The sequence below is a fragment of the Lygodium microphyllum genome, chromosome 13, assembly GCF_053477565.2.
Source record: "Lygodium microphyllum isolate KBCC chromosome 13, Lygodium_microphyllum_v1.1.10, whole genome shotgun sequence".
Taxonomy (NCBI): Eukaryota; Viridiplantae; Streptophyta; class Polypodiopsida; order Schizaeales; family Lygodiaceae; genus Lygodium; species Lygodium microphyllum.
In genome coordinates this window covers 76736267-76808355 of record NC_141147.1, presented here as the reverse complement: position 1 = coordinate 76808355, position 72089 = coordinate 76736267, and the positions used below count along the sequence as shown (strand labels likewise).

Genomic DNA, 72089 nt, shown 5'->3' with positions numbered 1-72089 from the left:
TCATGCTTTTACATTGTTTTTTGTGCAAAAAGGTAGAGTTCATTGTTCTTGGGGACCTTCCGGGATTCACTACGTGAGCATACTGCGACCGATCTGCGCACCAATTGTATCATGCTAATGATTATGACAATCATGCCTTGCATACCATGTGACTACCATGACATGTATATGCACATTCATTTACTTGAAAGCATTTTAAAATATGTTTGAATTAAATGTGTTTGTCATTATGCATAATTTTCATGTTCATTGCTTTGAAGGATGCATGGAAGGATGCTCCTTTTAGAACATTGTAGCTCTAATGGCCAATTAAATACGTTCAGGGTTTTGAATTTATCATTGGATAGTGAAGCTCTCAATATGGCAGTCTACTAAACAAGGTACCATCTACAATCATTTATTTATTTGCTTGTTTGGCATTACTCATGTTCTTTGGCCAATACGTAGCTCTCTAGTACAAATCATGCCAATGCATTACATTTCATAGGCACATTATATACCACATAAGAATACTTGAAATTCTCCATCATAGTTAGCTTGTATTAGATTCCTTTCATGTAAGCAAATGTTTTAGCAATTATCAAAGTGCACAATGAAATTATAGCTTTTAATAGTGTTGTTGAACTATGATATTGCTACTAGATTTCGATGTTTTGCTTCAAATAATGATAGCTCTTTGATAAGCACTATGTTCATAAAACTTGACGACTGCTTCACAAATAGTGACCCAATTTATAAGATTATGAGACGATTGAAATGTACTTTAATGGAATGTTGATCATTGATTAAAATGCCCTAGCCATTGATTGCTTATGTAGCAAGTTGTTTTCTTAAACAAAATCCAAAGCCCCTTGTCTACCCAATCGAGTGGTTCTTGCTTCTAGAAATTTATTCGGAAGCCATCATGTGTCGACAAGTCCGGCCAACACCTTATTGCAATATGAACATCTTGCACTACACTTGCACTGCTTTGCAAGCTAACCAAAGCCATTTTATTCATTTAGTGTCTTCACAAGACAAAACACATTCCCTATGATTCCATTCACATTTTATGGTCCTCCTCCTTTTAGGGGCAATGTGTTTGCCCCCCCCCCCCCCCCCCACTCCTCTTCCTTACACACAAAGGTGGATCTTAACACATATTCACAAGAGGACAAGAAGGTCTATGAGAGCTAAGCTCATTCTTTGTATTCTACAATAGGACTTCCACTGTACCTTTTTGGTTTAACATGCCCTTAGTCTCCACCATGGGATATGAGCATGAGTGCCCTTCGATATGCATGTATCACAACTATTGGCACACTTGTGCCTCTTGGGGAAGTTAACCAATCCTTGACCCATGATCCATTCCATCCAATCATGGCTCCACTCATCTCACATCATTCCCTTTTGGCAATGTGGATGCAGAAACACTATCACAACATGAGCCGCCCACTTGACGTCAAGGTCAAAGGATGCAAAAGAAAGAAGGCAACATCAACAAAAGTTAGGAGGAAGAAAGGAGGTGGGAGACCCTTTCATTGGGACATGCATAACACAATGACTTTGTTACATTACAAGAAATGATGATGAGAAACAAATATTTGGGGGTTTATGTCAAAGGATTAAGACAACCAATGAGCAATGGGTTGAAGTTGTAGCTATATGTCTTGAAAATGGTATTGTGGTTGATGGAAAGCAAGCATACGAGAATTTCAAATGCTTATTCTTATACTATAGAGAGAGAGAAAGTTCGGAGTAAAATATACCTTCTAGAAAGGACAACTATTGGACTATGACTGTGCTAGAGCTATGATGGAAAATAAGTTATGCCATAATACTTTTGGCAATGACATATTTGACTTGATGGAGGAGATGTTTGAACATCACACGATTGTGAACACTATAGCATTAGTTCTCAATACAAGCAATGGTGCACAAAACCAATCATACCTCACTTTGTATTTTATTATACCTCACAATGTGAAGTGGTAGCTTGAATAACTCCCACCATGGCTCGTTGTCCTCATGAGCATAGAAAACAAATCTAGGCCACTATGCCCCAAAGCAAATTGAAAATTGGGTGAATGAAATGGTCCCCATGAGAATCCCGTCAATTTACACATCTAGCAATAGTTGATTGAAAATGTGCAAGACATGTCATAAGAAGGACATTGCACGTTCCCTTCATTGCACTACTACTAAGATTTGTGGTTGAATAGGACAATGTAGCAAAATGTGGCTCATGTTCTTCGAGGACTAGCAATAGTTTAGTTATGGATATGCGTTCTAAAAAACTTTCAATAAACATGGAAACAATGTCATATGACATGTTCTTAAATATATATTTGAATAACAAATTTTGACAAATTGTGTTGATCATCATGTTTGTTTCAGGCATACATCACAAGAAAACAAAGAATACAACATCACACCATCACCTTAAAAATAGAGAACACGAATACGAATATACTATCTGCGCAGACTTCAATCATTTTATTGATTCCATAATGCAAATCAGAGATCCAAACACGTAAAGATCATGATGCAATTGTTAAGAACAGCCTACAATAGCCATAAAGACATAGCACTGCTTTCCTGTCTGTATTTTAGAATCGCACGACCGACTTCAAGAAAAATCACCCCCTGAATACCAAAATCAATGCCCTGACATACATGTAATTAGTCATGTGACATTGTAAGACACATTTACATAGGTTGATCCATATATGAAAGTAAAAGACTAAGGTTACTAATGGAATTCATGGCCTAGGGATTTGTGCCCCTAACACTTGGCATAGCCCGATGGATGACTGGCACAGGCATGACCCGAATCCACAAGCAAAAAAGTAAGAAATTGTATGACTTAAAGAACATACTTATACCTTGCCAGAGGCCTTGCACCCCTTTACAAGCCACATTGAGCAGCAATGAGTAGAGCCCCTCTAGGATACTCAAAGCCCTCAGTTGCAATTGCATAAGCAATTCTAAAGCTAGTTGAACAAAATGGCTAAACTACAAAGATAAAAAAAGATATAACAACATGATACTAGAACAACTAGACATTAATAGGAACATAGACAATAATGTCTCTGTAGGATGACACCTTCATTCCAGGAAATTTACCCTCATGACCAACAAATACATCAGCTCTCATCTCCTGGAATTCGTCTTGCACCTCATGCATAACCTCTTCCACAACATTACTCGCATCACCGGCATGAAAATGCTTTTCTCGCAACAAAGTAGCCACATAATCCTTACTATTTCTTTTTGCCTCCAAAGCCTCTTGCAATTTGATCTCCAATTTGTGGCATTTACTCTCAAGCAAAGATACATTCATATGCAACTGTTCACTTCCATGCATATCAACCTTCTATTGTACCACAAACACATCCTTGAACATACCAAATGGTCAGGACACTAAAGCATCCAAAGCTTGAGCAACATTTTGCCAAGACTATTTTACTTCCAAAAGCAAAGCATTATGAAGTTCATCAAACTCTGATTTAAGCACTACAGATCCATCCACATCTACATCCAGATTTTGCAAAATTTGTTGCTCAACCACTTTCAAAGGCTCAAACCTATTCATCAACAGTTTATGCTCAACCTGTACATATCCATAAATTTATGCATACTACCGAAACATTGAGATTTCACCTCTTTAGTCCATCTTTCAAAAACACTTTGGCTGAAATTTTATTATGCTCTATCTGTTGTTTCAGTGCTACAACCTGCTCATTGTGTTGCACCAACAAAGCATCATACTTTGCTGCTTTCTGATCAACCTGCTAAGCCAGATGCTTAGCCCTCCTCCTCTCAGTAATCAACTGATCCTGCAAACTCAGAACATGTGCTTCCATACTAGAATGACCTTTTTCATGCTGTCCCAAATAAGCTATAATTTTATGCATCATACCCATGACATTAGTCATACTAGTAACCCTGGAAACATCAACACCTAGCTCACCTGAAACCAAAGGAGTACTAGACACATGAGTAGACTCAAAGTCTCTATACAAAGCCTTCTTGATAGTAGCAAGTGCACTAACCAAAACCTGTTGTGGCTGATCATCCACCCTAGATGTACCCTGAACCAAAATTTACCAATCTTTTGCTTCTTTTTCCCCATAGTACATGTAGACTTTAATGCATCCCCAATAACCTCCGAATCCAAATGCTCCATCTTCTCATCAGGCATTAACTTCCCTTGATCTTTGACAAAATCCATAGCAACTTGTTTAGCATGAGACTTCTGATAACTTGCCTGCAACAAATCGTTATAGATAGGCAATCTATCTTCATTACCATCGAAAATATTCAAAGCATCATCACTATCTTTGCCATTATCAGTATTCTCTGTCAAATCCTCAACATGTCCTGCATCTTGAGACATTAACTCAAGTGTCCAAGTCAATAAAGAGTCCATAGTCAAACCACGATATTGCTTAAAGGCATACTCATATAAGGCTCTAAGAAAACAACCCATATGAGATTTGTGGAAAACTTTCTTAGTTTTTAGCACTTTTATCTTTGTCATTAACCTATCATACAACACTCCAGCCCAATTTGGCATCCCAACATTCTCTACATAATAAATCAGCCCATAAGTCACCCGAGCTATTGAATCAGTCTTAATGAATAGCATGAATTTCTCCATAAACCACCTGAGATGCATCCTGCGATTAGCCTCAATTCTCTTCATAACATAAACCTTGTGCAGACATGTGGCATCACCAAATGCATCGTGCATTTGCTCATTAGAGCATCTCCACAATGTAGGATTCACATTCATTGGAATTACGAACACATGGCTTATCACACCAATTGTAAGCTCCAACCAACTTGCAATCTTACCCTGTGATTGTCTCAGGACATCCAGCTGTACTAAGGCATGTAAGTTGGTGGCCCATGTGTGCCATGGAAGGCATGCAAATTCATACAGCCCGATTCTTTCCAACCATGCCTTAATAGGTTCATGGTCAACATCCAATGTCAAAATAGAGTCTACAAATGGTGTAGACACATCACTTGCAGCATTTACCTTAGGAGAAGTCTTCGTTATTGGTGTTGCCTCTTGCTACTCCGAGCATCCGATTGATTCATACATCCCGATTCTTTCCAACCATGTCTTAGTAGGTTCATGGACAACATCCAATGCCAAAATAGAGTCTACAAATGGTGTAGACACAACACTTGCAGCATTTATCTTAGGAGAAGTCTTCGTTATTGGTGTTGCCTCTTGTTGCTCTGAGCGTCCGGCTCAGCGGATCATACTCGGTATCTTCATCATCCTCAACACGAACTCTCCTCTTCTTGGACAACGCTTTGGTAGATATATGCAGAGTGTGTGTCATGGCAGCCAACGCAGGTCAACACATAGTCGAAGAAGAAGAGAAAGAAGAGGCAACAAATGAAGAACTCGTCTTCTCCATCTCTATGCTAAAGGCCCAATACACTAGTAATTTACATCTTTTGGTGCCATTTGTCACTTCAATACAATGTACCTTAGGCCATTCCACACAATCACTGCATGTCACACTTGAATTGACTAACCATGGTAAAAATAAATTAACTTGTGCACAATAAGGTTGAACCAGTCTTTTGAGCGTGAATCCATTAATTGCAAGCCGCAACACCTTACCCTGCAGATCCTTAAGCAAATATGTACCTTGTGCCCAACATCTTTAAATACCACAAATGGGCCTGCATAACCGAGTTTCAATTTACCTGGAAACTTACCAAGTCAGGAATTATACACTATAACCCAATCACCTTCCTGGAAATTTTTATTATTGATATGTCTGTTAACCCAAGCTTGCCTCCTCTGATAAGTAATCCCTAAAATATAGGTAGTAAGAACCCTATCCTCCTCTAACTTCAGAAGTTGTCATAACCTATGGTTCACTGATTCCTGGGGATCCATTTTATGTGTGATTGCTATCCTTAGGCTTGGGACCACAAACTCCATAGGCACCACAGCCTCCAACCCATACACAAATCTAAAAGGTGTCAGCCCAGTTGTGACCTTGTATCCAGTCCTAAATGCCCATAATGCTGAATCAAGTTTAATATCCCAATCTTCCCTGTTATCCTCAACAATTTTCTTCAAAATGAAAAGTAAAATATTGTTGGAACTTTCAGCTTGACCATTAGCTTGAGGGTGATACGGAGTAGATTTCTTGTGCAAAATCATATGCCTAATAGTGAGTTATCTGATCACTTGATTCAAGAAATGCTTTCCCCGATCACTAATCAACTCAATAGGACAACAAAATCTGGTCATAATGTTAGAGTATAAAACTTGGCCACACTTGCTGCTTTATTATCTTTTAATGCCTGAGCTTCTACCCACTTTGTAGCATAATCGGTGCAATCCAAAATGTATATGTTACCTCCCCTTTTAGCTGCTGATTTGATGGGCCCAACAAAGTCAATTCCCCATTTTTGAAAAGGCTCAAGTGGCAATACAGGATGATCTTGCATCCTATCCCTTTTAAGTGGTTGACCTTCCTTTAGACATTGCAAACACTCTTTAGCATATTGATGAGCATCTTTCAACATAGTAGGCCACCAAAGGCCTCTGGCTGCAATATTTTCTTACCTATAATCTCACCTGAAAAATGGCCTCCTGATAGTCCGGAATGAGCTTTATGCAACACTGCTGGTTGCTCAAATTCAAGAACACATCTTCTCAATACATTATCAACTCCCCTTCTATATAGTGTGTTCAAAATAACCTAAAATAATATACTCTTTAATGCCAACCTTCTTCATTGATCTGCTGAAAGGTGTGCAAGCATAATTCCTGACTTCAAGAAATGGAGCATCTAGTCATAATATGATTCAAGGTCAAGCACATGAACCTCAAAAAGTTTAGCATCAGGTAACTGATAATGAATTCCTGCTTCAAACTCATCAGTTTGCAATCTGCTGAGATAATCAGCAATGGCATGCTCTTTCCTAGGGGTATGAATAACCTTAAAATCAAACTCTTGCATCAACAGCATCCATTTAGCCAATCAGCATCCATTCATTCAGGGTCAAGCACATGAACCTCAAAAAGTTCAGCATCATGTAACTGATCATGAATTCCTGCTTCAAACTCATCAGTTTGCAATCTGTTGAGATAATAAGCAATGGCATGCTCTTTCCCAGGGGTATGAATAACCTTAAAATCAAACTCTTGCATCAGCAGCATCCATCTAGCCAATCTACCTGTTAATTGGGGCTTATTAATAAAAAACAACAATGCTTGATGATCCACTTGGAAAACAACCAGATTTTCCAATAAATAATGTCTGAATTTTTGCTTCGAGAAGACCATTCCAAGTGCTTCTCTTTCTGTTACTGAATAGTTTTTCTCCGCAGCACAATCTCGTACTTGCATAGTAAATTGGTATGTACCAACCTGGCACTTTATCCTGCATGAGAACAGCTCCCACTACCAAATTAGATGCATCGACAAAAATATGGAAAGGTAAATCCCATGCCAGAGGTTGCAAAATTGCAGCCACCACCACCATCTTTTTCAAAACACTAGAAGGCTCTCTCTTGATCTTCCCTCCAGACAAACTGCATCCCCTTCTTTGTGAGAGTTGTAAGAGGAGAACAGATGTGTGACATGTATCTTACGTATTTGCTATGCCACTTAATTTGCCCCACAAACCTCATGATCTCTTGCACATTACTCGGAGCGGCCTTCTACACAACTGCAATCTTCCTAGGGTCTATACTCATACCCTCTTCAAACAGGATGTGACCCAATAACACACCTCTTTTGGCTGCAAACACTGACTTGAAAGGATTTAATGACATACCAAACATTCTGCATCTCTGAAAGCATAGTCTGAGGTAGTTTAAGTGTTCCCTTTTGCTGCCAAAAACACAAAATTCATCAATGAATACTCTCATAAAAGTTGTTAAATATGGTTCAAATGTTTTGTGAGCAGCTCCCTGGTACTCAAGCGGTCCATTCTTCAATCCAATGTTCATAATTATGCTAACATAAGCTCCCCACTCTGTAATGAAAGCTGTCTTATCCATATCTTTTGGATGCATCCTGGTCTAATTATATCCTGAAAAACCATCTAGGAAATTGTACATCTCATGACCTCCTACATCATCCAAAAGAGAATCAGTAAAAGGAATGGGAAAGGGATCAATGATAGTAACTGCATTCAATTTCCTGTAATCCACACAAACTTTGATCTTCCCATTATTATTTGACACTACAAAAATAGGAGATAACCAAGTAATCTCATTAACCAGTTTGATAAACCCAACTCTCAAAAGCTTGTCAATTTCTTCCTTGAACTGTTTGGCATAGTTAGGATTCATTCTATACCTCTTTTAGACAATAGGCTTAGCATATTTCTTCAAATTTATCATGTGCTGACACACAACTAGATCAAATCCTTTCATATCTATATAATCCCAAGCAAAAATGTCTTGAAACTCTCTACACAATTGAATAAAATCTTGCTTGCAATTGTCTTCCACAAAAATACTCACCTTGAACTCATCTTCAACCACTCTTGCTGATCTTCTCATTGTATGGTCATATCTTAGTTCAGCCTAAACAATAGCTTTTTGCCATTCTTCATCCAATGCACCATAACTATCCATATTAGTTTGCTATTTTTTAGGTATTTCTTATTGAGAAACTTCAAGATAAGTTGTACTTTGATCCTGAATTAATTTATTCTGCTCATTCCTAGACCTATCCTGAAATACAGACTGCTCTTGATCTTCAAGAACACCTTCCAAATTCTGCCCTGACTGATTTTGTACTATACTTAGAACAGTTTGCTATTGCTGGGCAACATTTCGAGTCATATTGGGCTACTCCAAATTCTTTTGTATAATACCAACAATATCAATTTCAAAATTTGGAAGCACATAAGGATTTACTTGAAGGAATAACTCCTCCTCATCATCTTCTACCTCATGTGTGAAATTCATAGTTTGAGCTACTACAGCTCTAGCTGAACTTTTCAAAACAACCTTATTTACTGTGGATAACTTAATTTCCTTAAGTCCTCTTGAGATGCACACATAGTCATTTCCCCAATCTCCTGCTTAAGTTTAGCTAGCAGTCTGAACCATAGTCTTCCCTACAGCATTGTATAAGAGTCTCCAATTTCTGACATTCTCAAAACCATAAAACTAACCCTAAACTTCATGCCAGCTATTCAAATTTGTTGATTTCTAAGAATATCCAAAGGTTGTAACCTCCTTTGGTGTGCCATCCGGACCTAAAATGGGGTCAGGAATAACTCTTCTTACTTAGTTGCCAAATATGTATGTTCATGAAGTATATTAACTCTAGAACCTCCATCCAATAAGACATCATCACGTTTTCTTTCTGCATACTCAACTTGAATGGTGGGTACTTGATAATCCACAACTTCTTGTTGAGTTGGTATAACTGCCTGACACTCAGCAATTACCTGACCTTGAATTGTTATACTTTCAAGAACTTCATGTTGCTTCTACCTGATCTTCAGTACTAAATTCTCCTTAAATCTCGATATTAGATCCAATATTTGCTCCAAGGTCAAATGCAAAAAACACTTTACTAAAGCTTGAAATAGCTCCTCAGAGCCTCCTTGCTATAATTTTCCAACATTAATGCTATTAGGAACCTGCTCCTGATCATCAGGAGACCGATTCCATTGTTCAGGAACATACTCCTAATATTTAGGAAACTGCATCTGCAGTTCAGGTTTTTGCAGACCTAAATCTCCTACATCATCAACTTGATTAGATTCAAATTCTTCAGCCATTTTTTACATTTTTCTAACTTGTTTTGTTGCCTTTTTTCTCATCTTCTATTGTCCCTACTAATCAAGCTTCATACCCGCTTGGCTCCCAGTTATTACTAAAACCATTGGTTCGTCTTGATATTCCACAACTTCAATACAACTAGAACAATCACAATGAATATGCATACTTGCAACATTAATATTACTTGACACCTCATTTGTCTCTTCTTGAACCTTCTCTTGTTGAATTTTTCTACAGCCAACAATTCCTACCCCATCAGGAGATTGCCTTTTCTCATCTTCATCAGGTAACTCTATAGGGACTGCTACAACTAGGGCAGGTGGATGCTATTGATGAGATGCTCCTGTAGGCCTTCCGTCATTGTGGGACCTTGCTACTAGCATTCCTCTCTCAGTCCTATGTCTTGCCCAAAGTTCATAGTTTGGTCCAACAAAGTGTCCTTGACCTCCACAATAGTGGCATGCTCCCATTTGGGTAGTTTGCTACTGTGCCTGAAAATTTCCCCAAGGCTCTCTTGCCTGCATTCTTCTAGGTCCTTTGAAGGGTCTCTATGGTATGGTATCAAGAATAATCTGATTTACTATAGCTAGTTGAACAGGTCTTGGCCTAGCCTGCATCACTGGCATCTGCTGTGCCATCCTGACATTAGGATTATACCAGCAAGTCCTAGTTTCATGGCCCTTTCTCTGACATATTTCACAATGCTTTTCCTTCTTCTTACTTTTAGAAATACCCAAATCTTTTAGCTTTTATTTTATCATTTTATCCAACTTGCTATCCTCTAACTTCTTCCTATCTTTGTCCTTTGCTTTATTCTTTTTGGTCTTGGTTGCCTGATCCTGATTTCTTCTTCTTCTTATGTCTCCTCTTGCTAGAGTTACCCTCATCAGAATCACTTGAGTCATCATATGAATCTGAGTTGTAATCACTATCCTCAACATGACTATTTGTGTCTGAATCTGATCCTAAATTTGTATCTGAATCTAAGTCCAAAGAATCCTCATCTTTACTATTCTTAGATCTAGAGGTACCAAGTCTTTTCTCCACTCTCATAGCTGCCCTAATTAATGTGTCCAATGTATCATTCTGACCCATCTCCACATTTGCAATGGGATTCCAAATCTTACCTCTCAAACCCTTTATAAAATAGGCGATCTACATTTCCACTGAAGGTGTATCATCAACATCCAGCCTATTCAATAGATTCCTAAATTTTTGGGCATAGTCCTCCACCAACATAGTCTTTTGTTTGATCTTTTTGAGCTTCCTTAGAATATCTCTCGGAGTTTTGCCCTTACAGAACCTGCCTAAAAATGTTGTTTTTAGAGCATCATATGAATTAAAAGCTGCCATACCATAACTGGCAAACTAGTCATATAGCCTTTCCCTGAAAGATGGCAGCAAACTATTGCTTTTTGACTTAGTCCCCATACATTTGATTAAAGCCACTAGCTGTCCATCTTGTCTCGAATTATGCCACATGGCAATCCGGGTCTTCTTTCTTCTTGCCCGAAAATTTGGATTCTCGAACCTTTAGATTAACTAACTGATTCTGAATCATTATGATTTTCTTATAGGGCTTCCTTTGAGGTGGTAATGGATTAAAATTCAGAACCCTCTGAGATGAACTTCTAACCCTTCTTAACAAAAACGTTCTTCCCAGCACTACATGTTGTAGCCTCTCAAATGCCTACCTAGGAGGGGTATCCTGATGTTTACGAGGTAATATATCCTCATCATCGGGTAATTTGAAGAGTCTGTTGAAGTGGCAGGAGAGTGATAGGTTGTTGAGGTACCTACAGAGGTACCCCCTTCCAAAGAAATCTGCCCAGCATCAGTAAATCACTCCTCATCCAGCCTGTCCAAGCCTTCTAAACCTCTCTTGTTATCCAGCCACACATCCTGTTGTTGCTGACTTGCTAAAGCCTCCCTGATTTCCCTGGATCTGCTCCTAGTAAGGATAGGATTGGAGATATAGGGATAATTTTCTGACATAAATACTGCCCTTAGAAGGCACCCTATCAAATCTCAATGCCATCAACATGCCTACTGCCTGATCAGATAACTGTTTATTCTAGATCTGCACCTTTCAAGAAAATGACTTCCTTGAAACCAATAGGATGCCAAATGGTTTCGAGCATACATCACAAGAAAACAAAGAATACAACAGCACATCATCGCCTTAAAAATAGAGAACATGAATACAAATATGCTATATGTGCAAACTTCAATTACCATAGCCGAAAGTTTTAGTGATTCCATAATGCAAATCAAAGATTCAAACACGTAAAGATCATGACACAATTGTTAAGAATAGCCTACAGCAGCCATAAAGACATGGCATTGCCTTCCTGTCAGTATTTCAAAATCACATGACCAACTTCAAGAAAAATCACCCCTTGAATACCAAAATCAGCGCCCTGACATATAAGTAATCAATCTCGTGACATTGTAAGACACGTTTACATATGCTGATCTATATATGAAAGTAAAAGACTAAGGTCACTAATGGAATTCGTGGCTTAGGGATTTGTGCCCCTAACAATGTTTGATTGATCATAATGCTGAGTGATAAAAAGATGTTGTATTCAAAAGAAATATATATGATTTGGTAAGAAGGGCCTCTTCCATTTTGAAATGTAAACACGTGTCTACTAGTGGTTCGTGTTGGAAAGTATTATGGTGGTCACTTTTGAATGATATCAAGTAATAGAAAGTAATGAAAATAATCAACAAAACGAGGGCAATATAATGGATTAGGTTTGGGGTTGCTAAACATTGTACTTCTTTTAATTTTGTCAATGAAAAAAAAAACCAACATGATGTAAACCTTTGGTTTGTTGTTGAAGTTGCGATAAGGTCTATTGCTGAGATACTCTTTGAAGGTGGTTTCTAGTTATCTCAGATGCAGCAAGTCACTTGTGATGGTGATCACTCACAATGAATAGGGCGTCTATGCTTTCGCATGCCCAATCTAGGCAAGCCATGAAGGATATAAAATATCCATAATTAAATCGAGACTTTCACAAAGATTATGGTGGACATAACTTGCTAACATGGATTATAGAATGTGGCTTGCCCCCACTGCCCCTTAGAGGATTATTTTTGCAACTTGCCACGCCCTTCCAATGCCAATTTACCTTGCTAGAAAAATGAGGAAAAAAATCAAGACTTCTTTATGAAAGGCAAAATAGAAAATTTGCCCTTCTCAAAGAAATGTAAAAATGTAATAGGCTTGCGTATGAAAGGCAAGTATTTTTTTGAAAATTTAATTAATTTAATTATTATTAATATAGTTATATGATCCTCCCCGGATGGTGCATGTGGACTCTCGACTCTCGAGACTCAAAAGACAAATCCTCGACTCTCGAGACTCAAAAGACAAATCCTCATTAATAATATAGTCCACATGCACCATCCGGGGAGGATCATATAACTATATTAATAATAATTAATTTAATTTAATTTTCAAAAAAATACTTGCCTTTCATACGCAAGAAATTCAAGTGATGGTATGCATGGTGAATGGGTTATGGATACAAATATGCACTTGAAAATGCCACACAATGCTACATGTGAGGTTATTTTTAATGATGCAGGAAACAATCATGTATGGAAGGCAAGCTCTTTATAAAATCCTGGCAGTGATGGTATGACATGTGATGATGCATTTAATGCTAATATATGAGCGAGTTTGGATTTGAATATGCCATTGCAAAGTGTGATTGATGACGGTGGAGATGGATTACTTCCAAGTCATGTGGATTTAGCTTCTCCTCTCGAGGATGCATTAAAGAATATGAGATCCAAGCCCAATATGCTACCCATGGGCAAAGGACAAATGAAAAGCCTCCCAAAAAGCCGATGGGTATTCGGACTTATAAGGAGCATTGGAAGGTGTATTATGAATGGAGCTATTCATCTTATGATGATGAGGGGCAACAAAGAGTACATTGTCTTTGTCAGACAAACTTCAAAATGTAGAATCCTTTTGGCACAATAGGTAGCAAAAATGTTCAAAGACCTGGTCTAGAAGGCCATCAACAATCAAAAGAGCATAAAAAGGCAAAGCAAATGTGGTTTGAAAAGCAAAAAAGGATTACTTTGTCCATTGAAAAGCATATGCAAGTTTTGCATAATAGTGAAGAGGAAAAAATGATATCTCACACCAAATTACTTCTTAAAAAATGCATGCCATTGCTTTGAGAGAAAAACCTATTTCTGACTTTGAGGCAGATGTTGATGAACTAGTTTTCTATAATGTGTCGAATGCACCAACGGTGAACTCTTATGGTGCATACACATCTTCATATGATGCAAAGCTTTTTCTCACAGCTTTTCATAATGTGTATTATGATAAGATTAGTATTGTACTAAAGGAAAGTCCAATAATGGTTGATGAAAGCATAGACATATCATGTAATCATAGAATGATTGCATGTATCGCATATCTTACTAAAAAAGGGAATGGGTTCATTTGCAGTTGATTTGTGAGACTATTGGATACAATAGATGGTTCTACAGATGTATTATATGCAAGTCTTATAGCATATCTCTTGGAGCTTGAGTTGCTTAAGGCAAAACTTATTGGTTTTGCAAAGTGATGGATGCATTGTAATGATTGGTTGTCAAAATGGCCCTGTGACTCAGTTTGCAAGGGAAGTTCCACATTTGGTGGGTGTGCATTGCATTGCACACAGAGAGGCACTCTCTACTAAGGATGCATTGGAACCATTTCCTGTTTTTAAACTTTTGGAAAAGAGTATTACAAAAGCATACAAGTGGATTAGAAGCTCTTATAAGCACCATAAGGAGCTAAAAGAGCTTGCCAATGCCTTTGAGTTGCCTATGCAATAGACTTTGAGGATGCATGATATTGGTTGGCTCTCACAAGGTGATGTTGCACCAAGGTTTGTAAAACTTATGCATGCTTTATTGTGTCTTTTGAAGTTAGAAAATCATGAGTTGTATGACTTTCTTACATCTTTCAACATAGAATTCTTTCTACACATTGTTGTAGATGTATTTCATTATTTAAACATGCTCAATCTAAAATTCCAAAGCAACAATGTTGATGTGACTTCCATTGGCACCAAGCTTGTCATGACAATGGAGACAATGTTTCTTGGAGATGTATTTGACATTGGAGCACAACAATTCACATCCTTTGTTGAAAAACCCAATGACGGATATCTCCATTATACATGTGATGCATATGGACAAGAAGTGCATGCTCTTCACACTCATTCATTGGGAGATAAGGATGCAAGTAGCAATCTAAACTCTTGGGAGAGTCACATATCTATGGGTAGATAATTTGTTGGAAAATTTATATCATCCTTGTGTCTACGATTCAAAGACATGAAACTCTTTGAAGCAACAAAAGTATCTAGTCCAAAAGACTATACTATTGAGCACAAGGCAATGTTTGCAATGGGAAGGATTCGGATGCCTATTCTATTAGAAAATATTGGGGACTTAGTTGATGTGAATGCATGCAACTTGCAATATGAGGATTTCATGATTTGATTGAAAACGATTTGTCTAGGCATGAGCATGCATGAGGCATGGGCAATATGTGGAATTGATGAGCATTGGGAGAGCAACTATATGGAGAAATGAAGAGACTTTGGCGAGTTTGTTTAGTGATTGTTGCAAGTATAGTGGACTGTGAGAGGGGTTTTCTCAAATGAATAGAATTAAGTCTCTTGAGAGAAACCACTTAACTTTGAAGACATTAAATATGTTGATTTTTTATCCTACAATGGTGAGAAAAATCCTCGTGCTGTGGATTGGGATGCCATGTACATTGCTTGGGATGGCTTGAAGGAGCATCAAAATCCCAATGTGATGACAACATAAGAAAGTGGTTTTCTTCTTATTGCTTTTGACGGCACGTGTCAATCCATCAAGATTTTTTCTCAATATAATAAAGAAATTCTAAGCTTGCATTTATGATAATTTTTAAAGCCTTACAATGTGGATTGTGCTTTTAGTTTGGTGGAGACTTGTAACTTTGAAGTTTAGGTAATAGATTTTTTAAATTGATATACTCTTCTTGTGATAAGAGGGCCCTCAATTGCAAAAATAAAGCAACGACATCAGCAATTCCCTGTGCCACCATCAGTGGTGGGACATAAGTATTGATGGGGGTATGCTACCATATCCTAAGGCTAGTTACTGGTTACGCACCATCATTGCCCACCCAATCAGCGCCAAGTTGGTGGGCATAGGAAAAGTTGACTTGGGCGGTCACTTATCCACCACCACCTGCTTACACACTAGGCAGCGGACACTTTTCGTTGTCAATAAGTGTCTGTCCATCTTCTGCAATCCTTTACACACCAGCCACCACCTGCGCACTGGACACTTCCTAAATCACATGTGAATGAAGGGACGCTACGGATGTTGATCAACATTCTCATAATAATAATTATTAGAATATTTTTTAAAACACTTTAAAACGACTAATAAAACTTTAAAAAAACTGACTAATAAAATTAGTAATGAAAAAGAGAACAGGGGAGTTGAACCCCTTCACCATGTTGTTGAGGCATGACTCTACCAAGCTCTTTGCGGAAAGGTGGAAGGTTTAGGATCATCAGACTCCAATGATATTCATTGTGGACGCTGCTTGTTGGCATTCTCAGAAGATGGCACCATTAGTTCTTGAGTCTGAACAAAGTTAACCTCTTCACATGTGTCCTGGATTGCATCACAATAACTTATTGCTTGTGGTTCTTGTTGTGGTTGTGCTGAGGGGCCATGTTGAGGACTATGCGCGATTGGACAAAGAATTACATTATTGTGTATTGTTGTGGGTCCCTCTATACCTAAGTTTCTTGGTCGTTGGAACGATAAGAATTGAGGAGGACAAGGATTGATCAAAGGAGGGCGGTTTGGAAACACATTTATAATGATACAGCCAACCACACTATGGCTTGGAATGTGGCTTGGAATACCCACACTTTGGCTCGAAAAGTACATAAAGTCATTATTGGATATTGCATCTTGGCTCATTTGAGACACGAATTGATGAAACTCCTCCATGGGAGTGCTCTCTTGAGAATCCATCGAGGTCCACCTTATGCATGAAAATTGATCCATCATTTACAATACGTGAATGGAAAAACATGTTTATTGTTCTTTACATAATTGATCTAATATTATTATTTACGTAATAATAATTATGACAGCTCAAATAGACAAGTCCCTACAAATAGGCACCACAATGGATACTATTTTCAGCATATGCTTGCCATGATTTATGGCAACATTTGATGCCACATTCTCATTGGTAGTATGCTAATCAAGACAGCTTAAACATGCTTAAATTTGAAGCCATGCACAAACCATCTATGAATGTCATGATGAGAAATTTTGCCTACAAATAGGCAGCACAATGGACAATATTTTCAAACAGTTTCAGCACAAACATGCTAAAATGGATAATGGACAGTTTCAAACAATGGACAATGGATAGTTTCAAAAAGATAGGCAACATTATGGACAGTCTTTTCAAATAGTTTTAGCATAACAAAATCGATATTATGTGAATTTTTGTTCTCAATCAACATAGTGTGCACAAATGTAGTAATACACAAACATGTACGCATACTTCAAGTGTGCATAACGAAATCAATATTATGTGAAATTTTGTTCTCAATCGACCCAGTGTTGGCATAGACTAAAAAAATATGCTAATGAAGAAACTAACTATATACAAACTCAAAGTTTGCTTCATCATTCTTTACAAAAGCCATGATGTATAGATCTTATTTGGTTTGCAAAAACCATTATGCTTGGTCTCCAAATGGCAACTATATTTGCAAATATAATACATTTTTAAGATTTAAGATTAAAAGATAGCACACATGCACACAAATGAAACATGTATACACACAACATTCAAAACGTATAGTACACTACAACATAAGATAAAAACATAGCTAATCTAATCACCTTCAACATATTGTGATTTGAATATCCTTCGAACACTTTCAATTATTCAATTTGCAAATGTACGCATGCATGGATGCTTACAAACCAAACATGTATGCACACAACTTTCAACTTCTTCATAAACACAAAGCAGACATTCAACTTGCTATTGCAACAAAAGTAGCTCCGTCCCGTGCGGATACACTTGAAGCATATGAAGAACCTGCTTTCACCTTTGGTTGCGCCCCATCAACAATACACCCATGGCTATCGATGATAGCTCGCAAAGTGTGCAGACAAAAGACCTGCATGATGGCAATTTTAGCCACCTAAAGCAAGATGCAACCTTGCTTGTTGCCTCTAATGTACTTACCAATTAGGATAATTTGTTACGGAAAGCAGCTTCTGACCCTCCAAAATCAGGGCAAGTTCCATTACCTATGGGTTCCAACATAATTAAGCTAATTAAGCCCCTTGGCTTCTCCCTAAGGACCTCGTCCATTTCAATCACCTGCTCATCCTTCTTTATCACATTTCCTCCCCTCTGGTGGTTTGGGACTATCCTACATGTGGGCAATTTTAATTCCAAACTGAAAGGTGAGAAGGATCGAAGCTTGCACGCAAGCTATGGCGAGAGAGCAAGAGCAAGAAAGAGAGAGACAAGAAATGGGAACTCCAACGGTCACAATGTGTGACCGGGCCTTCCTTTATTCAAACTGTCACTAAAAGGATAAAGAATAAAGTGACGTGACGGGCGCCCGCCACCTGCAGTGTGCAGTGGCGGGTACTGTCAGTGTAGTAATACACGGGGCGGCACGGCGGAGGCGCCTTTACCCCCAACAACCTCCCACTTAAAGGCGAATCTACCCTAGTGAGAGAGAAAAGAAAAAGAAAAGACAGTACAAATGTACATAGGTACAAGGGATGAGGAAAGGTGACATCTCATCCAACGCCCATCAACCTCCTGAGGAAGGCAAAGCGCTCAGTAGTGAGGCTCTTCATGAGCAAATCTGCAGGATTCTCGTCAGTGGAGATCTTGACAAGGTCAACAGACCTGTCCTCCACGACACCACGTATGAAGTGATACCTCACCTCAATGTGTTTCGTCTTCGCATGGAAGACTGGATTCTTAGCCAACTGAATGGCACTCATAGAATCCGAATGCAGTGTAGGTGTAGCATCAATCCCAAGGTCAGCAACTAGACGGCCTAACCATATGGCCTCCTTGCAAGCCTCAGTGGCTGCAACATACTTGGCCTCAGTGGTAGACAAAGCCGTACACTTCTGAACCCTGGACATCCAAGAGATAGCCCCTCCAGCATAGGTGAATACATAGCCAGAAGTGGACTTCCTACTATCTGCATGTCCTGCATAATCGAAGTCAGTGTACCACACGACCCCTGTATCCTGGCTGCCATAGCAAATACACATATCTGCTGTGCCCTTCAGGTACCTCATGATACCCTTCACGGCATCCCAATGTCTGCTGCCAGGTGTAGCCATATAGCGTGCCACAACACCAACTGCATGTGCAATATCTGGACGAGTGGCTATCATGGCATACATCAAACTGCCCACGGCTGATGCATAAGGGATCTTGGCCATCTCGGCCCTCTGCTCATCTGTCTGCGGACAATCGGCCTGTGATACCTTCACATAAGAAGGTAATGGACAGCCAATAGGCTTTACGTCCTGCATGCGGAAGCGCTCAAGGACTTTATGAATGTAATCCCGCTGTGAGAGATACAAAAGTCCCTGATGCCTATCGCGCTTAATGCGCATCCCAAGTATATGTGAGGCCTGTCCCAAATCCTTCATCTCAAAGCTCTTCTTCAGCTGAGATTTAAGAGCATCTAGCTCATCATGAGCTTTCCCTACTATCAGCATATCATCAACATAGAGTACCAAGATAAGCAAACTGCCATCACGGGCTTTCTTCGTGTAAAGACACGGATCCATAGCACTCCTGCTGTAGCCCCGTGACTGCATAAAGGCATCAAACTTATGATACCATTCCCTAGGTGCCTGCTTCAAGCCATACAAGCTCTTCTTCAACTTGCACACTAGGTGCTCCCTGCCAGGTTCTGCAAAGCCCTTAGGCTGATCCATATAGATCTCATCATGCAAGTCCCCATGTAGAAAAGCCGTCTTGACATCCATCTGATATAGATCTAAGTCAAGCTGTGCAACCAAAGCCAAGACTAAGCGCAGGGTGGTCATCTTAACCACAGGAGAGAAGACCTCATCAAAGTCCACACCATGTTCCTGCTTAAAACCCTTTGCTACCAATCTAGCCTTGTATGCCGGCTTGGGGTGTCCAGGGGTACTTTTCAGCTTGTACACCCACTTGCATGGCAAAGCCTTCTTGCCCTTAGGCAAGGCAACCAAATCCCAAGTCTCATTCTTATGCAGGGAGTCTATCTCAGACTGCATAGCCCTCTCCCAGGAGTGATTGTCACCCCTGTGCATAGCCTCATCATAAGTGAAAGGCTCTCCTGCATCTGTAACCAAAACATAATGCATAGAGGGCTGAAATCTGTCAGGTGGACGTCTGTCTCTAGCAGACCGTCTCACCGCAGGCTCTGCTGCCTCTCTAACTGCCTGTCCAACATCCTGGCCATGTGGAGGAACTGCTGCAGGCTGTACTACTGCCTGTGCTGGAGCTCTAGGCTCCTCCTGAAAGATCACTCTGTGGATCTCAACCACCTTCTCAGGCTGCCTGTGCATCTTGTCTTCATGGAAGACAATATCATGGCTGCGTACTATTTTCCGCGCCTGCGGATCCCATAGGCGATAGCCCATCTCTCCTGACTCACCATAGCCAAGGAATATGCATTTAATGCTCTTTGGATCCAATTTACTCCTCTTGTCCTTGGGCACATGGCAGAATGCCTCACATCCAAAGACACGGAGATGCGCATAAGAGGGTGGCTTACCAGCCCAAACTTCCTCTGCAACCTGGAAATCCAATCCACTGGAAGGCGATCGGTTTATGACATGCACTGCCATACTAACTGCCTCAGCCCAAAAACTTTGGGGTAGGCCTGCATGGCTAAGCATAGAGCGCACACGCTCCTGAATAGTCCTGTTCATGCGCTCAGCCAAACCATTCTGGGGTGGGGTGTAAGGGGCGGTCAACTGACGCTTAATACCCCTGTCATCACAAAACTGCTCAAAAGCATGCGAGACATATTCTCCCCCATTATCTGTCCTAAGGCATTTCAGCCTATACCCAGTCTGGTTCTCAACAAGAGCAAGCCATCTCTGAAAAACTGCCAAGACATCGGACTTCTGCTTTATGGGATAAGCCCACACTTTCCTAGAAAAATCATCAATGAAGGTAACGAAGTACTTCACGCCACCCATAGACATGCAAGGCATAGGCCCACAAACATCGGAATGCACCAATGCCAAGGGCTCACTCATGCGTGGCCTACCCAATTTCTTATGCGTAGACCTATTCTACTTACCATAAAGACAATGATCACACGAGTCAAAACATGCATAATCCAAAGGCGGAAGATACTGCAAACCAGATAACATTTTCATTCCTTTCAAAGACATATGCCCCAAACGGGCATGCCAAAGTGATACATGTGGGATAGAGCCCACTGCCAAAACATGGTCTACAGAAGACCCAAATACAACAAGAGGATAGAGGCTGCCAGCCTTGGCGCCTCTAGCAAGCACAAGTCTGCCTTTGGTAATCTTCCAGGCAGAATCCCCAAAACAGACATGAAATCCTGCATCATCCAACTGTCCTGCAGACATAAGACTACGCGTAAGCGCAGGTACATGACGTACATCCCTGAGCAAAAAGGAACTGCCAGTGGAAAACTGCAACTGAATATCTCCACAGCCCACAATATCAAGAGACCTGTCATCTCCAAGTTTGACTGATCCAGACACAGTACGGTAAGAGTGAAACCACTCACGGTAAGGCGTCACATGGAAGGACGCACCTGAATCCAATAACCAGCACTGTGCATACATACTAGGTGTCTCAGTCAAGTGTGAAGCATCAGAAGAACTAGCTGCAAGTATAAACTCATCACCACCATCGAACTCTTCAGTCTGCGTGACATTAATTTCCTCAATCTTGACGTTGGACTTCGCAGGTACTATGCTGCGATCAGAGGACTTCTCCTGCACTTTATCTTTTCCCTTATCCTTGCGCTTCTCATTGCGCAACTCATGACACTGTGGTCTAATATGGCCCTTTTTCCCACAATGATGACAAGTGACATTTGCATTGCGTCCACGCGACTTACTACGCGACTTGCCACCACGAGATTTAGACCGACCCTTCTGCGAGTCACGGCCTCGGCCATTACCACGGTCATACCTGTCATTCCTGCCTCTAACTGTCAAAGCATGACTACCACGAGAGGCATCCAAGTTTTTGCGATTCACCTCTTCCTAAAGAAGAGCACTCTCAACATCTGCCAATTTTAGAGTAGCACTAGAGGCACAAAGAGCAGTACGGAAAACATCCCATGACTCATTCAGAGTCCCAAGCAAGAAAAGAGGAGTTACTTCCTCTCCAAAGGTGATATCCTGCGAAGTCAGGTTCTTCAATATAGAATGGAACTGGCTCAAGTGAGCAGACATAGTTGCATTATCCTTCATGCGCAGATCCATAAGCTGCTTCAACCAGTACATCTGACTCGCTGGACTTTTCTTATCATAAAGATTCTTGATCTTATTCCATAGATCCCATGCACTCTGTGCTTCCTCAAATACATTATAATGTACCTGTTCAGTGAGAGACAATACAATCGTGGACTTGCATAGCTCATCAAGTTCAAGCCAGTCGTCAATGTCCATAGTTTCAGGCTGCTCCCCACTCAACCGAAGTGGCTTAATCTGAGATTTCTACACCAAAACCTGCCATATTTGACTCTTCCAGTAAGAGTAGTTGGTACCATCCAACTTTGTAATGTTAAACATGGCACTATCATGCGAAGATGACGCCATTATGCAGGCTGGAAATGCCCAAACAGCCCAAAACTGCTTGTTGTTTTACTGCAGAAACTGCCCAAAAATGACCAAAACGGGGTCCAAAGGGCGAGCAAAGTGTGCCAAAAGTTGCTGCCCACTTAGTACTAGGTGCGGTACACCAAATCAGGATATTTCAGCATGAAAAGTACACCTCAATCCACCAATAACTGCTTGCTGTAATAAATTGCATGTATGCAGTCTAGAGAGCAAACTGTCCCAAAATAGGATCCAATGTCAAGCAAACAATGCTAGGTCCAAAGCCGGCATGAAATGGACATAAGCAAGGCCAATGACAGTGAAAAGAACATGAGCTCAACACCAAGCATGTCAAAATAACATCTGCCAGTGAAAGGCACACCACCAGACACTCTAGGCAAAGTGTTCCTGTAACTGCCAAAACCTGACACAAATAGGTATCTGCTCAAAGAGAAAGATCCAAATATGAGACTCAGCTCATAAGCATCCTGTGAACCAAGAGTACATCAATGCATATCCATAAAGATCGGAGTATGATCCCAAAGTCTCAATGTGTATGTAGCTGCTCAAGACATAAACTGCTCCAAATACATGTAAGTGCTCCAATAGCATGCAACTGTCAAAGGTCAAGCAAGTATGTAAAATGCTCCCACTGGCACAAAAGGCGTACAAGGCGAGCTTAGAAGCTCAGACAACCCAAGAGAAAGCACCAGTGATAAGTGACCCTATCAATGCATCAAGCGCATCCAAGAGAGCATGACATACATGAAGCACCGGTCGTATTAACCATGAAGCAATACATAAGCCTAAATAAGCTCTCGATCAACTCAATGACATCCAAATAGCAACCAAGATCAGTAATCAAGTAAGCCGGGAATGCTCAAATACATCCAAATCCAAGCTCCAAATGTCGGTATGGCATACACGAACCAAATAGCATATGTCACGAACCAAAGCATGTAATGCAAAAGCCTAACTGTCAAGCAGAGACATGAGGCATAGGCGGTCCATGAGCATGCCAAGTCGGTCCAAATGCCAGTGAAGATGGAGCTAATGCGAAGCTCAAAAGCATCCCATAATCTCATACATATGCTCCAAGTCGTCCCCAAATGTCAGAGACATCATGCCAAAGCTCAAAGCATACATCCGGTATCGGTAGGTAAGTGCCAAAGCATGTAAAGTACCTTCAGCCCACTGTTATTCCAGCATGTATTTACTGTTCTAAACAGTAGATTTCAGCCCCGAATTCAAGCCAAAATCATGGTCAAACCAAATGCATACATCCCCAATACATCCGGGTAGGAAATAGACCGCATATGGGCATCAAACAAGGTAACCGGAGTAGGGTATAAGCATTAAATGCCAATGCCAAGTGTGGCTGCCCTGTTTCCAGCACTGTATAACAGTAAATAACAGTCCCAAATCAGCCAATATTTCAAGCCAAAATCATGGCATAATCATGTGCATACATTCCCAAGGCACTAGGCATCATGTAGACCGCATACGGGCATCAAATAGCACAACCGGAATGGAGTATAAGCAACAAATGCTAATGCCAATGGTGCTGCCCTGTTTTCAGCCTGTTATGACAGTTTATGACAGTCCCAAATCTGAAGAAATCAGCCCCGAAAGATCAAGACCAATGCCCAAAGCTTTAATGACATCAAACATGAAGTCTATAGCCCTCTTGATCAAGGTAGAGAGCAAGAAGCAATGGCCAAGTGTGGAGCTGAAGTAGATGAGTGCTCACAGCCTGGAAAAAAATGATGCAATCTGCCCTGTTGGTGCTAAACTTGCTGCTGCTCCACATGGGCTGAAAAGGGGGTAATGGGGGGCTCAATGATGGCCCAAGGTAGGCACATACCAAGCCATGAAGGCCCAATGCAAAGGGGAGGAAAGATATGAGCTATGGAGCTCAAGAAGAGTGGCTGCCCTTTGTTCCTGCCCTGTTTCAATCTGAGAATACACTCAAATGCCTGCAAATGCTGAAGCAATACCTCAAGGGCAAGGCCCTGATGAAGCTCAAGAAGGCCAGGATGGAGCTCGGGAAGCCGGGGAGAGTCGGGAGCTCAAGAGGTCGGCTATGGCTGCCGGGATGGAGACCCAATGCGTGAAGCGAGTCGATGCGAAGGTCGGGAAGCACCGAGTCGAGCTCGAGCAAGAGAATGCCAAGCTCTGATACTAGTTGAAAGGTGAGAAGGATCGAAGCTTGCACGCAAGCTATGGCGAGAGAGCAAGAGCAAGAAAGAGAGAGACAAGAAATGGGAACTCCAACGGTCACAATGTGTGACCGGGCCTTCCTTTATTCAAACTGTCACTAAAAGAATAAAGAATAAAGTGACGTGACGGGCGCCCGCCACCTGCAGTGTGCAGTGGCGGGTACTGTCAGTGTAGTAATACACGGGGCGGCACGGCGGAGGCGCCTTTACCCCCAACACAAACCACAGAAAGAGCCTCTATGAATAGAATAAACGGAGCAGTTTTTAATAACAACTATGTATTTCTATTGTGTATCCACTTATTGTATTTCCTACACGAGAGAGAGAGAGAGAGAGAGAGAGAGAGAGAGAGAGAGAGAGAGAGAGAGAGAGAGAGAGAGAGAGAGAGAGAGAGAGAGAGCATACATGTGATAGATGAAGCCTGTGAATCACCTGTGATAAGACCACCTGTGAAGCATGCGAATCACCTGCAACCTATTGGCCATGCATTAACATACAACTGGTTTCATAGACATGGATGGAAGCATAAGAATCAAAGATAGATTCCCACCTTCAGGCTATGTATGGATTCATGTGAAGAGAGGGATGAATCCAAACGAACACACAGGCATGGCGACCCCTAGCACGACGTTTATACCTATGGAGAACTTGGCATGACATGCAAACACCTGCTTCTTCACAACGATTCCCAGGCAACTGGCAATAGAAGAATGCCTGGAGCCCACTTGAAGGGCCTGCAGAAGCTCCCCCACCCTCCTGCGGAACGCTGAAACAGGGCGGGGGGAGCATTGAATACCCCCCTTGGATGGAGATGCTGGGCGCCCCCACTGTGTAAGAGGGGGGGCGCCTGTTTTCAAATTTAGGACCTTCCTATTGGCCGGAGGACGTGCGCTTGGGCGGCCGTGTTCTGGTGCGACGCAGCGCGAAGTCTATTGCGTGAAGACTTCTTCCAAACTAATTTGGCGGGAGAGTGAGGAAAGATCCAGAGAGAGAGAGAGAGAGAGCCAGCCAGCCATGGAGGAAAGCGACGAAGAGTTGGAGCTTCTGCTGGCATTCCAGAACGAGGAACGTGTACCTGAGAGTCCTGCTCTCCGTACTGCTTCTCTCTCTCTCTCTCTCTCTCTTTCTCTGTATCGTCTGTACGCCTCTTCCTTCGTGTCTGATTGATTTTGACGCTCTTAGTTTTCATTATGCAGGAGAGAAGACGGCGACCTCTAGTAAAGCGAAAGAGAACGTTTCCTCAGTGCACCGGTCACCAACAAGTCTATCTGTGCGAGAAACACTGCTAGAAGCATTCGGTAGGCCGTCGGATGATTAGTCTCATAGAGTGACTTAGCCGTGTCATAATAACTCAAAGCAAAGGGAAGTTACTGTCTGCACAGGGTACGACTCAGGGGATGACGACCTCCCAAGGGCCACCAATGTCTCTATGGCAGCATTCAAAGATGTTGTGAGCACGTCCTTGCAATGTGATGAGTTAAAGACTTCTAAGATTCTGGCCAACAAATGTTCTGTTCCTAACAATGGTGTGGAATTTGACTTTCATTCTGGTCTCAGAATCAGGTATTCCAACTTCTTCATCTCATACTGCGGATCTTCATGGTTTCATGTGTTGTCAAGGTTTAGCTCAGGCTGTAGACTTAAATGCAAGCATTTTAAACAGGACAAAAGAATGATCGTGTAGATCAGCATTTCAGAATTCTTTTGTAACGCTTGCCTTTGATCCATTTATCCATTGGCTTTGCTAGCCTGTCTAATTCAGAGCACTTTTTTCTTTCACAGAGACAGGGTCATTTCAAGTGTCTCTTTGAACAGCAAGCTTTGTGATCTGCGATTTGTGAGACTTCAGGCTATCAGGTATAATGCTACGTGGATGTTCAAAGTTTCTGTTTGGAAATCTGTAGAACTTACTCAAGGAGACAATTCTTCATATACTCAATTTACTCATTTTGTGTTCTAGATGGTGTCACTATACTGCTTCTTGCCTCTGACCACTTGGAACAAATGTGCACAAGGCCTCTTGCGATCGAGCATTGCTCACCATCATTTTAAAGCTTGAACAAGCAAGGCTAATCCTAGCATACCCTCATGGGCAATGTTAATTAATGAACAAGTTAGGAAGTATTAGGTTTATTGTGTCATTTGTTAGCTTTCAGGTGTAGCCATAGAATTATGGGTAGTAAGTTTGAACTTTTCTTTGCCAGAGGCTACCTTCTTAGATGATAATCCTTCATTAAGGCTTGCTACTCTGTGTCAGCTCGTTTTGCCATCTTATTACTCTTCTAGTTGGAGAAGGCAAATAATGTTTGACTGTATAGATCTTAATCTCTATATCGAAATGGGATGTTATGACTGTTCTTCCTCATTCAAAAGCTAGACCTCTTGGGATTCTGTTTGACTGTTTAGACTCTCAATCTATATCCAAATGGGCTGTTTTGACTATTCTTCCTTATTCAAAAGCTAGACCTCTTGGCATTCTGTTGGCATCAGGGTTCGTCCTGCGTACAGTCTTGACATTTCCCTGTATCAGGAATGCAATGGTGGGTGATACCATAACGGGATCTTGGGCAACTATTGGGGTTGTAACTGAGAAGGGCTTGCCAAAGTTAAGCTCAACAGGGAAGAACTTTGTAGTCTGGAAACTTGCTTCTTTAGACACAATAACTGTGTCTTTATTTTTGTTTGGAGATGCATATATAGAGCATTGGAAAGAGCCAGCTGGTAGCATTATTGCTGCATTCAATGCGAAGGTCAGATGCGATGAAAAGGTGCGCTGAAAGTGCTGTTGTTTCTCGTTCACCCATCTCCTAGTCATCCTATGTGCTAACTCTTATATCAATGTGTGTTTTTCACTTTTCAGCGGAACTTCAGTCTCAGTGTTTTCTCGAGTGACCAGCTGTTGAAAATTGGCACCTCAGTGGATTACTGCATTTGCAAAGGGATAAGAAAAGACGGCACACGATGTTCTGTCGTGATTAATAGGTGTGGTGCCTTATATATATACAGACTTCCACTTTCTGGTAGTCTAAATTTAAAATCATTGGTAGTGTCCTTAATCATGTAGCAAGATTCTTTGCTTGCTGCCACGATTTTTATAATTTAAAATTTCTGAAGCACAAGTGTAATTTAATGTCTCTCTGTAAGCGCGCTCTTGCTAGGCTGTCAGAAAGCCATTTGAATCCTCTTTCTACCATGGGCTTGGAGTTCAGCTGAGTAAGGATGCTTGATGGATCTTGGCCCAGCATAGCTGGGCCATATTTGCAGTTTCAGGTACAAAGAACCTCTCTCTTCATAGGCAAAGCCTCAAACCTGCGTATTGTGTATGCCACTCATCTAAAGCCTAAGCATTTCAAGTCCCGAGACTCTTTGTTTACATGATTACATCTCAAACCCATACTAATTCTGAAGTGCAGAGGGCATGGCCAGTAGGTTTAGCTGCTCCGCTAGGTCAATTGTGCATCTTATGGACAAGCAAAGCAGCATATGATATATCATTGGCTTAACAGGGTAGCCATCCAACTTTGTTCAACTGAGTGATGGGAGAGGGAATACAAATGAAAATGTCCATTAGCAACAAGCTCTTGCAAATTTATTGGATTTGTGAAAATCAACAAAGCAACAAGAAAAAGTTCAATAATAGTAAGTGTCATTTTCTTGGCATTGCAATTTATAATGTTGAGGCACCTCGATGAAGAATGGATAAGAGATATTGGGTTTGTGTCATACAGTGCAGACAATGTTGGCTTTTATCCACATTTAGGAGAGGCTTACGATAATGTAAACGCCCTTCTTTTGAACTCCTCATCTCTTCGTATTGAAAAGCCCAAATTTGTGGGATCTTCTACAGATTATAATGAGAAAAACGTCACCTCAAAAAACTTGCATGGATATTTTTGGAGAATTGCCTTTAGTGCTTAGAGGTGGCCTTGTTTATGGAGTGGCTTCAAGAGCAACACTGTTAGCATGAGACGTACTTTGACACTTCAAGCTTGTTATCGTACCAGCTATTGTAGAAGATTTGCGAACTTCATCACCTTTTCACTCAAAGTATCAAATTTTTTAAAAAAGTGTTGCCCTATGATTTAGTAGGAAATCAAATTCGTTCATATGAACTAGCTCATGAGGACCTAGATCATTTATATAATTCATGGTTGCATTTTCATGTACATGTGTAGTCTTGTTATGTTGTGCATGGAATGGTGGAGGATTTGATGTGATGCTCAAAATTGAGAGTGAAAAAGTATTGTTTAGTTGTGATGTCTTTATAGCAACATTCATAGAAATAATGGTTGCTGCTTTGAAAAAGTGGTTGTTCTATTCCTTTTAAGAGATAGGATGTCTCGTTAAGTTTCCACAAATTAAAAAGAAACTCCATAGATGGATTCTTTGAAAGTTAAAAAACTTCCGCTTCGATGTCAAACTTTGCATAGACATAACACATGGTAGAGGTCCTAAGCCATTATATACCAATCCATATATAGAAGATGCTTGAAAGCTTTTTATTTTTCAAAAATTAGCTTTTGAAAACTTTCTTTGTGGTATGAAGTGATGAGAAGGCTTACCTTGGGGGTAAGAATCTAGATTCCTTGCACTTCTGTATGACCTCTTGAGAAGTTTTCGTTCAAGTAGATGGTTGTGCCTTGTGCTTGGGCACCAACAAAGCCCTTGTAGCCTCATTGTTAAGTATACCAAGGTTTATGTTGTAGTTGTTGTCTTAGTCGTTAGCCTTGTTGCCAAGAATGCCGAGGTCTATATCTTAGTCCTCACCTTAGTCGTGAGTGTGGTGAGATCTATGCCTTAGTCATCACTCAATTGTGAGTAGTAAGTGTATGGTGCGGTTGGCTTAGGCTTGTCATGCGTGTGCTTCTTGATTCTTTTGTTGCTACTTTCTTGGATACTAATGACATGCACGCATACATGTATCTATATAAATTTCAATTTCAATCTTGTTCTCTTGCCTTTACTCCTTTTCTTGGTTTTCCTAAACTGAAACATCAAAATGATCCTCCCCTCCCCCACGATCCACATGCCCAAGTCTAGGGCACATTTGTTACCTTGTCAGTTGTACTTGTCTCGACCTTTGCTATGTGGGATATACCCTCTCGAACTACTTGCAAAGATTATTGGAAAGTCTTAAAAGGCTTGTTCCATACATTAAAGACACTATTAACTTCAGCCTTAAATAGTGTCATCGGTCAAGTCAAGATATGTGCTGATGGCCACCATAGAATTGAGATGATATAGGAATAGAAAAGCTTTGTCAAGCTCCAAGCCACTTGAGAATAGCTTGTTTGAGTACAATGGTTGTGACATTAATGTGACATTAAAAGTGATATTTAATGTCACATTAAGGTCATAAGTGTGGAATGTGACATTAAAAGGGATATTTAATGTCACATTAAGGTAAATTTAGGGGAACATGCACGAGAATGACCGTTCGGGCTCTTGTAAGGGGAGCCTAGAGAGTAAGGGAGTCCAAGAATAGTAGGACTCCAGGAAGTTGACGGCTGGCAAAGAGATTAGCTTTGAGGGCCAGCACTTATCTAGGCATGGCTGGGAGGTGAAGAACACTCGTGCTTTCCATCGTTTTGAGTTTTTTGACTCTCCATCATCTACCATTGGTATCAGAGCCTATGTTTTTGATCATTAATCGAACAGAAATCCGTCAGGTTGTCAGTCGCTAGTCAGGCCGTCAGTTTTTGTAACGCCGCGTGAGCATCAGGCGACGGGCCGAGAAGAAAAAAACGGACGGAAGAAGTGCTACGTCATATCGCGTGAGCATCTGGAACCAGGCGCCGTGAAGACGCGACGGGCCGTCAAAGAAAATTAAAAAGAATTCCAGCGCCACGTCACATTAATGTGACCTTCAACGTTACGACAGAAACGTTACGGGCAGAAACGTTACGTTACGGGCAGAAAAATAATTAAAAAAAGCGAGGACCAGGGTCGCGAGAGGATCGCGAGGACCAACCAGATCAGACGTGGAGCTGCCAGCATCCGCGAGAACCAGATCAGAAGTGGAGCCGCCAGCATCAGACGCGGGTCATTAAAAAAAAAAAAACGTGATTCTGTTATGATTGCTGTTAACGGGTAAATCCGACTGCTCTTGAGACGGATAGGACTGTGACTGCTGTGAGACAGACAGAAAAATATTATACACGACTGAAGCCACAGCCTGCCATTAAAAATCAGGGAAGTATTTTATCTTGTATGCAAATTTCTTATTTTTACTTTCCAATTTCAGTGTATTAATGGCAGAAAAAGGGAAAGAAAGGGTAATGGAAAGTTCTAGTTCCGGGGATCAACCTATGGTAGATCCCCATGAACCAGATATACAAGAAGAACAATGGGAAGAATTTTTTGCCACGCGAGAGCAATTTGATGATCTTTTTGCTCGTGTGCAAACTCAAGGGGTTCAAATGAAATTTTTAACTCAAACACTTACTGAAATAAAATCTCAGTTAACTTTATTGTTGGAAAAAGATAAAAATAAGATAGAAATCTCAAATGTCCCATCTTCATCGAAAGATTTAGATGTGACTATGCGAGATCCTAAAAAACCCCAAACTTATCATAAATTGAGGGATAATCCGGTTTTAAAGGATATGAAACCACCTCAATTTTACAAGGAGGAAAAAGTTAGGAATAAAGATACAATCTTTAATTTCCTCCAACAATGGGAAGATTTACATAAATTGAAAAATACCCCACCACATCTCTAAGCACTGGAGGCCAGTTTAACTTTGGGGCCCAAAGCATATAAGTGGTGGCGAACTTTAAAGGAGGCGAATAAAATACTTGAAACTTGGGCTCAATTTGAATCCGTCTTTTTAAAAGAATTTCTTCTTGAAAATGAAATGGAAAGAAATTGGAAAGATTGGGATTATGTTAGACAAAAGGGACGACCCCTACTGATATATCTGGAGGAATATCGTGAGATAATTCTCAAACTGGAAGGAATTGATGAATTTCAAAAAACAAGAGGATTCATTAGGGGACTGGATAAAGCGTGTAAAAAGGAAGTAAAACGGAGTTTACCTAAGACGCTTGAAGAGGCAATTAAATTTGCATTAATTTATGAAGATAGTACGCGTCCAGGTACACTCACCAGTCTCACTGATATGGAGCCCAAGTCTAAGGAATTAGAAACCTCAAAATTTGTGGGCAAATTAAAAAAAAAAAAGCCATTTTTCAAGGGTAAAAAACAACCTTTTGAAAAGAAACCATATATGAGGCCAAAGTTAAGTCCTGATGACTTTGATAAGGCCAAAAAAGAAAAATTGTGTTTTAATTGTCTATCCCCTAACCATGCTGCTTGGAATTGCCCTCAAAAGAAAAAGAGGGAAGACAAAGGAAAGGACAAGGGCAAGGGAAAAGAAAAACAAATCCATGTAGTGCAGTCCTTAGAATTAAAGGGCCATGAAAAGTATAAATCTTTAGAGGTCTTGCACATGGATATACAACATAAGTGTTGTATGTCAACTTCTTTGTGGCAGTCTACTTTTGGGCCACATGATTTACTTAGAATACATGGATTGATAGCTGGAAAACGGGTTAGAGTCATGATTGATGACTCTGCCACACATAATTTTATAAATTATGCACTTGTCAAAAAATTGAAACTTCCCCAACAAAACAGTGAGCATCAATATGTTGTTCGTATGATGCAAGGCCAAGACAATAAAATATGGGATACAATGGTATCCAATTTGGAAATCGAGATTCAAGGATATAAAGATAAGCTTGATTTCCAAATAATGAACATGGAAAGAGCTGATATTGCTCTAGGGAGGGAGTGGCTATGGGGATTGGAACCATCCTTAAAACGTAGCTATCACCATAATACACTGGAATTTGAAAGGGATGGTAAGACTTTTGTCATTCAAGGTGAACATGAAGTATCTGATAATCCTTTGCTGTGTTCTACTGAAGTTCAGAAGCTGATAAAGAAGGAAGTTTGTGAGGTATATATGCTATGGTCTCTTCCTATACAGAATACTTTTACTTTCTATAATATAAAGCAACAATTTTCTTATGTTTGTGAATTGAATATTAATAATGAATTGAACAGTTTGTTAGATGATTTTAAAGATGTGTTTCCTTCTGATTTACCAAGTGGCCTTCCACCTGATAGGGGTGAAATAAATCACCCAATTGATATAAATAAGGATACACACCCAATTTCAAAACCACCGTATAGGTTAAGTGAAACACAACATCAAGAAGTTGAGAGACAAATTAAGGATTACCTGGATAAAGGATTTATTCAACCTAGTAATTCACCTTGGGCTTCACCAATTTTATTGGTAAAGAAAAAAGATGGTTATATGCGACTTTGTGTTGACTATAGAGCACTTAATAAAATAACGGTGAAGAATAAATTTCCTATGCCCAGAATGGAAGATCTTTTTGATCAATTGCAAGGGGCAAAATTCTTCACAAAGATAGACTTAAGATCAGGTTATCACCAAATAAGAATTAAGGCACAAGATATTTCCAAGACGGCATTTCGTACTAGATACGGGCATTATGATTTTTTGGTGATGCCTTTTGGCCTCACTAATGTACCAGCTACCTTTATGAAGCTGATGAATAGTGTTTTACGGCCCTATCTAGGACATTTTGTAGTAGTCTTTTTGGATGATATCTTGATCTTTAGTAAATCAAGAGAACAACATTTGGAACACTTACAATTAGTATTCCAACTGTTAAGAACACATTCCCTTTATGCAAAGAAAACTAAATGTGAATTCTTTGCACAAGAGGTCAAATATTTAGGGCATATAATCTCGAAAGAGGGAATCAACATGGATCCAGAAAAAGTAAGGGCAATTATTGAATGGCCACCTCCACGGAACCTGGAAGAGCTGCAGATCTTCCTAGGTTTATCTGGATTTTATCGTAGATTCATTCGAGATTATGCCAAAATAGCTGTTCCAATGACAGACCAACTTAAAGGGAAAGGGAAAAGTTTTAATTGGGGAACAGACCAAAATGAAAGTTTTCAAAAACTTAAGGTAGCTATTGCTACAGCTCCAGTATTATTAATAGTGGATCCCAATAAACCATTTGTGGTTGAAGCTGATGCCAGTGATAAGGCAATAGGCGCGGTCTTATTACAAGAAGGTCGACCAGTTGCTTTTGAAAGCAAAAAATTAGATCGTGCAAAACAGAATTATTCTGTTTATGAGAGGGAGCTGTATGCAATAGTACATGCAATGAAGAAATGGAGGCACTATTTGTATAGTGTCAAACTTTTGATTTTATCGGATCATGAAAGCATTAAGTGGCTTAATGATCAACCAGATTTACACGGGCGTAAAGCCAGATGGGCCGAACTCCTCCAAGAGTTCGACTATGAGATAAGATATAGAAAAGGAAAGTATAATATAGTAGTTGATGCACTCAGCAGAATGCCCATCATTAATGAATTGAGTTTTACTCAGTTCACTTCCAACTTGCTTGAATCTTTAAAAGGGAAATGCCAGGTTGATCCGGCATATTCCAACATATGGGAAGCAATAAAAAATGGGGATCCAAATGAAAGTGCTTCTACTGAGGAAGGAATATCTGAGGATGTTCAACTAGGAAATGGAGCATCATGGGTTGCTCAAACTGGATTCAAGTGGAAGAATTTTACCATTGATAATGGTTATTTACTCTACAAGGGTAGGGTATGTGTCCCTAAAGATATAGAAATAAGGCGCCAGATACTCTTTGAGTGTCATGATACCCCTAGTGCGGGACATCCAGGAGTTAATAAGACTTATAGTCTTATTAAAAGGCAGTTCTATTGGCCTGGAATGAATAAGGACGTCCTTGACTATGTGGTCAAATGTAATAAATGCCAGGTTAATAAAGCTGAAAAATTAAAAATGGGAGGACTTCTCCATCCATTAGAAATTCCTTCGGGAAAATGGGAGAGTATCTCCATGGACTTTATTGTTGCTCTACGTAGAACACCGAGGGGGCACGACTCTGTGTGGGTGATTGTGGATAGGTTAACCAAAATGGCTAGGTTTATTCCAACTTCAATTGATGTTAAAACACCAGAATTGGCTAGATTGTTCGTAGAGAACATATACCGATTGTATGGCCTTCCGGCAAATATAGTTTCTGATCGGGATAGAAAATTTGATAGCCATTTTTAGCGTGCGGTATTTAGGAAATTGGATACTAAACTTAGCATGAGTAGGGCGGATCACCCGCAAACAGATGGGCAAACTGAAAGGGTTAACCAAATTCTTGAAGATATGCTTAGAGCATATGTAAGTAAAAGGCAAACTAATTGGGAAGAGTATTTACCGATAGCAGAGTTTGCATATAACAGTGCCAAACACTCTTCCACTGGATATAGTCCATTTATGTTGATGTATGGGTTTCAGCCCAGAGCTCCTTTTGCAGTAGGACTGCATAAGGAAAAGGTTCAGGCAGCTAAAGACTTTTTGGAGGATATGAATAGTATGTTAAAATTTGCTCAAGAAAATATTAAAAAAGCTCAAAATCGAGCTAGAGCATATGCAGATCCTCACCGAAGAGACATCTCCTTTGAAGAAGGAGAATTGGTCTATCTTAAGGTGCCTGAACAAACTAAACCTATGAAAAAGGGACATTGTCCAAAGCTTTCACCAAGGTATTGTGGTCCTTTCATAATACTTAAAAGGGTGGGAGAATTGGCTTACAAGCTCCAACTACCTATTGGTAGTAAAATACATCCAGTTTTTCATGTAAGCAAACTAAGGAAGAAGCTGGGTGATTTGGACAATCTAATCTTAAATGATGATATTGAGGAGTTATTCTATGACCAATCTAATCCACATGAACCAGAAAAAATATTAAATGTTCGTAATAGACGAACGAGGAATACTATTTATCAAGAATGTTTGGTTAAGTGGAAAGATTGTTCAGAAGAAAGCTCAACATGGGAGCGAGTAAGTACTTTAAAGAAAAGGTTTTCCGATTTACAGTTAGACCTTCCAAATATCGTTTTCGAGGACGAAACCGATTCTTAAGGGGAAGGAAATGTGACATTAATGTGACATTAAAAGTGATATTTAATGTCACATTAAGGTCATAAGTGTGGAATGTGACATTAAAAGGGATATTTAATGTCACATTAAGGTAAATTTAGGGAAACATGCACGAGAATGACCGTCCGGGCTCTTGGGCGCTCGAATGGGGTTAAGGGGAGCCTAGAGAGTAAGGGAGTCCAGGAATAGTAGGACTCCAGGAAGTTGACGGCTGGCAAAGAGATTAGCTTTGAGGGCCAACACTTATCTAGGCGTGGCTGGGAGGTGAAGAACACTCGTGCTTTCCATCGTTTTGAGTTTTCTGACTCTCCATCATCTATCAATGGTTCTTAGTTATTGGCCTATGTGATGATGCAAAATTGGTATTGTGTCAATAAAAAATTAGTCAATCTTCTCTTGGCAAGAAAAATTGCTTAAGTTGCTACTTCATTTAGATTTTGATATCAAATCCTTGTTGTGAGAAGTTGATGGCATTACCATTGACTTGCATGTAGGTGCTTTGAAAGCTTCAATTATCCAATTTAATTTGAATACAACAAAAACAAAGTGCTTGCACTAGGCTTGTGATTGAATGTGGCCTTGCTATTAGCTAATACCCATAGTAGGCTCAAATATAATATTAGTTTTTTATCACCACATTGGTATATTAATGCAAGCCTTGGTGAGTCCATTTTGTGAGTATGGAAAGTCAACATGGAAAGGTGATTGAAAAAAACATAGAAGAGAGAAGGAACAAACTAACAAAAGTGTGAATGATACAAGGCTACAATAATCAGCCCCAACGTGTAGCTTGGAGCATCAATGTGAGCATGAAATGGAGTCAAGGAAATGATCTAAATATGAGGAGGGCTGGTTGAATGATGATTGAATGGAGTGAGATGGATGGTTGAATGGAGTGAGATGGGTGGGTTGCTTGTAGATAGACAAAGTGACTTGTGAGGCCACAATTAGTGAAGTAAAAAAGAGGTAAAGCAAAGAAAGATGGCCTAGGAGATCCCCATGTGAGTTGCCATGAATATGGTGCATTGAGAGCTGACCACTCTTTTGCTCATCTCTTGGCATCCTTTGCCTTGACTATTCCTGGACTCTCAACCATGTCAATACCTTAGCTTATTGTCTCATTGTTCACTATTAGTGTTACAGTTGAGTATTCTATAAATTGTGTTTGCTCAAGACTGTTGTACTCACAACAACCTACCTTCCTCCATAGTCGGGGAAGGAGTTCAATACAAAGGATAATGAGCCTCCAATAGCTACAACTTAGAGAGTTCTTCAACCATCTCTTCCCCTTGGAGAAGTGGGCATAGACACCATTTTGCTTTCTCTAGATGTGTCATGTGGGGTGTACAAAACAGATCGGATAAGCTTTTGTCGTTTCGATTAGCATATTGCATGGAATGCGTTCCATAACCAGTGCATTGATGGGATAATGCCAAAGTTGTAGGTGAAGCTTTTGTTTGGAAACTCTCCACTTGGTTGCTCATATCAGTATGAGGGGATTGTTCAATCCATACTAATGGACTATCAAAGCCCTGACAATATGTTGTGCAACATACTAATGGAGTTCGTGCAATTCTTTAAACCCTTGTTAGTCATCACTGTGAACAGGTGAAATCAAAGCCTTGGCAAAATGTTTTGGGGAGTTTGTGCTAGAGTAAAGTAATGTGTAAGCGAATGATTGTGACATAGAGTGAACAGAGAGAAGAGAGAGAAAGAGAATGAAACACAGAAAATTTGCAGTAAAGAAGAGGAATCTCCGCAATCAGTAGATTAAAATTTGTCAGAGACAATGCATAGACTACTAGAAACTTAGCCTATTTATAGGTTGTAAATAATATCAATAAATGATCAGGTCAATTGCATTAAATGCAATCGATTGATGCAGTCAGATTGTTCGACTATTGCCATGTGGTAGTTTGCCACGTAGCACTGTTGACGTTGTTGCGTGCATCCAAGAAATGACTCTCAACACCTCTTAGGCTCTTGGATAAGATAGCAGACGGAGGGACCTTTGAGTATCGGTGAAGTAAAGCTTGGGAAAGTGCCTTCATAAACAAATCTGCAAGATTGTCTTTGATCTTACAGTATTCCATATCAATGGTCTCATCCAAAAACTTCTCCTTGATAAAGTGATACTGAATCTCTATGTGTTTCGTTTGGTCATGGAATACGGGATTCCGTGCCAAGGTAATGCAACTCTCATTGAAGCCACACAGTCTCACATGTGGTAGAAGATATAGCTCGATACTTTGCCTCAGTCGAAGACATGGCTACGGTGGGTTGCTTCTTGCTACTCCAAGAGATAGCACTAGCACCCAAGGTAAAACAATAACTTATAGTAGATCGCCTTTGATCCACATCGCTAGCCCAATCTGAATCACTTCAACCTGCAAGAACAAGATCAAAAGCACTTGTACTTGTTGGATAGGAAATCTCCAAGTCGGAGGTTGCTCTCAGAAATCGAAGTATCCTTTGAGCAGCTTGCCAATGCACCCGTTGAGATACACTCATGAATCTAGTCACAAGACCTACAGCAAAACATAGATCAACCCATGTGTTGAAGAGCTAAATCAATGATCCAATTAGTTGATGGTAGCGGGTAGCATCTGCCAAAGGAGAATTTGTGTGTGAAGTGGCCTTTCAATTTGGATCCATAGGAGTAGAAATGGACCGACAATCCTCCATCTCAAAAGTCACCAAGAGCTCCTATACATATCGTTTTTGCTGAGAGATGAAAATCCCCCTCGGAGATTGATAAATCTCGTGGACCAAAAAGAAATGTAGAAGTTTTAAATCCGTCATCGTGAACTTCTGATGTAGGGTTGCTTTTGTCTCTTTGACCTTCTGGGCATGAGTACCTATAACAATCAAGTCATCAACATACAAAACAAACAACACACAACCACCCTCGGAAGTGTGTACGTAAAGCTGTGGATTGGCCCTAGAGCGCCAATATCGCAACTTGGCCTGGAGAAACGAATCAATCTTCTCGTTCCAAGTATGCGGAGCGTGCTTCAAGCCATACAAGGCCTTCTTTAATCTGTGAACTTGCCCATCTAATAAACCAAAGCCAAGAGGTTGCTCTACATAGATCTCCTCCTTCAAATCACCATTCAAGAAGGTTGACTTCACATCCAACTGAAAGACAGGCCATCTTCTATGACTAGCCAAGCCAAGAACAACATGAATAGTTGCCATGCGAGTAGTAGGGGCAAAAGTATCATGGAAATCAACACTTGGGCGTTGCGCAAAACCTTTAGCAACAAGGCAAGCCTTGTGCTTGTTCAAAGAGCCATCTCTATGGTACTTGGTCTTGAAGACCCATTCGACACCAATCACTTTCTTATGAGAGGGATGAGACACAAGGTATCAAGTGCCATTTTGCTCAATAGGCTCCAACTCAGCTTCCATCGTCTTTCGCCAATGATCAGACTATAAAGCCTTCTTCACTGATGTAGGCTCTCTATCTTGCATAACATAGGACATCAAATAGTAGTTGGAGCAAACAAACTCCATAGTATGTGCTTGGTGCCGCTGTGACCTTTGCGGTCCATCTTGCAGTTGCCACTCCTTAAGGATCCCCTTGATCCTTGAATCTCAGGCGTGTCACGGGCCCAACGAGAAGGCCGCATCTTGTCTTGGTGCTCTTCATTTGTTGAAGTTTTTGGAAGGCACACCATCAACGGAGGACCAATCGGTGAATCTAGTGGTTGGATAGTAGGCTTCTCATCTGAAGAAGGTCCTCAAGAGACACAGGCTTGAGAGGAATGCTTGTTGGGGCCTAGCTATCATCGGGATCTCCAAGTACAGGGTGATCCTCGGACCTCACCCCCCTCTAGTGTTGGAACCTCTACGAACTGAACATCACGGCTCATGTAGACATCCCGCTCAACACGATCATACAATTGGTAACCTTGAGATTGTGAGCTATAGCCCACAAATATTTGTCTTTTGGAAGCCGCTTCAAATTTGTCACGTTGTGTCTCTGGGATATGAACATAAGCATCAAATCCAAAAACCTTGAAATAAGAAACATTGGGCTTTGAGCCAAAGTATGTCTCAAAAGGAGTCATACCAACAACAATGGAAGTAGAGGAACAATTAAGGATGTGAATTGAAGTAGCCACAGTCTTAGTCCATAAACACTGAGGTGTTTGATGATGCTTCATTATAGTACGGGCCATCTCGATCACACTGCGATTCTTCTGCTCCAAAATGTCATTTTCTTGAAGAGTGTTTGTATTGGCAAACTCATGGTGTATGCCACAATTTGCACAAAATCGAGCAAACTCATTAAAAACAAATTCTCCGCCCTTATCCGATTGTAAGGTCTTTGGCTTCCATCTTGATCGATTCTCCTCAAAGAGCAACCGATCCTTAAAGTTGGAGAAAGCCTTTGACTTCAGCTTTAAGAAATAGGCCCAATCATCTACAATGAGCATGAAATACAAACTCCCTCGAAGGGATTTCGTTCTCATCGATCCACAAAGATTGATGGAAACAAGCTCCAAGGGTGTTGAAGACCGCCTTGAAGCCTTGTTGGAAACTACATCACGAGTTTGCTTTCCACGGATGTAGGATACACAAGGCTATTGACTCACCACAATATTTTTCAAACCTCGAACAAACTGGTCCTTAGATGTCTTTTGAAGGTATTCATAATTGAGGTGACCAAACCTAGCATGCCAAAGCTCGGAGAGGATTTGGGAGGTAAGAAGAAGAGAAGTCAAGGCAGAAGAAGACCGCAACTTGTAGACTCCATTCTCCTCATAATATGAAGAAAGAACCGCTCTCGATCCTTGATCAAGAATCCGGAAAGAATCCACATCAAATTTGACCAAGAGGTCGAGGGCACAAATCTTGTGTACCGAGCGAAGATGATATTCCAATGCCGGCACATAAAGTACCTCAGATGCATAGGCACCACCATGCCCATATGGAATAAGATGCATGTTGGCCTGTCCTTGAATAGGAATAGACGAACTCTCTCCAATAAGAATTTGACCATGAAGGTTGCAAATGTGTAACACTTGCTGAAGAAGGAGTCATGTGCCTAGAGGTACCATTGTTAACAATCCACTTCCGAGTAAATGGGGCGGTCAATGCATCAAAAAGCTGGCAGGGTTGAATCCTCAACCACCTCCAAATGGAGGAAATCAGCTAATGAGTGAGCAGCCACTGCTTTGGAATCCTTTGAAGATTTCTCATTTTTCTCCTTGTTGAGGCAATTCTTCTTTCAATGACTTGTTTTGCCACAAATGTGACAAGTAGGCTCCTTGTTTTTGTCCTTCTTAGATTTGTCTTCCTTTTTCTTTTGATCCTTTCTCTTCTTTTGAGAGGATTGACCAACTTAAGCTTTAGATTTCGAAGCATCGGTTCCTTTTAGTTGCTTCTCTTGGTCCAAGACCATAGGAACCAACTCTTCCCATTGAAGAGTCTCAGACCGCCTTGAAGTAATCAAGACGGAATAAAAATCACTAAAGCAAGGCAGTAAGTGTGAGAGAAGAGTTGCGTCATGTATTCAAAAGTGATCTCCTTCCTTGCGTTTTGAACTTGCATCTAAAGTTGCCTTAGCTTGTTGATATGCTCCCGCATGGATGATGACTTGCTGGCACTCATAGTTCTCATTTGCACTTTCAAAGAAACTTGCTTCATGACGGTCATCTGAATATTCATTTGATCCAACTCCAGCCATATCTCCCTAGCCACCGTCAAATGCTCTATATGAGAGATAACAGCTGTAGTATATGAGAAAAATAAAAATGAGCGAATGGGTGCATTGAGTTTATCTTAGTGTGCTTGCGCCTTTGTTAACTCTGCCTTCTCATTGGAAGAGAGTCTAGACTTGTCTCGTGAAGAAGGATGATTGAAAGCCTCCGTAACAAGCTTCGCCAAATCATAGGACTCTAGTATGGCAAGCATCATGACCCGCCAAATGCAGTAGTTCTCACCATTGAGCTTTTGATTTGAAGGAAAAGTTGGTAAGACAGGCACCCTCCTGTCCATGATCGCTTGAAACTTTGTATTGGCCTTAGAAGACATCTTCACCTACAATGCTTGCACAAAACACAAAAAGTAGCTCCCTTTGATTGTGAAAATACAGCTTGCCAGGGTTGAGGGTTGCTCGTCTTGTTCCTTCTTCACCCGTCGGAGGTGATGAAAAGGTAAAATCTACACTTGAAGGCAAAAAATGTAGCCTTCTTCCTTCTCTAACAGCAAAAACAGTAGCAGCTTCAGCAAATCTTCTCTTTTCTCACGTGCCCATGCTTGCCTCAGCCTTGTTTTGATGCGCATCCCACTTGCTCGCACTTAAATGCTGAAAACGCAGCCTTGTGTCGCGTTGAAAACTCCTCTTCAAATAGGTCCACCCTAGATCAGTTCTTCAAATGCTCTGATACCATGTCAGAGAAGCAATGCGGAACCGAATGATCGTGACAAAGAGTGAACAGAGAGAGAAGAGAGAGAGAGAAAGAGACTGTGAAACGTAGATCTGCAGTGAAGAATGCTGTATAAGTATGCAGAATTACACATGGGTGCAGAGAAAATATTTGCGTATGTCTCCACTCGAGGATCTCATTCTCCGTCAGCCTCGAGAGCAATCTCCGCAATCAGCAGACTGAAATCTGTCAGAGACAATGCATAGACTGCTGGAAACTCAGCCTATTTATAGGCTGTAAATAATATCAATAAATGATCAGGTCTGCAGCTGGCTGATGCAGTCGGACTGTCCGATTGCTTCCACGTGGCACTGCTGATGTGGCCGTGTGCATCCAGGAAATGACTCTCAACAGTTTGAACATAAACTTTTGTCCTCTACAAGCTTAGGTTGCTAACTCTATGTAACCTAATAGTAAATTTGTTTGGTTGATTCCGATCTTTGTAAATTGAGCTTGCAAACCATGCATCTTGCTCCATAAAATTCCTTGGTAGAGGAAAATTTTGCCGTATTGTATTGTTTTGTATTGTAGGGGGTGACAAGTAATAAGCGTTGGTCATGGTACGATTGAAACGTGAAGCAGTACTTTGTTTATGCTGAACATGTGTTGCACGTTTCTTTTCTGTTGGCCTTTAAAAATTTAAATTTTTTGTCATTTCTTGTAAAGTAGCCCGTAATCATCGAGTGAAAACGTCTTGTTTCAGGCGACATGGTGAATATTGTCAATACCATACCACAGTAAGACTTTCTTCCTCGGAAGAATTTGTCAATTTATACATTGCACTAGCCATTGATGCTACTTCTCTGATCAGGCAATGCGACAAAAGTTCAAGTCAAAGCGAGCCGAGCTGAGTGGTGGGTAGGTTTTCTGATGCAGCAAAACCGTGCTATAGCTTGAAGATTGCAAGCTAAAAGCTCATCCATACGAGTCCTTTTTGTCCAAACGTAGGAACCTGGCATCAGGATTTTCTGTCGGTAGAGCACTTCCAAAGCTGAAGGGTTGCTCTGAGACAATTATTGACAGCAAGCCAGAGAAGCCAGTGAAGCTCAAGACATCGAGAGATTTGAAGAAGGTTTTGAGGTAACTGTCGTTGTACTATATGAAGCTGTATCCAATTCTCTCATGTATTCTTGCTAAATTTCAAGTATTGTGTGGGAAATCAGCAATGCAGACAAAGTGACCACCAAGTTTCAGTCCCAAGGAATAAGGTTCCTTGCAAGTTTGGCAGATGCAAACAATGGTATGATATGGCAATTTAGTGACAAGTTATCTGGTTGTGTCAAGGAAACTGAATTTTGGGTTTTCATGATTTATTCTTTCTCCTTGGTTTCTTGGGGGACTATTTTTCCCGCGGGGGGGTGGCTTGTGTTGTCAGAGAATCTTGACCCTGAAAGAAGCTCAAAGAGGTTAAATAGGGAGCTAAACGGAAGTACACAGAAAAGGTAAACGAAGCTTTCTCTATTTGATTTCAATGCTGCAAAGGTGGTAAGCTTTTCAGCAGCATATGCTTGTTTCCTTCTGCAGATCCAAAAAAGCTGATTGCACTCATCAGAAAGCAGGAAGGCAGGAAATTAGACGTTCGAACTCTCTCAATCTGATAGAGCTTGACTTGGAAGGAAACGATAACGATGACACTGTGCTGGTAAGTGGTTGCTCTTGTGTTTACTTGAGAAGTCACAAGTCAAGGTAAGTACCTGTTTCATGACCCTGTTTTTCCTGATTGGTTTCGACAGGCACAAGCTATGAACCTTTTCCCAAGGAAATAAGCTCACAAGTCTTGATTTTCTATCGGAACTGATAAGGTTTGTGTTGACGTGCAAACGTCTGCAATTACAAAATATCTTATGGGATCTGATCACTTCTACAAATATTTTGCCTCCGCTTTTCGGAATGCAGGTTATGCAGGGGTACTGGATCCTGTTGGAGGATGGATTTTAGTTCTGCTGGAAGGTTGGTGAATGTAGGTGGGAGGGATGTTTGAAGGGAAGGGATTACACGTCCTCATGTCTACCCCTTTTTGTATGCCAATGCCCTGAGACGAATTTGTAAGGATAATACCTTCTTGCTGCTAGGGGACGACGCATCTGCTCAAGTATTTGGGGAAGCTCCTAATGCAGCAAGGACCAACACAACCAGATTTTGCTTTGAAGAGTGCGACAGATAATATCTATGTACACAATGTGAATGCAATGCTCTTATTCAATATGATTCGACCAGAGTTTGCTTTGAAGTATCCTAGCGATTATATCCATGCACAACCCACTAAAGTCATTTGAGACTACGATAATGCCATCTCAGTTCTCACGGCTCGATTTCTGCTACACCTTGATTAACTGAAGAACATTTTTTCTGGTTATACTCTGATCTGCACCCATATAGTTTATACATGGCATTACAACAATTCATAACATGAACGGAAGATAAATTACTGCTGGAAAAGTTGCTTGTTTTTTTCCCAATTTGATGGGATTTTTCTTAGCTGTTGGTTAAGTCACATGCCAAGAAAGTAATATTTCGAGTGCTTCAGCTCATGGCTAGGACGATTCGTCAGTTCAAATAATTGACCAATCCCTTACCAAGATGTTGGTGTTTAATACACAATTGAACATTTTCTCCGAAATAGTAATCGAACACTTCAGAAGTCAAGCCCAGCGCCATAGAGAGGTAACAACGCTGAACCAATCTGACTACGTCTAAAGGAACTTTACCTGTCATTAACTACGTGACGTGGCCTTATTCCCCGAGGTGGTGGCGGCTCAGCCATCAGGGCCGGTTAATGCTCCAGGTGGCGACCTCAGTTGCATGCAAGCCAAACGCCAGAGGACAGAGCATTTAAATGAATGCGGAATAGAGCTCGCCATGTCTGGACTACAAGCAAGCTCTTCGTGCTCATGAGTCATGACATTGACAGGGCGGAGGTGAAGAAGTCGCTTAGGAGGGACCAAGCCAAATGAAAGGAAGAATGCAAGTCACGAGTAGTTGAAGGAACCATGAAACACATGTCAGAGTGAAGCAATGCAGAAGTGAATGACTAAGATAAAGAGTGAACAGAAAGAGAGACAATGAAACGCCTAAAATCTACAATGAAGAATGTTGTATAAGGATGTAGAATTGTTTACGGGTGTAGAGAGAATATTTGCATGTCTCCACCTCAAAGATCTCAATCTTTGTCAGCCTTGAGGGCTGTCTCCATGGTTTGGAGCTTGAAATTTGTGAAAACAATTGATTGAGGTTGTCGAAAACAAAGCCTATAAATAGGTTGGAAAAAATGCTCCATGTAGATCGGTGGCATTAAATGCAATTGATTGCCGTTCGTTTGGTTGTAGTTCGATTGCCTACCACATGGCACTTGCAACTGGTCAACCTGTCACATGGCATCTTGCTTGTCTCGGAGATTGTCATGTTTTAACACTCCCTCTTAAGTCTTGGACATGGCAAAAGGCTAAAGGATTTGGAGTACTGTCAAAGTAAAGCCTAGGGAGGTGCCTTGGTAAATAAGTCTGCTAGATTGTCCTTTGTCTTGCATTAGATTAGAAAAATGTCTAATTTAGAATCTTCTCTCGAATGAAATCGTACTTGATCTCAATATGCTTCGTTCGAGTATGAAACATTGAATTCTTGGCCAAGGCAATGCAACTCTCATTGTTGCACTGGAGAACAATAGGATCTATTGGTGGGCAGCCAAGCTCCTCCAGAAGCCTTTGAAGCCACTGTCTCACATGTGAAAGATGTGTGAAACTTTGTCTCAGTCGAAGAGAGGGCAACTATAGGTTACTTCTTATTGCTCCATGAAACAACATCAACACCCACAATAAACAATAACTTGTTGTGGACCGTCGATGATCCACATCACTAGCCCAATCTGAATCACTCCAACCTATAAGAACCAAGTTCGTAGCATCTGCACCAACAAGATAGTTGATCCCAATATCAAGAGTCCCTCGTAAGAATTGCAAAATCCTTTGAGCGGCTTGTCAATGCACCATCTTGGGTTCACTCATGAACTTGACTAGCACACCTATAACATAACATAAGTCAACATGGGTATTAAGTAGACAGATTAAGGAATTAATCCATTGCTTATAATGGATAGCATCCAGGGAGAATTCGCACGAGTTGTAGGCTTCAAATTTGAGTCCATAAGAGTTGTAAGAGATTTGCATTCCTCCATTTCACATGTAGTCAAGAGTTCTTGTACATATCGTTGCTTAGAAATAAAGATCCTCCTCGGAGTCTGATAAATCTCATGACCTAAAAAGAAGTACAGAAGTTTCATGCCCATCATCTGAAACTTCTCATGAAGTGCTGTCTTTGTTTGCTCAACCATTTGAGTATGTCACATGTTACAATTAAGTCATCGACATAAAGGACAAACAACACATGACCTCTACATGAGGTGTGTACATACAACTGGGGGTTCACAAACACTCCTTTTGGAAGTTGCTTCAAATTGTCACGCTTTGTCTTTTGGATGTGAACATAGGCATTACATCCAAAAATCTTGAAATAAGAAACATTTGTCTTGGATCCAAAAGTACGCCTCATATTGAGTTATATCAACAATGGAAGTAGGGGAACGATTAAGGATATGAATAGAGGTAGCCACAGCCTCAGCCCATAGACATTGAGGTGTGTGATGATGCTCCATCATGGTACGGGCCATCTCGATCACACTATGATTCTTCTACTCCAAGATGCCATTCTCTTGAGGGGTGTTTGTATTGGCAAACTCCTGGTGAAAACCATGATCTACACAAAAACGAGCAGCATTAGAAACAAATTCTCCATCCAATTGGAGAAAGCCTTTGACTTTAGCTTCAAGAAATAAGTCCAGGTCATCTTACAGTAATCATCCATAATGAGCATGAAATACAAGCTCCCTTGAAGGGACTCCCCTGTCCTCATCGGTCCACAAAGATTGGTAGAAACAAGCTCCAAGGGTGTTGAAGATTGCCTTGAAGCCTTGCTGGGAACAACATCACGAGTTTGCTTCCCATGTTTATAGGATATATAAAGATGCTGGCTCACCACAATATCCGACAAACCTTGAACAAGTTGTTTCTTTAATGCCTTCTGAAGGTAATCATAATTGAGGTGGCTAAATCGAGCATGCCAAAGCTCAGACTGTGTGTGTGAGATAAGAAAAAGGGAAGTTAAGGAAGAAGAAGATCGCAACTTATAGATTCCATTCTCTTCATAACTTGAAGAAATAACTTGTTTCGATACCCAATCAAGAATCCGAAAAGAATCCACATTAAATTTGAACAAAAGGCCAAGGGCACAAATATTGTGCATCGAAAGAAAATGGTACTCCAAAGCCGGCACATAAAGTACCTTGGATGTATGGACACCACCATGTCCATCTAGAATAAGATGTATGTTGCCCCATCCCTATATACGAATTGATGAATCGTCACCAATGAGAATTTGGCCATGCGAAGTTTGGAAATGAATAACACTTGTTGAAGGAGTAATCTGTTGGGAGACACCACTATCAATAATCCAATCCCGAGTGTACGGAGTTGTCAACGCAGCATCAGAAGCCATCAGGATCGAATCCTCAACCAACTCCAAGTGGAGGAAAGCAGCTGATGAGGGATTTCTCATTCTTCTCCTTCTCTTTCTTCTTCTTGTTGGAGAAATCATTCTTCCAGTGACTAGTTTTGCCACAAATGTGATAAGTAGACTCCTTGTCTTTGTCCTTCTTAGATTTGTCTTCCTTCTTCTTCTTTTGCTCATTTTCTTTCTTTTGAGAGGTTGACCAATCAAGGCCTTAGATTTTGAAGTATTGGTACCTTTAAGTTGCTTCTCTTGGTCCAAGACTATAGGAACTAACTCTTCCCATCGAAGAGTCTTAGACCACCCAGAGGCAATCAAGATGGAATAAAAGCCATTGAAGCGGGGTGGTAACTGTGAAAGAAGAGTTATTGCCATGTCTTCAAAAGTGATTACCTTTCCTGTGTTTTGAACCTGCATCTAAAGTTGCCTCAGCTTATTTATATGCTCGCGCATAAAAGAAGATTTGTTGACACTCATGGTCCGCATCCGCACTTCCAAAGGAACTCGCTTCATGACGGTCATCCGATTGTACATCTGATTAAGCTCTAGCCATATCTCCTGTGCCATCGTCAAATGCCCAATATAAGAGATAACAGTTGTAGCATATAACAAATAAAAATGAGCGAATACAGGCATTGAGTTTGTTCCAAATGTGCTTAGCCTTGGCCAACTCCATCTTATCACTAGAAGAGAGTTTGAACTCGTCTCGCAAAAAAGGATGATGAATAGCCTTCATAATAAGCTCTGCCAAATCATAGGACTTCAGAATGGCAAGTATCATAATGCGCTAGATGTGATAATTCTTGCCATCAAGCTTTTGATATGATAGAAGAGTCGGTAAGACGGGCATCTTCTAGTCCATGAGCACTTGAAACTCTGTCTCGGCCTCAGAAGTCATCTTTACCTACAACGCCTGCACAAAATACAAAGAACAACCCTCTCTGATTGTGAAAATACAATTTGCTAGGGCTATGTTTGCTCATCTCGCTCCTTCACTTACCGAGGTGATGAAAAGGTAAAATCTACACTTGAAGGCCCAAAACACAGTCTTCTTCCTTCTCTAATAGAAAAAACTAGTAGCAGCTTTAGCAAATCTTCTCCTTTCTCGCACGCCCACGACAAAGAGTGAAGAGAGAGAGAGAAAGAGACAATGAAACACAAAAAACCTTCAATGAAGAATGCTGTATAAAGATGCATAATTATACATGGGTGTAGAGAGAATATCTGTGTATGTCTCCACCTTGAATATCTTAGTGTATGTCTCCACCTTGAATATCTTAGTCTCCGTCAGTCTCAAGGGCAGTCTCCACGGTTGTAACTTGAAATCAGTCTGACACGACTGCTAGCCACTGGGGCCCTGCGAGACTGGCTGACCTGCCACTTGGCTAGCCTCCCATCTCCTTGTAACAACACAAAGCCTCCATCTCCTTGTCATTGGATAGGGTCAAACAGAGATATGCAAACATCCTCACCTCTGGCATCTACGCGTGTTGCTTGGGATTCATAATTTCATGGGGAAAGGCTTTTGCTTGGTCCTGTTGGCCGCCAAGGCTGAGCATGGTTGGGTATTGGCTTCCTCCCTTGGTTATAAAGGCAATCTTGTGTATGTTCTTCCATGGTGTTCGACTTATCACTCTTGGCGGTGTGCATTTTGTGTGGTCTTGCCCTAACGGAGGTGCTGTGGTTGGGGAAGATAATCCTAATGCTCAAAAATAGGACTCGGCTGAAAACGCCGCCATGGCAGTTGTAGCATTTCAATTAGCATAAAGTATCCAACTAGTGGAATCTAATAATGCTAAGTTTCGCTAACAAGGTATATGTCAAGGTGCTTGCTCTACATGTGAAACACCTCTTATCTCATATTTATTGTGCATTCTCACTAGTATGCGTTTGTACATGGAAGAAAGATTTAGAATGCAATCCTTAACTTGGTATTTTCTATAGATCTAGCTCTTAGCATGAGGTTGGTCTTAGTTAGCATAGACATTGATAAAGCTTACAATTGGTCAAGCTTGGTGTTTATCAAAGGAGTCCTTGTTGTTCAGGCCTATATTCGCAGGCATGGTGAGCTCTCTTTTTAGTAATATTATTGTTATAATAAACATTAATGGTTCATTTTGAAAGCCATTTTAGCTAAGAAGGTCCATTCAATAGGGATACCCACTAGCATCCCTGCTCTTTTAGGATCAATAATAAAATCCAAGGAGCTTAGAGGGCTTCCTCTCTTGCATTGTTCAATTGTTGTCGTTCCCAATTTTATGTTGATGATAATACGCTTATTGTAATTGTCGAGAAAGCCTCTATTGGAGGTGTACTTTGAGTTTGTTGTCTTATTTGCTTTCAAAGACAATCAAAATAAAATTGAATTGCTCTTTCTCTCCTAGGTTGAACTTGAACCTTGACTTGTCAGCTATGGCTTCAAGCATATTAACCTTAGTGAGATCATAGGGTATTTGGTAGCTTCTATTGAGGTGGGCATTATAGTGAGCAAAAATTTTAGTGGCACCTCTGCAAGATTTAGGACAAGGTCAACAAATGGAAGTGTTCCCCTTTCCTTGGCTAGGAAACCCATTGTTTATGAAAGTATTCTAACTTGTGCCATAGTCTCCATGGCCTCCGCTCTTCATGTGGTCCACAAATGATAAGAAAGCACTACCCGAAATTGGTTTGGGCTTCCCTTACTAATGACAAAGCAAATGGAGGGGTTGGGTTGGAATCCTAAAATGGAAGACTAAAAACATGGGTGATTGGGAATAAGTGAATGGATTGTTAGTGTCTATAGAGCAACACTTGCAAATTACATTAAAACTTGAGCTTGAGCGAATTGGTGAGTACATGCAATAACTATGCTTGTTCAATGCTTATATTGATATCATCACTATGAAGAGAATGGCTTAGAAAGCTTGAATAAACCATGACACAGTGTTCCATGTGGTTTGTGTGATGCATTGGGCTTCAATAGTGCTATGCAATACATATGATAGAGAGTTGACACAATTTTCTTTTTAATTAACAAATATTAGTTTACAACCCTAAATTACTTGCTCCTTTGTTCACAATTCTCTACATCTTTACTCCAAAAATATTGATGCTCTTTCCATTTTGGTTAAACTTATATTGGATCCAAAAACCATTCAATAACTCCCTATCACAAATTTACATTTCTCTACATCATTTTTCTACATCTTTACTCCAAAATATTGATGCTCTTTCCATTTTGATTAAACTTATATTGGATCCAAAAACCAGTAAATAACTTCTTATCACAAATTCACATTAGTTTTATGCCCATGTGAATAAGAAATGATATTATGTTAATAAATCTATACCTTTATCCTAAGCTTGTGAAATGCTTTTGTTTTGTATTGTACTCACATCGTACTTTGTAAATGGAAGTTTGAGGGGGACAATTTACACGCTACTTGGTTGTGCAATTGAGGCTATATCTTAAGAATTTTGTTTAAACACAATAATGGGTTACTTTGATATTTTGTGAAATGCTTATGTTGTGTATTTGTACTTCCATCATGCTTCATAAATGGAACTTTGAAGAATATAATTTACATGCCCATTGATTGTCCCTTTGAGGCCATATCCTAGGATTATTGTTTAAAAACCTCAATAGGGTAAGGGACTAGTATAGTGGCAGCTAATTGGCCCCTGTTGGAAATTGGATGAAGCTCAAATTGAGCACAATCCTTTTGCATAGAGGTTTGATAGAGATGAAGGTGAGCTAGGAAAATAAATGACACATTGCACTACTCCACTTGACGAGATAGAAGGTCCATAAGTTTTTCTCATGTATGAAAAAAGCCCACTATAAGTAGTTGTAGACCTTTCTTAATAGAGGGATAGGCTTCATGGTAGTAGGTAATTGGTCAATACTTTCTTTTATTTGAAAATAGTTATTGAGTACATGTCTCTTCATTGGCTCCCCAACTCACTAAAAGAGGGGGTGCAATGATGTTGTTCAAGGGGTCATTACATTATCTACTCTCTCACCCTAATATGAATTTCTCTGATACTACTTTGTGTATGTATGGGACTTGAAATTCCTTAGTCTTGGTTGAATGATTAAATGTCAAAATCACCATTGTCCTCTGTGTTGAAGGGCAATTATTTATCACCCTCATTGTTAGTGCTTACACATATGTTCGCATTACCCACTCCTCACACCATCCTTGGGAACCAATTTCCACCTTTTCATCAAAGTCCAAAGAGTTTTCTAAACTTCTAAAAAGCAATAAGCGCAATGAACAAGCTTCTACTTTTCTAAAAGAATATTTTTGCATTGGATGTTAGGGCATATGCTTTTATTAGAATGGTGTGGTGACAAGGTGATGCTTGTCCCAAAATATTATTGAGTTGCAAATCAATTCACTTCAAATCACATTTGATGTTTTGAGCAACTTTTCTCTTTCTATTTTCACAAGTCTTTTTGTTTTTGTGAGGGCAAAAGGAATTTGAGTGAATCGTTTTCTTCTTCATCAAGAAATATTGTATTCGACTACTCCTAACTCAAGCACACTCTCTTCTTACGTACATAAAATATAGGATGGATTGTCATATTGTGGTGGCCATTTAGCAACAACACGCACGCAAGCCCTGATGATGGAGCAATCATGAACAACCAATTTCTCATTCAATTCATGTTTAATTTAACTTTTGTTATATGGCTCTATGGAGATCGCATAAGTCTTTAGATTTTTTTAATATCTAGTGCCTTATTTTTTGTGAACCTTATAGCGTGATCCACTATTTTGCAAGTGAAATTTTTTGAAAGACTAGTTCTTTTGATATATAAAGGCTTTACAACAATGGATCAAACCATCCTACTAGCTCACAAGCATACCCACCTCATAATGGCCAAGCCAACATTTTGTTCATACTTTATATGATGAATGCATTGCAAGAGTAGCTCATTAAAAAAAATACAATATTACATTAGGAAAAAAATGAACTCACAAATGGGCCTTTTAGCCCTCCCCCTCTCCTCTTTAAAATAAGGAAAAGAGGAGAAAATAATATTAAAGTAATCCTCTTCTCTCTTTACTTTTGCGATCTCGTTTTGCTTTTTTTATATTATCTACAAAAATATACTCAAATTCCTTCTCTCTCCTCATTCAAGAAGTATTTTTCAACCAAATTTTATATTTAAAAAGGAGTTAGTTATTACAGGAGTGCGATGCTTTGTTTTCAATGCAAAATGATTAGTAGATACGAGGTAATTGATTTTTTAATTGAGAACAAGAAAAATGAAATTTTGAAAGTTTATTTTAAGATATTTTGGGGATTTTTTATATTCTAGCTTTTAGTTTTTTTTAAAAACCAACTGGTCAAATTTTGCATTTTTGGAAATGTTTTTGGAGGTAAAATAGAAATTTCTAAAATACAAAAAGTCTTGGACATCTCTACTCTCTCTGAGCTATTTTCCCCCCATATCTATACTCTCTCATGGCTCTATTGTGACCTCTTCTTTGTATTTATGCAACCTTCATTAACAGAGTGAATTACTTACACCCTCACACCTTTACGTGCCTCTCTGTGCATCTCCACTCTACTTCTTATGACAACCAAGTAGAGTCCCTATTTTTATTAATAGTAAAATGAATACATGAAAGAAGGAGTTGCATATTGAGGTAGAGATTGAGTACGGCCCATTATTCAAAAGAACCTAGCGTACTAGTGTCAACCCTCAGGTTCCGCAAAGTTATAGGCAAATGGGATTGAAACATATGGATTTGTGGGTTGATGGGGGAATCTACCCAATTGACCCCTTAAACAATAGACCTCCAACTTTCTCAAGAATCACAAATTTGTTGAAGTATGTGTGCGAGGGTGAAAATGGGTTGCTTGGTTACACTAGAAGACGCTCAATGATCAATCATTCAAAGTATTTACAACTTGTCAAGCAATCATTAAAATTTGTCATGATGTGATCGCTGCACATTAACTTTATATACAACAGCTTATAGGACAAGTGGTACAGCTAAATGACACTATAATTCAACAAAACAATCAAATTATTTCAATGCAAGACACTATCCATGACATTTGTATCTCATATGAGGAGGTAAAGGCACAATTGGACGACCCGAGAAAGATTAACATTAAGCTAACACATGAGCGAAAACGAAAGAAGAAGCCAATCAATGAGTTAATTGTGAATAGCGGCCAATGAAAGCGATGTATCAAAAGCATGCAAAGTAGCTCAAAATAAGAACGTAGGTGAGGGTGAGGTTGGATCATATATTAGTAGATTGGTGAAGGCAAGTACATTGGAAAATGCTTTGAGCAATCCTAAGTTTAAGGTTGTGAAGAAAAATGTGATTGAGTGCACATTAAAAGATGTGTCAAATGAGTTCTCAGCTGTGGATGCACAATCCATTTGTGATAGGGTCAGTATTAGTACAACGACTTACTCAAAGATATTCAAAGGTGTGAAGGTTGGGTTTGGTTGTGTGCTAAAGAGAAATAGAATCGTGCCTCTTTCTCAACCTTCAAAGTTAATAGAGACTCGACGGCAACTTAATATAAATACAAAGTTTTTGGAGCTGATAGGAGATCCCATGCATGTTCAATGCGTGGAAACACTAAAGGTTTAGACAAAAAATACACATGAGGTGAAATTCATCGAACTCAACAATTACTATTTAGATTTGTACAACTTGCAGTCGGCAATGGTAATGTACTACAATATGTCTATTGAGGAATGGAATGGTAAATTGCAGTTTGTTATAAAATTGGATGAAAGTGAGGTCGTCAAAGGAGTAAATCTTGATAGAGTTAGTGTAACTTTGATGAATAGAGCTTTACAATTCGACAAGAATAACCCATGGAACTTTAGTGTTCAATCCGAGTGCCATGTGTGGTGGGTGACTGCATTTGAAGTTCATGTGTGGTGGGTAACTGCTACTTTTTGAATACTATCTTGGATAAGATTCCCACCATTTGTTTATTTGTGCTCTCAACTTGGCCATTGGCTTAAGGAAACCTTTGAGGTGCTACAGCTATTCTTTATGCACACAAGTATTCCAAACATTATCGATCATCACGAACATGGTGAGATGCTCTCGGTTGAAGGGTATGGCCAAAACTTGGTTGAATTACATCTTGTAGGAGACTTGAAAACTTTAAAATACATGTGTGGAATCTCCAATGGTGCAAAAAAGAATCCATGCCTATATTACTTGATAGAGAGGGTGGAAGGAAATGACAGAAAGAAGAATTGGCAAAGGGAGACAAGTGTTGCATTGACGTGTAATAGAGAAGATCCCACTTGGAAGCCCATCTTCAACATTCCATTGGATCGTATTTTCATTTATTCATTGCATACTTTTGTCAGAATCATGGAGAAACTTGTATATGAATACATTTGCTTTGCTTATAGGATACAACTAGAAAAAGAAGCCATTGCAACGTGTAGGAATATGGAGCAAGTGTTATCAAATTGGGCTACACAAGCATCAAGTGATGATTGAAAAAGATGAGAAGAGATCATGAAAATTTGGTAACTTGCCAAAAAATCCTTGCTTTGGAGGAGCAAAGGCTAGGAAGTTTCTCTCAGCACCCATCAATGATGAAGGGAATGTCATGATTCATAAGCCGCAAAACTATAGTGGGTGGAAAAAGTTACATTTTGCAGTTCTTGATTGAAGTATTGGAGGAAAACCAAGGTTGGCCAAAGCTAAGGTTTGGATAAGTCTTAACAAATTGGCTCCCTTACTTCGCAAGATGGTGTTTAATAATGAAGATAAGCAAGAAATTATTGATACTGTGCATAGCTTCTACGAAAATATGGTGGAAGCATGGGGCAAAAGCTCTATCACACATTACATGGTGTGTACTAAGTTAATATTTTAAAATTATATGAGTTGTATAAACTATTGAGCATAGTTTTACTTATATGTGATACGTGTCTTTGTAGCATATCCTTGAGACACATGGACCACACTTTGCAGAAAAGAGAAGCATCGAAGTTTGGTCTAAACAAGAGATGGAAAATTCACATTGGATAGCTCGTGGTGCATACCAAAGAAAAACTGATCATGGTGGAGGGGTGAATGGTAGCAATCCAATGATCCAATTGCTATCTTGGTGGTATAGGATTATAGTAGCAGATGAAGCTAAACTCTCGTAAAAGAGAGCAAATGAAAGTGCTGATGAATCGACTGCAAACATGATGAAATCACGTCGTGTCACTAAAAGAGTGAGTTATGAAGCCTCAAGTGCCAAAGAAAACCATGCAAAGTGGCTAGAAACAAGGCTTCAACAAGACATCAAATGGGTTCGAAGAGAGCTATGATAGTAAGATGAACAATGTGTTTAGTGTGAATACAAATTATAGTTTAAGAGAGAAAGAGAGAGTGTACATTTATGTGAATGAGTCTTACAGTTTAGGGTTATATAAAAGAGGGTTTCACTTTCTATCTTATTCATTGAGTTCTCACATCTCTTGTGTAGGAAAGATGGCTAGGCCTAAGGTAGTTGGAAATAAGCTTTCGCTCACATCCCTATATCATGTTCATCCCCTTGGAGCATCTACTAGCTCAGATGCACCTCCTTCTCAACCAAACCTAGCTTCCTTAAGCCACCCTCACAAGGGTCCTTTTCACCATCCCCCACAAGAAACGCAAGTGGAAGCCATGTACAGCGGCCCTAAGAGAAAACAAGAGGTATCATTGCTCTTTTGATCTCATCATTCCAAAGGCGAGCTTCTCGAGACTTGTTCGCGAGATTATACAAGACCTCTACCGCACAGAAAGCAGGAGGTAGTTTTTGGCACAAGGTCAGGATAGACTTGATTGCTTTACAAAAGAATATCTTCATGCTCTACAGTGTGCTCTATAGAGGCCTTTTTACTTGACTTGATGATTGATACTTAGCATTGTGTAGTACATGCGAAGCACATCACTATAACTCCCAAGGACTTCTAACTTGTAAGAAATCTTCAACAAGCAGTGAAGGATTCAATCGTTCCAATGGAATGAACACAGTTTGTAATGTTATCTTTTTTGGCATAGTGTTCTCCTTCGGCATTGGACATATGACTATGTTCGAGTGCCAAACTATTGTACGCGCCCTTAAAATATGAATTAAATTTTTACTCTTATCCTTCGGTCTCAACTTTGACTATGCATCTTCACTATATTTTCAACTATTACTTATAGTTTTTGCTAGCACTGTCGATTTCAATAGAAAAAACATGCAAAATTTTGCCATTTCTTGTTGTAGACTTTACTCCTAATGCCTTTGTATAGTTTATGTGGTGCAAAGTTTCTAAGGGCTAGTAGCAATGTTGATTTCTCAATTATCAATCCATCCACAATTTTGGTGTGGAGAATACTAAATTATATTGAAATACGATGAAACTTCACATACGCACTCGTTAGGTGGCCAAGAGTCATTAAAAAAAAAAGTAAGTGCACGTGTGAAGTTTCGTTGCATTCCGATAAAATGTTATAGATTTACGATCGCATGATGGACAGTGCATATGAAGTTGCATTAACCCGATTTTGGGGTTTAAATAGGTTAAAAGTTTATTCTTCTTCTCATTTTCACATCTTGCTTTCTTTGCTTCCTCCATTGTCATACCCCCAACCTCTGTCTCTTCTCCATCTTGCCCTCCTCGAGCTTGTATGGCACGCACCAAGCAAGTATATCACCATTTTGGCCACGGGAAGGCCTCACGCCAAGGCCCGCCACCTGGATGCACAAGGTGAAGTCTCCTCTAGTGCAATAGTAGGTGCTCCCCATATAGAGCACAACGACCACCACAAAAGAAGGGGAGATGAAAATCGAGCGTGGATATGAGCTTTTCAATCCAAAAAGATCTTTTCATAAGGTTATTCGGGAAATTATGCAAGACTTGAAGCTGAAAGGGATGGGAAGATTTTGGGTGTGAGTGTGGGATGGCCCACCAGCAGCAGGAAGGTGGATTGTTGTAGCTATGGAGGCCCTACAAACGGCTGTAGAAGGGTTTCTCATCAACTTGTTCGATGATACACAACTAGTGGCCATCCATGCAAAGAGTATCACAATCACAGATAAAGACATAAACTTTATCGTTCGGCTTCGACACGGCAAGGGGACTCCTCCACAGGTTATGAGATTAATGATGCAAGGTTTTGTAATAGTGTTATAACACCATAGTATCTTGGAAGGCGAAAACATATTGTATACCCTGTCACATTGGAATATATATATATATATATATATATATATATGTATGTATCATGTGATGTGTACTGAATTCAAATAATTGAGTAAAGTTGTTTTGTTTTGTTTTTTAAAATGCACAACTCCTAATTTTTATTTAACGTATGCACTCATCAAAAGTAGTAATACGTACGCATATGAGTTACATTATTACCTATGCACAATGCTACGCGTTGACATAATTAAATTGGATTATGCTAACGTATGCAAATGCATCATTCACGTACCACACATTATCGTCACACTTACACAAACTACACATTTATTCAATAAATATTGATTTATAAAGACAAAGTAAAATATCTTAAATTATTCAAGAAAAATATATGCGATGGGTGATAGTGATGGCAGATACAAAAAGATGATAGCCAACATGAACTCTCATTCATTCCTTGGCTTTTTCATCGGTGGAGAGGAGGGGCTAGCTTCCGATGAAAATAGAAGTTCCTTCTTAGCTTAAAAAATGACACACTCCCCCTTCAGCTCTTTCTCTAGGAGAAGCGAATCTGACACTTTAGCAAGGTCACCTAATGTAGCAAGCACACACATTACTTTACCACATGTTTGGTCAAGCAAGTAAAGAAGCTTTGACCGCTTGACTAGCACTATCTTTTCCAAGCTAGATGTCACATGTATTGCTTGAAAAGGTCCCAAACTTGGTCAAAGCTTGAATTTTCATGATTGTTTCTTGCCCTCGTGGTAAGTACTTATTATGGAAGACCACTAAGTTTACAACAAGGTTGCCAATGTACTCCTTCAAAGCTGAATCCTTCCATCGATCCGCATGTCGAGCTTCTCCTTGCCTTGATGCAAACTCATCTATATACAATATGTCATGAATGACAAAGTCAAATCAAATAATATAATTAGCAACTAACCCATAGTTATCAAAAAGTGATAAAATTTGACGATAAGGTGCATCGAGTTCCCCAAAGTCCACCGGTGAAATCTTGGCTAAAAATGATTCTTGTAGTTGCCATGTTGGCGTCTGGGACCTTTTTCTTGCGTAGACTTAGGACATGGCAGCTGCAAGCACCATAAGAAAGTGACCCCAAATCCCATACTTCAGATAAGACAGCTGTAGTCATCATTTTTTGCCAAGATTTCACCGGTGGACTCCGAGAGACCTGATGCACCCTATCATCGAGTTTTGTCGCATAAAAATATATGGTAGTTAGAAATCCCAAATTCTCCAGATAATCTTATATCTTCATTTCCTTGTGTGTCAAAGCGAGGTACCTCTTTGGATAGAGGGATCTACAAACTCCTTGGTAGAAATTTGGAGCCTTGGTCTGAACAGATCATGCTGTAGTGCTTCAAATTCAGCATCATTTGGCACAAGGTAATCTTCGTCAACCAAGGTAATCTACTCCCATGCTGCTATGATTGCACTCAATGTATCTAAGCTTGTACCATCATATCTTCCAATCTCTACCATCGTCGAATGCACATCCATGTAATCATGATCGATCAGGTCTTCCATTGAATCTCTAACTAGGACAAAAAATAACTCTTCTTCCTTCATTTCCAAGTATTGCAGCACATTCGATAGAGGCAAGTACTGTACACTATCTACTTCAATCGGGCGTCAAGGAGGCAAGGTTGGTTTGTCGACTTGTGGCTGTTTTGAAGAAGATGGCACCATGAGAGCAAACCCTTGATCTGCCACCACCACTCGATGTTCCTCTTCAATATTTATGAGCTCTTCAATCGGCTCTTCTCCCATGTACGTGATAGCAACAACCTATGGAGTTGTATCTTCATCACTCTCCTCCTTTAGGGGTGTATCCAATACGCAAGGAGGTAACTTGCCAATGCACAATCACACTCCATGAGATCCAAAGGTGTTGTACTTGGTGCACTACCCATGGAAACAATGCATACTCTGTGTGAATGATCCATGTGGACTGTTGGGGGTAAAGGCGCCTCCGCCTAGCTGCCCATGTATTACTACATTGACAGTCACCGCCATTGCACACTGCAGGTGGCGGGCGCCTGTCACCGTCACTTTATTCTTTATTCTTTTAGTGATAGTTTGAATAAAGGAAGGCCTGGTCACACATTGTGACTGTTGGAGTTCCCATTTCTTGTCTCTCTCTTTCTTGCTCTTGCTCTCCCGCCATAGCTCTCGAGTGCAAGCTTCGATCCTTCTCACCTTTCAACTGGTATCAGAGCATGGCTTCCTGACTCTTGAGCTTGGCTCGTGGCATTCTCAGCTTCCCATTGACTCCCCACTCGCATTGGGTCTCCTTCTCGACAGCCATAGCTCACACCTCTTGGAGCTTCCTTCACCTGGATCTTGCTTCCAGCCTATCAAGGCTTGCGGAGGCTTGGTGTAGGCCTTCTTTGGCCCCCCATTTGTGCCCCCTTTGGGCTCCATTGTTGACACATGGGACAGCAGACCTCCCTAGCCAGCTCACATTTTTTTTGCACCTGTTTCAAAATCTGTTTAAAAAAAATCACTCTTTTTGTCATATCTCGGGCATTCGAAACCCGATTCAGGCAAGGTAAGAGTCTAAGTTGAGTTTTTGGCACGCTCTAGACGCGATGGTGATGTCGGATTTTCCAATTTTGATGACAGAATATTTTGCAACAAATTTCAGGTCTGAGATAGTATGTATTTGTATGCCTATGGCTTATGTGATGCTTCTACTGATGTCTATTGATATCGAATCACTTGTGGATGTTATGCCTCTTATGTAGGATGCATTGGAGCTGATTTAGCTCAGCCATTGATTGTTTTGAAAAATCCCAGATCTGTCCAAAACAGGGTAGCCACCTATTACTTTAATTTTATGCTTACATGTCTTGGCATTGATGCTCGATTATGCCCGGTTGGTGCCTAAACATACGTGAATGTATGCCTATGGATTTGAGCTTGGATTGAGCACTGATTTGCTCAGTTTACAGAGGTTATATGCTGCTGTAAACTTCAAGGCTGAAGCTATTTATGCTACAGTTGGGTTATGCCTATTGGTCACGGGGTGCTCCCGGCTACTCGATATGATGTCATGATGTATTTGGACTATGCCACATGTCTTGTTTATGCTCCGAAATGCTTTTGAGCTGAGATTAGAGCTTGATTTGGGTTTGATTGTCACTTCTTTGCAGTTGGCATTTCATCTATGACATGGTTTATGCCTAGGCTATCCAGTATGGGTTATGATGTCTTGGTGAATGCTTTATACTTTGGCTGTGGATGGCAGTTATTTGAGCTCATCTCAACATTCATTTGAGTATTCCCTTGAGCAGTTGGACATTGACTTGGATTTTTCCGTTACGACTTGGCTTTTTCCATTACGACCTTGGATGCTATTGAGGCATTGTCTTGGTTACTTGTCTTTGGTACTTTGACTTGGTTTGCTTGAGCTGTTGAGCTCGTTTATCCACCTTTTGAGCCAGTGGGAGCATCTTGTATGCTTGATCGGCATTGAGCAGGAGGTTTATGCTATTTGAGCATTTTGCAGATACTTGAGACTTTGGGATCTCTTACACTGAAATGTTGCATGGTTCATGCACTGATATCTTGGAGCTTCTTTTGACCTGAGCTTGGGCTTTGCACTCTTGTGAGCATACACCTACTGGCGTCAGGTCTTGCCAGTGTTATGTATACTTTGCCCTATTGTCTAAGGGGTATGCCTACTCACTGACGGATGCTTTGATGACATGTTTCGGTGTTTGCTCAGGGTCTTGATTACTGTTTGGTGCTGACTTATTCCTGTTTATGGCTGGTCATGTCTTCGCTGTCATTTCTTGACTTGGTGCAGTGATTTGGACAGCAATTACCTCTCACAGTATCCTACTATCATTTGTTACAGCAAGCATATAACTCCGGACTGACATGGATTTTTCATGCTGAAATATTCTGAAATGATGTACTTTCACTAGTACTCGGTGGACATCAGCTTTGGTTACACTTTTCTCGCCATTTTTCTCTTGATTTTGGTGATTTTTTTGTTATTTCCTGCAGTAAATAACAAGCAATTTTAAATTGTTTGCAGTCTTCCAACCTGCATTATGGCGAGTTCGTCCACTAATCATACTATTTTCAACATCATTAAGCTTGATGGTACGAATTACTCTTATTGGAAGAGCCAAATTTGACAGGTGTTGGTGCAAAAATCGCAGATCAAACCTTTGAGGTTGAGCGGGCATCCGCATGCAACTATGCCAGATGAGGAATGGCTTGAGCTTGATGAGTTATGCAGGTCCACTATTGTATTATCTCTCATAGAACAAGTTCATTACAATGTATTTGAGGAAGAACAGAGTGCATGGTAGTTGTGGAATAAAATCAAGAATCTCTATGACAAGAAAAGTCCAGTGAGTCAGATATATTGGTTGAAGCAGCTTATGGATCTGCGCATGAAGGAGAATGTGACTATGTCTGCTCACTTGAGCCAGTTCCATGCTATACTCAAGAACTTGACTTTGCAGGACATCACTTTTGCAGAGAATGTCACTCCTCTTTTCTTGCTTGGTACTCTTAATGAGTCATGGGATGTATTCCGCACTGCATTATGTGCCTCTACTGCTACCTTGAAATTATCTGATGTTGAGAGTGCTCTTCTACAAGAAGAGGTTAACTGTAAGAATTCGGATGCCTCTTGTGTGTCGCATGCTATGATAATTAGAGGCAGGAATGATGGATATGGAAAGCATGGAAGTGGCAGTGGCCATGGACGGGATTCTCAGAACTCTTGGTTCAAGTCTTGTGGGAAGTCACATAGCAAATCCTGCGGCAGGAATGCAGATGTTACTTGTCACCATTGTGGGAAAAAGGGCCATATTAGGCCATAATGCCATGAACTACGTAATGAAAGGCGCAAAGATAAGGGGAAAGACAAAGTGTAGGATAAGTCTTCTAATCGCAGCGTAGTGCATGCAAAGTCCAGTGTTAAAATTGAAGAGATTCAATGTTATGCAGCGTGAGGATGTTGATGATGATTATATCCTTGCAGCTTCTTCTAATGCTTCGCAGATAACAGAGATACACTCTATGTATGCACAGTGTTGGCTCTTGGACTCAGGCGTGTCTTTTCATGTGATACCTTACCGAGAGTGGTTTCATTCATATCGTACTGTTTCGGGTTCTGTGCGCTTGGGTGATGACAGCTCTCTTGATATTGTGGGCATTAGTGATGTTAGGCTGCAGCTTCCTTCTGGCAGCAGTTTTGTTATGCAGGATGTACGTCATGTACCTACTTTGACACGCAGTCTCATGTCAGCTGGACAGCTTGATGATGCAGGTTATCATGTATCTTTTGGAGACTCTACATAGAAAATCACTTCTGGTAGACTTATGATTGCGAGAGATGCCAAGGCTGGCAGCCTCTATCCCTTGATTGTATCCGCTTCTTCCCTTGATCATGTTTTGTCTGTGGGTTCTATCCCACATGTATCTCTTTGGCATGCCCGTTTAGGCCATATGTCTTTGAAGGGAATGAAAATGCTTTTTGGTTTGCAGTACTTACCGCCCCTTGATTATGCATGTTTTGATTCATGTGAGCATTGTCTTTATGACATGCAGACTAGGTCTACGCATAAGAAGTCTGGTAGGCCATGCATGAGTGAGCCTTTGGCATTGGTACATTCAAATGTCTGTGGGCCCATGCATTATCAGTCTATGGGTGGTGCAAAGTATTTTGTTACTTTTATAGATGATTTTTCACGAAAAGTTTGGGCTTATTCTATTAAACTGAAATCCGATGTCTTCGCTGTGTTTCAGAGATGGCTTGCATTGGTTGAGAACCAGTCTGGGTATCGGCTAAAATGCCTAAGGAAAGATAGTGGGGGTGAGTATGTCTCACGTGCTTTTGAGCAGTTATGTGATGAGAGGGGTATTAAGCGTCAGTTGACCACCCCCTACACCCCCCCAGAATGGTTTGGCTGAGCGGATAAATCGAACCATCCAGGAGCGTGTACGCAGTATGCTTAACCATGCAGGCCTACCACAAAGCTTTTGGGCTGAGGCAATTAGTACAGTTGTGCATGTCATAAACAAATCACCTTCTAATGGTTTGGATTTCCAGGTTGCAGAGGAGGTATGGACTGGAAAACCTCCCTCTTATGCGCATCTTCATGTCTTTGGATGTGAGGCATTTTCCCATGTGCCCAGGGACAAGAGAAGTAAGCTGGATCCTTAGAGTGTCAAATGCATTTTCCTTGGTTATGGGGATGCAGGCGAGATGGGTTACCGTCTCTGGGATCCGCAGGCACAGAAAGTCATCCGCAGTCATGATGTAGTCTTCCATGAATACAAGATGCATCGGCAGCCTAAGAGAGTTGTTGAGATCCATAGGGTCATATTTCAGGAGGAGCCGAGAGCTCCCGCACAGCCAGTTGGACAACCTAGAGCTGCAGCAGATGCTCATGGTCAGGGTGTTGGACAGGCAACTGGCCAGGCAGTAGAGCCTACCATGAGATGGTCTACTAGAGATAGACATCCACCTAATAGATTTCAGCCCTCGATGCATTATGTCTTGGTTACAGATGCAGGAGAGCCTTTCACCTATGATGAGGCTATGTGCAGGGGTAACAATCACTCTTGGGAGAGGGCTATGTAGTTTGAGATAGACTCCTTGCATAAGAATGATACTTGGGATTTAGTTTCCTTGCCTGAGGGTAAGAAGGCTTTGCCATGAAAGTGGGTGTACAAGCTGAAAAGTACCCCTGGATACCCCAAGCCAGCATACAAGGCTAGACTGGTAGCAAAGGGTTTTAAGTAGGAGCATGGTGTGGACTTTAATGAGGTCTTTTCTCTTGTGGTTAAGATGAACACCTTGCGCTTAGTCTTGGCTTTGGTTGCTCAACTTGACTTGGATTTATGCCAGATGGATGTCAAGACAGCTTTCTTACATGGGGACTTGCATGATGAGATTTATATGGAGCAGCCTAAGGGCTTTGCAGAACTTGGCAGGGAGCACCTAGTGTGCAAATTGAAGAAAAGTCTTTATGGCTTGAAGCAGGCACCTAGGGAGTGGTATCATAAGTTTGATGCCTTTATGCAGTCACAGGGCTACAGCAAGAGTGCTATGGATCTGTGTCTTTACAGAAAGAAAGTCTGTGATGGTTCTTTATTGATTTTAGTACTCTATGTGGATGATATGCTGATAGCAAGGAAAGCTCATGATAAGCTAGATGGTCTTAAGGCTCCGCTCAAGAAGAGCTTTGAGATGAAAGATCTAGGATAGGCCGCTCACATACTTGGTATGCGCATTCGACGCGATAGGCATCAGGGACTCCTCTACTTGTCCACAGAGGGAGTACATTCATAAAATCCTTGAGCACTTCCGCATGTAGGACATAAAGCCTATTGGCTATCCATTGCCTTCTTATGTGAAGGTATCACAGGCTGATTGTCCGCAGAGACAGATGAGCAGAGGGCCGAGATGGCCAAGATTCCCTATGTATCCGCAGTGGCCAGTCTTATGTATGCCATGATAGCCACTCATCCAGATATTGCCTTTGCAGTTGGTGTTGTGGCACGCTATATGGCTACACCTAGCAAGAAGCATTGGGATGCCGTGAAGGGTATCATGAGGTACCTGAATGGCACTACAGATATGTGCATATGCTATGGCAACCAAGATACAGGAGTCATGGGGTATACTGACTCTGATTATGCAGGACATGCTGATAGTAGGAAGTCCACTTCCGGCTATGTATTCACCTATGCTGGAGGTGCTATTTCTTGGATGTCCAGGGTGCAGAAATGCACGGCCCTTTCTATTATAGAGGCCGAGTATGTTGTAGCCACACTGAGGCTTGCAAGGAGGCCATTTGGTTGGGTCGTTTGGTTGCTACTGACCTTGGTATTTATGCCATCCCTACACTGCATTCAGATTCTATGAGTGCTATTCAGTTAGCCAAGAATCCGAGCCAAGAATCCGGTCTTCCATGCGAAGACGAAACACATTGAGGTGAGATATCACTTCATACGTGGGGTCATTGAGGACAAGTCTATTGATCTTGTCAAGATCTCGGACTGACTAGAATCCTGCAGATCTGCTCACAAGAAGCCTCTCTACAGAGCGCTTTGCCTTCCTCAGGAGGTTGATGGGCGTGGGATGAGATGACGTATTTCCTCATCTTGTTGTACATGTGTACATGTTGTACTGTCTTTTTCTTTTTCTTTTCACTCCTCACTAGGGTAGATTCACCTTTAAGTGGGAGGTTGTTGGGGGTAAAGGCGCCTCCGCCTAGCCGCTCGTGTATTACTACACTGACAGTCATCACTGCCACTGCACACTGCAGGTGGCGGGCGCCCGTCACCGCTACTTTATTCTTTATTCTTTTAGTGATAGTTTGAATAAAAGAAGGCCCGGTCACACATTGTGACTGTTGGAGTTTCCATTTCTTGTCTCTCTCTTTCTTGCTCTTGCTCTCCCGCCATAGCTCTCGAGTTCAAGCTTCGATCCTTCTCACCTTTCATGGGCCACACACCTATTCACCACTTTTTGGTGATTCTTCCTTGCCTAAAATACCATGAGTTGTTCTAGAGACACCCAAGTCATGTCAAGTCCCTTGATGGAGTATGTGCATGTAGCAATGGTGCTCACAAAGTCTTCCAAAACTTGAAGGAGGGGATCCATGATTGAGAGCACGCTTTCAAGGTTGAAGTTCTTAGAGAAAACCTGGAATATCTCGTCAGCATAGCTGGCAAAGATAGTCTTGTGGATCCACTTGTAAAAGTGTGTGTGAGCATCCATCATAGCAGGTAGGAGGGATGTGGTGGATGTAAAGAGATGAAGAGAGAAAGTGTAAAATGAAACAATGAAACAAAAACTAAACTAGTTCTACCTTTAAAACCTTAAGTTTTAAACTATTAAAGGCTATTCGCATACGATATTTAGTTATGGCTTTTTATAAAGTTCACATGCATATGTAAATGTGTCGATGTGAAAAGTGTATAGCAAGTGTATGATTTTACATAAATACTATAATTTTTAAATATTGCAAGTTTACAAGCGACAATATTCTATTGGCCAAAAAAAGTAAAAAATTTACAAGTGTTGGATATTATAACTTTTGATGTTGGGATTTTTAGGGAGACTCTACAATTTCTAAAATATGTGGAGCCACACACTTTCCACTAGTAACAGTATCCTCAACTCTGCTTCGAATTTTCCTACCATCTAGTTTAAAATAGAAGCTAGAAGATGGATTTTGCATTAACATTGTAATTTCTTGGCGCATTATACTTAAGGGCCAATCATCCTCCATTTGCAACACTTGGGACTCGCGGTCCTCACAAATGATAGTAACATACACACTGCACTTCCACACGTGTCTTGATCAAGGCACAACCATTTATCCTTGAGCATCCTCCATCTACGATACTTGAACACTAGGCATAAAGTCTATCGAGGAAAGGAAAGTTAGCTTATCCATCCCAAAGTAAGATAATAGTCAACTAAGAGAGAAAAATTTTACCTAAAAGCCATGTCCCTTGTTGTGACTCAACACTCCACTGTGTTAGGACTGTGAGTCATTTTTTATGTCCAAGTTTTTCCTAGAATCCTTGTTACATAATCCTCCGATGCACTTTTTATGACATACGCGCTTTTGGTACATCTCAAACCCTTACATTCCTTGAACATATGTGTAAAAATTGCAATTGATATGAACCTGCTTAGATGTACATTCTTTGAGCCAATGCTTAGCTTCATAGAGTTCAATATGTCTGCTGAATTTTTTGTGCTACACACATGCAAAATGACGCTACTACACAATGGACATTCAATGATATTGAGATTCGATATGTGCATAGGCTCAAGGCTTCCATATTCTCGACTCCCCTTGGCCAATATGTGGAGTCATAGAAAAAAACAAGGTCCACTTTGAGTTGCTTAGGTGTACACCCCTCAAAGAGAAATCTACCAATTTTGAGGTGGTAATACTTAAAAGAACCTGTGAAACTCTCGACATTTTGCCACTCATAGGAATCCAAAGGATATACTTCTGTAAATACGAGACAAGTAGTTACATAGATATCATGAAATTTCTCATTCTCAATGAGTTGCAAATACTTACTGTTTGCAATGTTTCGTTGAAAGGGCACAATGGGCGCAATATGTATTTGTTTTTGTATGAATACATGTTGTACCAATGCCTCTATTTACAAGGTGAGAATCAACCTTCCTTTGTCTGAGAGCTAACAGTTTACCCTTCCATTGCTTTGATACGTCTTCAATTGCATATGCTTTCACCCTGAAAGCTCCTTTCATACTTGGACGCATATGTACCCAAGACGAGCAATGATACGTATCAGTGATCCAATTTGCTTCTTCATCTCTTTTGTTACGTACTTCTATCAAGAGAATGCTTGTTCTTCTCATATGTATGTATTAATCCCTAAACAATAAGTATTTTAAGTATGTCTAGTAATCACCAATATGCCATACAAATCAACATGGCGTTAAGAGATGTTTACACTTTTGTAAACAGACACAAACATTGATATGTGTTCATTATTGATCCTTAAGTTAGAACTAGCATCAAACCCTATTATAAGGATAGTAGAAAAGGGAAAATGCAAAGAGAAAGAAAGAGAGTGTGTGTGAGTACGCGGGAGAGAGAAAGAAATGAGCATCTATCCAATCTTGCCCAAATTGATCTCTGCAAAAGATAATAGCAATAGTTAGTATTTACATGAAGGCATACTGAAAAAACAGTAGAAAAGAGGAGACATAGAGAGAGAGAAAGAGAGAGGGAGAGAGAGATGAGCACTTATGCAATATCACCCAAAATTATCTCTAAAATAAAACAACAACAAGGGTTAGAACTAACATCATGTTGTGTTGAAAAGATAGGAGCAAAAACAAAAACCAAATAGAGAGAGAGAGAGAGAGAGAGAGAGATTAACACCTTTGCCTCTTGCTCCAAATAAACTCTACAAGAAAACAACAATGAGAACCAACATTAAATTCTATTGAAAACATAACATAAAAGAGAAAACAACACATAGAGAGAGGGGGGAAAGAAAGGAGAGAGACAGAGAGACACAGAGAGAGAGAGAGAGAGAGAGAGAGAGAGAGACAAGCACCTATGCCTCCTACCCAAAACAACCTCTGCAAATAACAATAAGAAATGATATCAAACCCTATTGAAAAAATAGCAAACAAGAGAAAATGCAAAGAGAGATGGGCACCTGTGTTTTGCCCAAAATCTAGAGCTTCATGGAGAAGAAAGTGTAGAGGTAAGCAGAACGCTCAAAACCCTAATTACTCCCACTAGGGAGCTTCAATGGAGACAAAAATTCACCAATATATAGAAGAGAGGGAAAGTGGTCTACTGCTCAACTTTGGGTCAAACTGATTTTGTGAGAGGGAAAAAACCAAAATTGAAATTTCTCCAAAAAAGGGGGGGAATATGAGGTGAGAGAAACTCAAATTTTGTGTACTATTCATTCTCCTTTTTTTAAATCCCCCACTACCTCTTTTTTAAATTAAAAACCCAAGATTTGGAGAGAGAAGATTCACCCTCCATGGATGTCAACATCTAGCCTTCCTATTAGAACCCAAGATTTGGAGAGAGAAGATTCACCCTCCATGGATGTCAACATCTAGTCTTCCTATTGGACAATCCAAAAGTCCCACATCCTAAACTATGTTATTTTTAAGGGAACAATCATGAGTTTATTTTTTTCCTAATGCGAGATTGCTTTGGTTTATGTAAGGTCCTCTTGTTGTTGTTGTTCTTCTTCTTCTTCTTGCAATCTAGCCCACACCTATAGGAGTGCCATTAGCCATAAACTCTTATGAGACCTACAATCCTAATCAACAAGTCCTAGGATGATGAAGAAGCTAGGTTGTCACTATCACTTAAGAGATTAAAGAAGACATGTTTCTCTCCATTCACAAACCTTCTATCTTCATGGTTTCTAGCCCCCGCTTGCAAGAGCCTCAAGCATGGGGCCTTCATCCCTAGATGGTGACCCTAGGTCCCTACCACAATGATCTTGGCCACCACCATAGTTCCTTGCCATATAACAAAGAAAAAATTAGATACAAGCTCATTTTGTTGCCAAGGAGATACAGAAGCACAAGGCCATAGCATGCAAGTTTGTGTATAAAACCTTCCATGGGCAAAATGACTTTGTGTCCCTCATGAAGAAGGGCCTCATGACATTGTATTCATTCTATATGAAAAGTGGTAGTCAAGTACAATGCTTTATAGTTGTTGGATGGCTACAGTTTTCCTGTATGTGCATATGGGATTCAGTCTGCCTGCATGTCCTAAGCCCAAAATTGCCTCATACAAAGAGGCTACAATAGGTGTGATTGCAAATATCTCAATAGCAACACCAACAACGAGGTGTGATACATAAAACTACCCTCTTCCCAAGAGCAGTGAAACTCCAAACTATAATGACCATTTCAAGGGCCTTGAGAATGGCAACATGATGTTAGCGTGGTTTATAAAGAAGAGGGCTACTTTTCATGTGCCTAAGATTAGAGTGGGGGATGACACGAAGAGGCTACTCAAGATCTTGATAACCTATGAGAGCTACTTGATAGACAATATGCATGTGTTTGTCATGAATAGCCTTATGGGAGGTTTCCCTGACAATTCGGTATTGCCAAGGGTGTGGTCACTTAGATCTTTGGGACCAATGAGGTTGTGGGCTAAAATGTGGAATAATTAGTGTGTGAATACCATGAGGTTTTACAGCTCTCAATATGAGGAGACAACCAAGGACCTTGTCAAGCATTGCTAGCTAGTTTAGCCTAAATGCACTCAAGGCTAAGCTAAGCACAACTACCACTTCTACCCGTAGCTAGTTTGTGAGCATTGTATATATGGAAAGCATATACGTTCAGATTATAAGAAAAACTTAAATAGAAAAAGGAGTGAGCTACTTGACTTACTACATAGTGATATATATGGGCCTATGCCTACAAAATCTACGTGGGAGCATCCTATTTTGTCACATTCATTAACAATGCAAGTAGAAAAGTATGGGCTTTCACTATGGGTAGAAAATATGAGGATTTGTCTTGGTTTTTTTTTTAAAATGGCACTTGCAAAAAATCAATCTAGTAAGAGACTCTAGTGTCTCAAAATTGATAATGGTGAAGAATATGTCTCTCATGAGTTCATACATTTTTGTCAAGCATGTGGGATAAAAAGGGAGCTCACTATACCTATAATCCTACCCAAAATGATATTGCAATATAAAGCTCTCTTATCACTTTAGAGTATTTGATTGTGAAGCTTATGTACATGTACCAAAGGGAAAACATATTATGTTAGAGTTGAAATCCACTAGATGCATATTTTTAGGCTATGGATAGAGTGGCAATATGGGTTATGGCCATTGGAATCCATAAAGTAGAAAGATTATATGTAGTAATGATGTGATGTTCAGTGAGAAGCATATATAGAAGTAGCCTCTTATGAAAGTGAAAACAAGAAACGTTAGTTTTCAAAATGTAGTGCCACTTATTATTTTGCTTCATAGGGCAAGGGGTAGTACACCAAGTGTATAAAAAGAAGGCACAAGTAATGCTTCAGCTAGTTGAGCACAAAGTAGGAAGCTTTATTAAGTAGCAGGTTAAGAGCTCTATGGTGCCTCAAGAAAAAAGAGTTAAGTTTGAATTTTCGCTCCAAGTTATCCCATTGCGCTATATAGATCTACTCATATCTCTTGTCTCCCTGAGATATTTTAACCCCATGTTGACTATATAATGTTGACAAATTCTGGGGAGCCATCTTGTTATAAAGAGGCCATGACTTATGATGATAAGCTTAAGTGGGAGCTAGCTATGCAGTCTGAAATGGATTCCATTATATGAAGAATTAGACTTGGGAATTGGTTCCTTTACTAAAAGATAAATGCTTTGTAATTCAATTGGATCTATAAATTTAAGATTTATATGATGCTTAATCATTGTACAAGGTGAGTTTAGTGCTCAAATGCTTTAAGTAAGAAA

The 72089-nt window shown here is 40.3% G+C and overlaps 1 protein-coding gene across 2 annotated transcripts; it reads left to right on the top strand.

Annotated features, from left to right (window-relative positions):
- The first annotated feature begins 25678 nt into the window (after window positions 1-25678).
- Window positions 25679-44805, top strand: MCM10 (minichromosome maintenance 10). 2 transcript variants are annotated; one of them, XM_087690513.1, is made up of 14 exons: window positions 25679-26001; window positions 26105-26206; window positions 26291-26471; window positions 26691-26765; window positions 27439-27676; window positions 27769-27890; window positions 43079-43112; window positions 43187-43233; window positions 43324-43455; window positions 43539-43615; window positions 43751-43817; window positions 43900-44017; window positions 44109-44177; window positions 44272-44805. In XM_087690513.1, exons 1-13 carry the CDS (start codon window positions 25923-25925, stop codon window positions 44139-44141), a joined length of 1305 nt encoding a protein of 434 aa, XP_087546639.1. In that variant the 5' UTR covers window positions 25679-25922; the 3' UTR covers window positions 44142-44177; window positions 44272-44805. The 2 variants fall into 2 exon arrangements, with proteins under 2 accessions (XP_087546639.1, XP_087546640.1); XM_087690514.1 differs by lacking the exons at window positions 27439-27676; window positions 27769-27890.
- Window positions 44806-72089: the final 27284 nt, after the last annotated feature.

Excerpts from the sequence above, each read along its gene's own strand:
- MCM10 (XM_087690513.1), top strand. The coding sequence starts at position 25,923 with ATGGAGGAAAGCGACGAAGAGTTGGAGCTTCTGCTGGCATTCCAGAAC. Across the intron at positions 26,002-26,104 it reads ACCTGAGAGTCCTGCTCTCC|GAGAGAAGACGGCGACCTCT; the intron begins GTACTGCTTCTC and ends TTCATTATGCAG. Across the intron at positions 26,472-26,690 it reads CATTCTGGTCTCAGAATCAG|AGACAGGGTCATTTCAAGTG; the intron begins GTATTCCAACTT and ends TTTCTTTCACAG.